The sequence below is a fragment of the Danio rerio genome, chromosome 20 (genome assembly GCF_049306965.1).
Source record: "Danio rerio strain Tuebingen ecotype United States chromosome 20, GRCz12tu, whole genome shotgun sequence".
Classification (NCBI taxonomy): Eukaryota; Metazoa; Chordata; class Actinopteri; order Cypriniformes; family Danionidae; genus Danio; species Danio rerio.
The window spans coordinates 21,084,642-21,145,589 of NC_133195.1; the positions used below are offsets into that span (position 1 = coordinate 21,084,642).

General features: G+C 35.8%; 1 protein-coding gene across 3 annotated transcripts; it reads left to right on the forward strand.

Annotated features, from left to right (window-relative positions):
* Positions 1-32,818: 32,818 nt before the first annotated feature.
* tnfaip2a (tumor necrosis factor, alpha-induced protein 2a) lies at positions 32,819-59,175 on the forward strand. 3 transcript variants are annotated; one of them, XM_005160467.6, is made up of 14 exons: positions 32,819-32,930; positions 38,464-38,508; positions 40,530-40,712; positions 40,862-41,014; positions 41,100-41,733; positions 51,205-51,319; positions 51,481-51,603; positions 51,694-51,788; positions 51,890-51,982; positions 52,232-52,358; positions 55,771-55,896; positions 56,862-57,017; positions 57,590-57,711; positions 58,520-59,175. In XM_005160467.6, the coding sequence occupies exons 1-14, from the start codon at positions 32,906-32,908 to the stop codon at positions 58,671-58,673; spliced, it is 2,151 nt and encodes a 716-aa protein (XP_005160524.2). In that variant the 5' UTR covers positions 32,819-32,905; the 3' UTR covers positions 58,674-59,175.
* The last annotated feature ends 1,773 nt before the right edge of the window (positions 59,176-60,948 follow it).

Here is a 60,948-nt window from a genome sequence, read left to right on the forward strand (position 1 = left end):
TTTGCGTTTGTGTGACTGTTTTCTTTATACAACTGAGAATAGTCTTTGTGCAGCGGTTGGAAGTTTAAGCCACAGTTATGTCTGTGTTTAATAATGAGGCTGTTTTTGCACCAAGTAGGGATGCAACGATTTACCAATTTTACTATTAACTGCGATTTCATTTGTCAAGGTTAATTAATCATAAAGGTTTCTCAACACCGTGTTTCTGCGAGGATCAAAACTGCTGCCACTAAACAAAGTTATGCCAACTGTGCGCTAGTTTGAAGTTTGAGCTTGTCCACCGAGGCTAATTAACTATGGCTAAAGCTTTTAACAAAGGGTTATTCATATTTCGTGTCTATTGCGTGCACAAGATCGTTATTTCCAACGGAGGCGCGGCTTGCATTGCGGCTCACACTTTCCAGGTACCCCTAGTTGAAAGAATGCTGCGAGCACACCGCGAGTCACATGACACGAACTGGACCGTTTAGCTTCATACTTTGTATGGAATATACACATTTCTACTCCAAAGAGAAAAAAATTAAAAATGCCAAAGTATTTTGTAAGATAGTTTGTTCAAAAGTGCCTTTCAGACAGATTTTCAGCAGCATTTAGGCTCCTACACACCGGGACGTTTTTTGTTTGCGTTTATGGTCAGCGTTTTACGAGACGTTTTTCAGTGTTCAAACCTAAGCGCTTTTCACTGGCGTCAAGCAGACGAGTATGCTAAATCACTCTTGACGTTAGATGGTGCTGCACAACTATAAGCTTCTGAAAACCCGGTTATAACACAGAAGAAGTGGAGGAGCGGAAGTTCACAGTCACACACATGTTGTTAAACTTACTGGTGACTCGAACAAGCATGGATGGTTCAAGCAGCCGCTCCAGCTCAATCGATGAAATGATTATTGTTTACCAGTGCAATAAGCAGCTGCACGTTCACATCGCCTCTGGGCATCTTCTTCAATGTGCGGTTTACGGTAACTTTAGCAGCTCCGTGCACATGAACAAAGGTGCCGATCTGATTGGTGGAGAAGGTTTTGACGCCGTGCGTCAAAACAAAAAAACGAGCATGAGGCGTTTTTTTTAAAATTACGCTTTTGAGCCTGCTGTTTTGCACGTTGGTGTGCGCGATCACATTGACGCCCTTAATTTAGTTATGAGGCGTTAAACGTCAACGGAAAATGCGTGCAAAAAAGTCTCCGTGTGTACGGGCCTTTTGACTACATTTATTCTCTTTAAAAGGGAAATACTTGGCTTATAGCTTAGATTTACATTAGACAAATACTATTTTTATTTTATTTTTTTATTGAATTGTTTATTTATTGTTCTGTCATTTATATTTAGTGTAAAATTATTATTTCTGTTTAAGTCTGTTCTTATTTTTAAGTCCAAAGAGAAATTGTTTGTTTTTAATATTATTTTGTGCATTATTATTTGGTTAATGAGCAAAAATAAAAACACTTTAAAATATAAGGTGTTTTCATGTGATTTTCTAAACTAGGTGTTTTGAATTTAATGAATGCATAATAATCGTGATAACCGTGATTATTCCTCAGACTATAATCGTACAATCTATAATCTTTGCATCCCTAGCACCAAGTCCGCAGTAATAAATCTCAGAAAATGGAAAATTGTCATTACTTTTATCACTTTAATATGACATTAAATACTGAAATCAAATAATTATAGCATGATATTTAAGTTCATTTTAAGCTAACTCGCAGCCCACCTGCAGGATCGCTGAGGCCCACTAGTTGAGAATCACTGTTGTAATGCATTCTATAGAAAATATCAATTTAAATGAGAGATTTGTGGGGCTGTATTTATATATGTTAAACACTGTATAGCTCTATTTTGAAGATTTTCATTTGAAAAGTTTATACCTCATTTGCCTAATACACATTTTATGATTCAAAATAAAATATCAGACCCATCACGGCTTCACAGTATTTTCTGGAATTAAATTACAAACAAACAAACAAACAAATAAAGATGAAAAGAAAAAGAACCTGATTTCTTTCAAAGTTCAGGTTTTCAAGCCTGAAATATATGCAAATTAGCTCATTCATTAATTCATTTTCCTTCGGCTTGGTGCCATTATTCATCAGGGGTCACCACACCGGAAAGAACCGCCAATTTATCCAGCATATGTTTTACGCAGCGGATGCCCTTCCAGCTGCAACCCATCACTGGGAAACACCCATACACTCTCATATACCGAATGCCTTTGGACTGTGGGGGAAACCGGAGCACCAGGAGGAAACCTGCACCAACACAGGGAGAACATGCAAACTCCACACAAAAATATCAACTGACCCAGCAGTAACATCAACCAGCGACCTTCTTGCTGTGAGGTGACAGTGCTAACTACTGAGCAACCGTGTCACCCACTAATTAGCTCATATTTAATTAAATAATACATCATTAGTAGGCTAGCCATGATATCTATTTTTGTTTTTTATGATATATTGAAACTAAATATTTTGCAATAATCGAGAATATTGTCATTTTAAGACCATTTCATGCCACTCACTATATTATGCCTGAATGACAATATATAACATCATCACAATGTAACTATACTCATCCAAAGAACACATAATATTTTATTCTTGACAATATTTAATTTAATCGTAGTCATCAATTCTCCACCAATCAGCTGGTGTGTGGTGTGCGGTCTGGTGCAATATGGCTGCCATAGCATCATCCAGGTGGATGCTGCACACTGATCGTAGATGAGGAGATTCCCCCAGAAGGCACTTTGAGTGTCTAGAAAAGCACTATATAAATGCAAGGAATTATTATTATTATTATTATTAATATTAATATTAATAATAATTAGGCACTGAAATCAGAATGCAAAAAAAAAGACATATTCTAAATAAATAATAAATGTTAACAAAAAAGTGCAAGGTAATAAAAGTAACAGAGGCTGCGATATCTGCTACCAGATCTATTCTCAGTTGTCAGACACACACATGAAAATATACTAAAGTAATTTAAAGCAAATATTATAGTGTTTTTTTAACCATGATGACACTGACACCTTTAAAAGAGATGTTGCACAATCAGCTAAAATGTGGCTACACATTGTTTTTTATGTATTGGAGATATATATTGCATCATCAGAAATTATTTAAGTCATGTGTTATCAATGTGTTGTGCGATAAGTTGATATACTGATTATTGTGACAGGCCTTGAGAAAATATTTAAATAATATTTGCAAATCTTAATGGAATCAATCAACTGATGTTAATTTAGTCGTTTTAAAAACCATGTTCATCTGCTGCCTTGCCTTAATGCACAAATATCGTGCGATTAAGTGTCTGTCTGACATAGCCTTGGATAACCAGACAAAAGCTGAGAATTTGAAGTCTATTGTCATGGAATAGGCTAGTCTAAGCTTAACTATAATTAAGTGACAGATTAGAGCTTACTTTGACACTGTTTGTTGTTTTGCTGAAGCACTCCAACACTTCATGAAAGCCTGTTTCTGTAGCCTTCCTTGATTATAATTACATGTTGGCGTGATGTTATTGTGAAGTGAACTAGTGACCTCATGCGGTTTGTCAAAAATATATACAGTACAACACACATTTTTATCCACTAGATGTCACTGTCGAACAGATACAAACTTTGAGTGGAAAAAATATGGCAACAACTGAAAACAAATAGTTTTAGAATAATAAAAATCAAATATTTTGTAGGCTGAGTTTCATATTCACAAAAGTACATTTTAAAAGTTGTAAAGCGTTTCTTTTTCAAGATTTAAAATTGAAATGAAAATGTATTTTTCAGCCTATTGAGGAATCAAAAAACTTTAAAGAAATAAAAAAACAAAGACTTTGATGAAGGACTTGCAACTTGTTTTAGGCTAAATGGCTAAAGAATGGCTGGTGTTAAAGAAATCAGGTGAAATCACCAAATAAAGAAGAGTAGAGAATGTTATGATTATGAGGGATTAAAGTGACAATTCAAACATATTTTGTACCAATATTAAAGTACATGTAGTGCTTTAGTCAGAAAACAATAAAAGTACTATTTTATTAACATATTGCGATATTACAAATTCAAAGCTGAAAACTAACTTTACCAAGCTTTATAAATGTGGCCAAACCTCACATGCATTAGCAAAGGTCTAATCAGCTCTAGAAATGTTTATACTGAGAACAATACAATGGACAATAAGTGCATATATGACATTTTACATGTTATAACACAAATTTGAAGGAGTATTACTTACCAAATGTGGTGATTGAACAATTAAAAAATACGTAGAAAAATATGCCATGACTTCTTCTGGTGTTTAACAGGCAGTTAGCAAATCAACTTAATGGTGCAAATTCTGCCACCTACTGGATTTGAAGTGTGGGACTCTCCACACATCTCATTTTCTTTGCACCTGTGTTAAAAACAACAACAATAATCTTGAGATCCATCACAATGAAAATGGTGCCATCTACAGTATTTTCACTTTCACGTTGTTCCAAACCTGTAACACTTCATTATGTTTTATGTAAGACTTTAAGATTATTTTAAAGATGCTTTTCCCTCCATTAAAATCTTTTCTCCCTGCCTTCGTGTGGGTTTCCTCCGGGTGCTCCGGTTTCCCCCACTGTCCAAAGACATGTAGTACAGGTGAATTGGGTAGGCTAAATTGTCCGTAGTGTTGTATAAGTGTGTGTGTGTGGATGTTTCCCAGCAATGGGTTGCAGCTGGAAGGGCATCCGCTGCTTAAAAACTTGCTGGATAAGTTGGCGGTTCATTCCGCTGTGGCTACCCAGGATTAATAAAGGGACTAAGCCGACAAGAAAATGAACGAATGAATGAATGAAAATCTATTTCAAAAGCACATTTATGTTTTAAGAAAATGAAAATTAAATCCATATTGAGTTCTGTAAAGACTTGACCACTTTATATGATGAGCAGTTTATTACTGCATTTTTCCCATGTAAACCTACATTTTATGAACAAATTATTCTAAATGGTGTAAAAAAAACTTTACACATAGTTGTAATTATTAACTTATTAGTTGCCTTGAAGTGGAGTTTGCATGTTCTCTCCGCGTTCGCATGGGTTTCCTCAGGGTGATCCGGTTTCCTCCACAGTCCAAAGACATGTGGTACTGGTGAATTGTGTAGGCTAAATTGTCTGTAGTGTATGAGCATGAATGAGTTTAAATGGATGTTTCCCAGAGATGGGTTGCAGTTGGAGGCATCCGCTGCGTAAAACATATGCTGGATAAGTTGGCGGTTCATTCTGCTGTGGCGACAAACGGACTAAGCCGAAAAACTTTGAAAGCCGCATTGGACTACGCAGCTGTATTAGTATAAAAAGGTGCAGTACTTTTTGTGGTGGGGTCTGTTTTAGTTCTGATCATGTTCTCACCACAAACAAACTGCTCCAGGGTTTGTCTGAAAGGGTACCAAGACCACCTCTTCAAGGAGGTCTCGGTATGCTTTTTTGGTCTGCACACTCGAGTGCGATTGCTACGTTCACACCTGCCCAAACGAACCGCACCAAGAGGAAAAACAAACTCTAGTGTGATTCAGTAGTAAAAACATATGAGTAATTGGCATTTTTTATTAAGTAGAGTTCGTTCCATATGGTCAGATGATGATGATGAAAACTTGATTGGAATTTGGAAATATTATGAAAACTGAATAATAATAATTAATGCTAATAGTAATGATAGGTAGGTGATGTCTGCAAAAGATCCCCCCTGCGGTGGGTGATGGGTGGGAGCAGAGGGGCCTGCAGGGTCCAGATTTTATAATTCAATAAGTAGAATCAACTAATATTTTACATTTCTTCACCACCATGCCATTATTTTAATCAACATAACCTAAAAATTGTGTTATCTAAACTATAGAGTAATCTGAACATTTGACAAAGAAAAGATGTGATAACACTCCGTTGTCTCATTGTAAAACATGTTAGTGACCTCTTGTGGTGGGCAAGCTCAAATGCAGTTTTTATATGTCCATATATTTAATAAACGTCCAACAAGAGATTTATGCATTACTTTCAGTGTTAACAGCTATTGGCAGGAGTAATTTTGTTTAGTGGTGCCAATGAAGTGAAAACTGATGTATAAATTGATTCCTTTATAACAAAATCATGACATGCCAAACATCAAATATATATAACAAACATTGGCCAACTACACATTTCATAACATCAGGGTTTTCCGGGCTTCCACTAAAAATCATGCATGCTTATGTGTTGGAAATATGCACTAAATCTTACCATACGTTTTATTAGATACAGATAGAGTTCATGTCATTTTGTCAGATTATGGTCTAATACAGGGTCATGAAAACTTTGCTGGAATTTGGAAACATTTGGAAAATTGGGTAATAATAAGTTGGTGATGTCTGCAAATGTTAGCAGAGAAGGCCAATAATGTTCAGACTTTATATTTTAATCAGTAAAATCAACCAATTTTTTTATTTTATATAAGTGCTTCATGACCATGCTATTATTTTATTCAACATAATCTAACGATGTTGTGTTACTGTATCTAAACAATATTAGTAAATTAAGTTTATTTGACAAAAGAAAAGATTTGATAACACACTGTTGCCTAAATGTCAAACATGTGACCTCTTGTGGCGAGCAAGTTGAAATGCAGTTTTTAAATATTCATATTTTTAATAAACGTTCTACAAGAGATTTAGGCACCATTCAGAACGTTTACAACAGCAATTGAACGAAGTTATGATGTTTAGTGACGCTAATTAGGTGCAAACAGATAAATGAATTCTTTTATTAACAAAAACATACAAAAATATGTCATTACATAAGATGTCCTAAATACTTAAAAACTAAAAGATTTTAAATGTATTTTTAAATGTAACTAATGGAGACAAGAGAGAGAATGATCAAGAGGTAAGAGCTCCAATGGAAAAACACATGTAGGCTAGTGATATGGGCTACAGTAAGCATTAGGTTACATGAATGGCACATAGTTTGGCACTCGGTAAGCACTGTCACATCAAGAAGCAGGGATGGGCAAAATACATTGAAATGTATTTTAAAATAAAATACCAAATACCTTATTTTTAAGTGTATCAAAATAAACTACAAAATAAGGCAGCCACAAATGTATCAAAATTAAATACTGTATTTTTGTATTTTGGAAATATTACAAAATATTTTTACAAGGGAGCATGGCATTTCTTAGCAAACCTTCTATCAATAGGCCTATTGGATCAACCCCTTCACCATTAAATTGGCTTAGTGGAGTAAACAATGTTTGATAACAAAAGCGTTTCTCTGAGAAATTTCTAGTCAGCTTCTCTGTCAATTTCAATTCACTTCTACTAAACATAAAACATGTAACTTGTCTTTCTCTTGGATTTTAGTATAGATTTGGTACACATTTCATAAAGAAAGTATTGTGTTAAAGATGATCCCTTTAATCACCGTGAAAATCATTTATTGCAGATAATGAGTTGGAATATTATACTATATCTCTTAATTGGGAAAATAGCCACCATCTCTTTAAAGTCTTATATTTCAAAAATATTGCAATTGAAATCTTCAATAATCAATGTAAAAATAACGATTTATGAAAACTACTAAAATCTCCAGTTTTAGTCATTTCCATTTTCTTTTTTTTTTTTGCAATTGTACTCTTTAACACACAATGTAAAAATACTGTACTGTACATGTAATACACAAAAAGACTTATAAAACTATCATAGATGTAATTACAGTTTTATAACAATGTCATTACATAGGTATAACAGTAATTAAAATGAAATGACAGTAATTACATCCAAACTAAAAGTTTGTAATTACATGTATTTTGTGTATTTTTACGTATACAACTATACATAAACAAATACTGTAGATGCAATATACAACAAAACATTTACATTTATAAATATTATCTTGGATGTAACTACAATGTAAACACAATGTAACGACATAGTAAATACAATGTTACGACACAGTAGTCACATCTTACATCTCAGATATAATTACAATGTTATATGTAGTTACAATGTTATTACATCCAAAATAAAAGTTTGTATTTGTATTGTGCATAAATATTATCTTGTATCTTGTATAAACAATGTAATTATGATGTAATGACACAGTACTTAAAATGTAACGACACAGTAAATGCACACAAGATAAAAGTTTCATGTATACAACTATAAATAAACAAATACTGTACATGCAATATTCAAAGAAATATTTACATTTATAAATATCATCTTGGATGTAACTACAATGTAACTACAATGTAACGACACAGTAATTGTACACAAGATAGAAGTTTGTAATTACATATTACATCTCAGATGTAATTACAATGTTACAATGTTGTAGTCACAATGTAAGTATAATGTCATTACATCCAAAATAATAGTTTGTGATCACATGTGTACTGTGTATATTTACGTACACAATTATAAATAAACAAATACTGTACGTGCAATTTGCAAAGAAACATTTTCATTTATAAATATGTCATGGATGTAACTACAATGTAATTACTATGAAACGACATAGTACTTACATCCAAGATAAAAGTTTGTAATTACATATTACATCTTCGATATACATGTAATTTTAAAACAATGTAATTACAATATCATTACATCCAAAAAAGTTTGTATTTACATAAGTACAGTGTATATTTACATATAAATGCACAAATGCTGTCCTTGAAATGTACAAAGAAACAAGTTTATAATTATTACTCTGAATGTAAATACAATGAAATAGCAATGTAAATAGAATGTAACGACATTGTAACTACATACAAAATAAAGTTTTGTAATTACATATTACATGTGTACTGTGTTTATGTATACAACTATAAATAACCAAATACTGTACATGCAATATACAAAGAAACATTTACATTTATAAACATTGTCTTGGTTGTAACTTCAACGTAATTACAATGTAATGACATAGTAAATACAATGAAACAACACAGTTATTGCACACAAGATAAGTTTATTACATATTAAATCTCAGATGTAAATACAATGTTATAACAATGAAATTACAGTGTCATTACAAACAAGATAAAAATGTACTGTGTATTTTTACATATGTGCACAAATATTATATTGGATGCAATAAAGATGTAATTGCAATGTAATCACAATATAATATAAAGTAGTTATAATGTAACGACAGTAATTGCACACAAGATAAACATCTGTAATTACATGTGTAATGTGTATATTTTTATCTATCCAACTATAAATAAAGAAACACTGTGCATGCATTATACAAAGAAACATTTGCATTCATAAATATTGTGTTGGATGTAACTAAAATGTAATTACAATGTAACAACATAGTAGTTACATATAAGATTAAAGTTTGTAACTACATAAAACATCTCATATGTAATAGCAATGTTTTATCAATGTAATTACAATGTCATTACATCCAAAATAAAAATTTGAAATTACATATGTACTGTGTATATTTACATATAAATACACAAATACTGTAGTTGAAATATATATATAAAAACATGTTTATAATTGTTATCTGGGACGTAACTACAATGAAATAGCAATGTACTATACACTATAATGACATAATTACAATATAACGAAACAGTAATTTCACACAAGATAAAAGTTTGTAATTACATGGGTACTCTGTATATATATATATATATAAAACTAAAAATAAACAAATAATGTATATACAATATGCAAAAAAAATGTTTACTTATTTACATATTTACTATAAATATTATCTTGGATGTAACTACAATGTAGTTACAATGTAACGATACCGTAGTTACATTCAAGATTTATAATTTATAAATAAATGTTTAATATGCAATATACATGTACATTTATAAATATTATCTTTAAATGGAACTACAACGTCATGACATAATAATTACTATGTAATGACACAGTAAATGCACACAAGATAAACGTTTATTACATATTACACCTCAGCTGTAATTAGAATGTTGTAGCAATGTAGATACAATGTAATTACATCCTAAATAAAGTTTGTAGTTACATATGCACTGTGTACATTTACATATGTTCATAACTATTATCTTGAAAGTATTTATAAATATAATAGCAATGTAATTACAATGTAATGACACAGTTATTGCGTACAAGATGAGTTTGTAATGACATGTGTACTGTGTATATTTACGTATACAACTATAAATGAATAAATACTAAACACAATATGCAAAGAAATATTTACATTTATAAATACTGTCATGAATGTAACTAGAATGTATTTACAATGTAATGACATAGTAATTACATTCAAGATAAAAGTTTGTAATTACATATTACATCTCAGATATAAATACAATGTTATAACAATGTCATTACATCCAAAAAAGTTTGTTATTACAAATGTACTGTGTATATTTACATATAAATACACGAATAATGTGCTTTGAATGTACAAAGAATCATGTTTATAATTATTTTTTATGTAATTACAATGCAATAGTAATTACAACGTATTAACATAGTAAATGCATCAATAATAAAGTTTAGAAATTACATATTACATGTGTACTGTGATTATTTATGCATACAACTATAAATAACCAAGTAGTGTACATGCAATATACAAAGAAATATTTACATTTATAAATATTATCTTGGATGTAACTTCAATGTAATTACAACGTATAAAAATTTGTAATTGCATGTTACATTTCAGATGTAATTAATTTCATTACATCCAAAATTGAATATATGTACTGTGTATATTTACATAAGCACATAGTATATTATCTGGGATGTAATTACAATGTAACAACATAGTAGTTACACTGTGATGACACAGTAAATGCACACAAGATAAGTTTGCAACTACATGTGTACTTTGTCTATTTACGTACACAACTATAAATAAATGCTGTACATGTTATATAAAAAGAAATATTTACATTTGTAAATATTATCTTGGATGTAACTACAATGTAACTACATTGTAACAACATAGAAATTACATCAAAGATAAAAGTTCGTAATTACATATTACATGTGTACTGTGTATTTTTATGCATACAACTATAAATAACCAAATACTATACTTAAATTTACAAAGAAACATTTACATTTATAAATATTATTTTGGATAAAACTACAATGTAATTACAATGTTTTGATACAGTAATTGCACACAAGATGAACGTTTGTTAATACATATTACATCTCAGATGTATATACAGTGTAATTACAGTGTCACTACATCCAAAATAAAAGCTTGTGATTACATATATAATGTGTATTTATATACATGTTCATAACTAATCTCTTGAACGTAACTACAATGCTATAGCAATGTAATTACACTGTAATGACATAGTAATTGCACACAAGATAAAAGTTTGTAATTACATGTGTACTCTGTGTATATATGTAAACAACTATAAATAAACAAATGTTGTACATACAATATACGAAGAAGTATTTAAATTTATAAATATTATCTTGGATGTTACTGCAATGTAATTATTATGTAATGACATAGTAGTTACAATGTAACGACATAGTAGTTACATCAAAGGAAAAAAGTTTATAATTACATATTACATGTGTACTGTGTTTATTTATGAATAAAAATACATAACCAAATACTGTACATGCAATATACAAAGAAACATTTACATTTATAAAATGCTGGATGAACCTATAATGTAATTGCAATGTATTGATAGTTATTGTACACAAGATAAAAGTTTACAAAAAAGTTTTACAATTTATAAAAGTGTGTAACTACATATTACATCTCAGATGTAATTACGATATTATAACAATATAATTACAGTGTCACTACATCCAAAATAAATCTTGTAATTACATATGTACTGTGAATAGTTATGTATTTAACATTAATTTACAACTACTGTACATGAAATATACAAAAACTCATTTACACTTATAAATATTATCTTGGATGTAACTACAATGTAATTACAATGTAACAACACAGTAACTATATCCAAGATTCAAGATTCAAGTTTGTAATTACATGTAACATCTCAGATGTAATTGCAATGTTTTATCAGTGTAATTACAATGTCATTACATCCAAAATAATATTGAAATGACACATGTACTGTGTATACTTACATATTAAAACAAGAATGCTGTACTTGAAATACGAAAAAATATATTTTGGACATAAGTACAATGTATCAACAATGTATTTACAGTGTAGTTACATAATATTTACAATGTAACGACAGTAATTACAGCCAAGATAAAAAGTTTATAATTACATATTACATGTGTACTGTGTATTTGTATACAACTATAAATAAACTAATAATGTGTATGAAATATACAAAGAAATATTTACATTCATGAATAATATCTTGGATGGAACTACAATATGGAGACATTGTTATTACAATGTAGCGACAAAGTAATTGGTCACAGGATAAAAAGTTTGTAATTACATGTGTACTGTGTATATATCTTTATACAACTACAGGGCTCGAAATTGCGACCATTTTGGTCGCATATGCGCCCGAAATTTTATCTATGCGACCTTAAAATATATTTGGGAGCATTTCTGCGAGTGCTTAAAATTGTTATGTGCGACCAGTTTTTACTGTAAAATGTTCACCACCTGCGCGGATTCGGGAGAAATTCACGCAGAATGCATCTCTGCACTTGCAACGCGAAACGCAGCGCTCGGGAATGGTTTAAAACACTTGTCATGTCAACTTGCTTCAGTAAACCAATCCAAGTCCGTAATGCGTGCCCCGCCTTCACGCTCTTCTTATTGGCCCACTGCTCTAGCACTGAACGCGAATGATTAGTTAATATCAGCTGTCAATCACTCAGTCAGCGCTTCTGGCTTGGGATGACAGAGAGAGAGCTGCTACCGTGAAAAATTGTAAAGCGCTGAAGAAGAGAATGAAGATAACACTGACAGATTTTGTTTTAGAAACCATGACATCTAAAGTTATAAATACTGAAACATCTTAGTAGTGCTCATGTGCTAAATGTTAATCCACTATCTACACTTTTCCAAGAGTAGAAGACTTCCATTGGCTTCAAGTCCGCTATAAAAAAGTCTGTGGGATGGAGTTTTCAGGTAACTGTTTGCCACATCTAGCACGAGAGCTTCATATAATCGCCAGATGCTGTCCGCCATGCAAGGGACAGCTATATGTCAAATTGAACCACGTACACCATCGCGAACGGGCTTGCATTGAGTAAACTAATATCGCTACTCATAAAAATAAACCGGTATTGCTATTAACATGTATGCATATAATAAGCTACAATATGTGTCAAAAGCATTAGTGCAATATCAGACAGCACTTGTGAGAACAGCACAGTTATATCGTTAACAGATTCATTTAAGTGCGTGCAGGGCAGGTGAGCGCTCCGTGTATCTTTTGCTCACTCAGTTATGTTATAAAAATCTAATTTCTTGTGATAACGGGATTTCGTTGAGAAATATTTTCCTCACGCTTGCATTTATATATATATATATATATATATATATATATATATATATATATATATATATATATATATATATATATATATATATGTATATATATATATATATATATATATTTTTTTTTTTTGCTTGTTAGTTTGATTAGTGTTGATTTCAAATACAATAAATATGTTTGTATAAGTAACAGTGTAGTAACAGTGCTCATAATTGGTGGGTGCGACTAAATTTTGGCTGATGCGTCTAAATGTTTAAAGTTAAGAGCACCGGTGCTACCAAGCAAAAAGGTTAATTTCGAGCCCTGAACTATAAATAATACTGTACATGCAATATACAAAGAAACATTTACATTCATAAATATTATGTTGGATTTAACTACAATATAATTACAATGTAACAATACAGTATATGCACTCAAGATAAAATTTTATTGCACATTACATGTCAGATATATTTACAATGTTATAACAATGTAATTACAATGTCATTACATCCAAAAAAGTATGTGCATAAGATTTATCTTGGATGTATTTACAATGTAATAACGTTGTATTTACAATGTAAATACATAGCAAATATATCCATGAAAAAAATAAAATTACATATTACATGTGTACTGTGTTTATTTATGCCTCCAACTATAAATAATCAAATACTGTACATGCAATATACAAAGAAACATTTACATTTATAAATACTATCCTGAATGTAACTAAAAGTAATTAAAATTTATAAAAGTGTGTAATTACATATTACCTTTCAGATGTAAATACAATGGTATAACAATGCAATTTCAATGTCATTACATTCAAAACAAAAGTTTAAAATAACATATGTACTCTGTATATTTACATTTACACAAAACTATTATATTGGATGTAGTTACAATATAAATGTAAATACAATGTATTGTTTTAGTAAATACAATGTAACGACACTAATTGAACACAAGATCAAAATTTGTAATTACGTGTACTTTGTCTATTACCGTATACAACTATAAATAAACAAATACTGCACATGTATTATAAAAAAATATTTTGTATTTATAAAATATATAACAAATATTTACATTTAGAAATTTACCTTGGATGTAACTGCAATGTAATTAAATTGTAATGACATAATAATTACAATGTAGCGACATAGTAATTACATCAAAGATAAAAGTTTATAATTACATATTAAATGTGTACTGTGTATATTTACGCATACAACTATAAATAACCAAATACTGTACATACAATATACAAAGAAACATTTACATTTATTATCTTGGGTGAAACTACAATGTAATTACAATGTAATGACAAAGTAATTGCACACAAGATGAAAGTTTGTTATTGCATACATCTCAGATTACTGTGTCATTACATCCAAAATAAAAGTTTGTAACTACATATGTGCTGTGTATGTTTACATAAAAACTAACTTATTTTTATCCGATTCAAACTTGTTTAAAATCTTATTGTATAATAATTTAAATCCTATCTTATTTTTAAACTGATCATATTTAAATATATAATAAATAAACATAATTCAATATTAAACATAAATTGCAAGAAAACCTAGCAAGATTACTAATACCTGCAGTAAACTACAATTAAAATAAAAAGTGAACATTGAATATTAGATTAAAAGCTTAACTTGAATAAGCAATCAGTTTTAAAATGATAAAGATCACCATAGAAAAATTGCTGTGTTGCATTTAATAAATACTACAAGAATATTAAAAGCCCATAAATAATGCTGATTTTTATTTTTATTTGATCCCAAAGTCTGAACTGAACTGGCTGATGAGGCTCTGGATGCAAAGTTCATGTTTGCCTTTAATCTTTGACCTTTAAATTCCTATCCAGCAGCACAGTATGTTGTGTCAGTATAAATCTGGCTATTATTAAGCCTCATTGAACAATTTCCCAAAAGCCAGTGCAAGGTGTAAAGACAACTGAGAATTGACTGTGTTTGTTGTGGGGCTGTTTGGGTTGCTGTTGATAAGCTAATGTGTATGTGTGTGGTGCATTTATTTGCATCTTAACTCTCTGTATGTGTTGTATTTTGGACCTCTGTATTTAAATGTGCTCTCTCTCGCAGCATGTTTCCATCAGCCGTTTCGCTTGAATACGAGTTGCTTTGTTTAATGGTTTATATATATTTGGCTAGAAGAAAACAGTTAATTTTTTTTCAAACCATTTTAAGGTCAATGTTATTAGCCCTCTTAAGCAATATTTTTTGTATAGTCTACAGAACAGACCACTGTTATACAATGACTTGCCTAATTACCCTAACTTGCCTGAATAACCTAGTTAACCCTTTAAATGTCACTTTAAGCTGAATATTGAGAAATGTCTAGTCAAATATTATGGACTATCTTCATGGCGTGTCATTATTAGAGATGAGTTATTAAAACTATTATGTTTAGAAATGTGTTGAATAAATCTGCTCTCCGTTAAACAGAAATTGGGGAAAAGCATACAGTGGGGCTAATAAGTCAGGGGTGAATAATTCAGACTTCAACTGTACATCAAAACGAATATTTGCTGAATGTGAATTGAATGTCTTGATGTGGTTACCCTCTAGATCAGTTTGGGAATGTAAACAGTTTGCTGGTGTGACAGGCAGGATTGCAGAGTCGTGCTGTGTGGCGATCCTTCATTCACTCCGGACGGTCTCATTGACACACTGATTACATTACAGCGATCCAGAGTTCAAGCCAATTGAAGGACAGAATCGAGCTTCAATTGGCCAAATTTTCTCGGTCATTTAACTCTTCCATGTTGGCTTTCGGGTCACTTTGTTTTTTTTGTTTTTTTTAACAGCCGGAAAAAAGTAAACAATATTTTTTCGCCTTGTTTACACTCACCGGCCCCTTTATTAGGTACACCTTATTTAATTGCCTTCAGAACTGCCTTAACCCTTCATGGCATAGATTCAACAAGGTACTGGAAATATTCCTCAGAGATTTTGCGCCATATTGACATGATAGCATCACACAGCTGCTGCAGATTTGGCGGCTGCACATCCATGATGTGAATCTCCCGTTTCACCACATCCCAAAGGTGCTCTATTGGATTTAGATCTGGTGACTGTGAAGGCCATTTTGAGTACAGTGAACTCATTGTCGTGTTCAAGAAACCAGTCTGAGATGATTCACGCTTTATGACATGGTGTGTTATCGCTCTTGTTAACACTGTTGTTATAAAGGAATGGACCACCACAACCAGCCTGAACCGTTGATACAAGGCAGGATGGATCCCTGCTTCGTGTTGTTGCCGCCAAATTCTGACCCGGCCATCCGAATGTTGCAGCAGAAATAAAGACTTATTAGACCAGGGAACGTTTTTCCAATCTTCATAACGTTTACTTCGTTAACGAGCAGTTGAACAGGTGTACCTAATAAAGTGGCCAGTGAGGGTATATGTGTGTGTGTATTGACTTTACTAGTTTTCTCTGCGACACTCATTGCTCCAGAAACTTTCCATGGGCCCTATAGTAGATGACTATTTTTGTGTTAGCAGCTGCCAGCAGTCTTAATAACAGCCGGAGAAGAATGTGTGTCTATAATCTCTAAGCTTTTACTATGATGATCATATTGGAAGCCATTGTCAAGAGATAGTCCACCCAAAACTAAGTTCTGTCAACCTTTACTCAGCCTTCGCTTTCTTCTGCTAGAACGCAAAAGAAGATCATTTGAAGGCTGTTATCATCCATCCACATGGTTAATCAGCTATAGATCACGTACGGCTGCAGCCGGTAGTTAACTAAAATTATTAATATTATTTATTAAATTTCCCATTAATTATAACTCATTAATGCCTACCCCTACCTTAACCGTCACAGTGATGTAAAACAGATCTGGACTCTTCTCTATTATTATAGCTGATTAACAATGTGAATGGGCGATAACAGCCTTCTGAGTGACATTTACTGCGCGGAAGGCCCCTACTGGCCCATATCTATCAGCTGATAACCACGGATAAAGCTGATTGAAGCAGCTGACTGGACATGGTGAAACGACATTATTGGACCACACTAAGCAGCCAAACGTGGGGTCCCATATGTGACATGGCACTAGACTTTAGGTATTTTAGAGATGTGTAATAAATGAATGTATGATGTGGTTTTATGTGTCTTTGGCAGCGAGAAGAGGCTGAATCCAAAGCCCGAGAGGAAGCAGAGAAACAGAGGATCGAACGAGAGAAACACTTCCAGAAGGAGGAGCTGGAATGCTTGGAAAGAAAGAAGGTAAAATAAAAGTCCACCAATCAAGCTAAACACAGCATCACGCTCTCTCATTCACACACACACATAGGCGTGCTCGCTCGCTTGGGAGTGATATTGTTAGACCGCCGGCTCCCGTTCAAATTTCACCAGTTACCGACCGCTCCCATGCTTTATCCGGAATTTAATCCCACGCTGCAAGAAATCTGGTCGGGCCCCGCAGACCTCTAATCTGGCATTACGGTGGCTCAGTGGTTCGCCTCAAAGAAAGAAGGTCGCTGGTTCGAGTCCCGGCTGGGTCATTTGGCATTTCTGTGTGGAGTTTGCATGTTCTTAGTGTGTGTGAATGAGTGTCTATGGATGTTTCCCAGTACTGCTTTGCAGCTGGAAGGGCATCCGCTGTGTAAAACATATGCTGGATAAGTTGGCGGTTCATTCTGTTGTGGTGACCCCTGATAAAAAAAGGGACTAAACTGAAGGAAAATGAATGAATGAATTTTTTAAAATGGTTAAATATAGCACTTGGGAAATATTTCTAAAAGATTTAATTTCACAGGAGGGCTCAAAATTTTGTCTTCAATTGTATTTGAGATTTTAGTTCAGCTCTGTTGGTTTAACGTTTGTGTTTACATTTTTAGCGTCTGGAAGAAATCATGAAGAGGACTCGCAAGAGTGACGCAGGAGCACAGGTGAGATGTGTGTGTGTTTCATAAATTCATCTTAAACACACACAATGAAAGGAAATTAACCTGGTTTATTCATTTCTTTGCAGAAAGATGTTAAAACTCCAACTCAAGTGAATGGCAGAGTCACTGACAGCGGTAAAAATCTATTTATAGTACTGTGAATATTTAAAAATCACTCTTTTATTAATATCATGTAAGTAGGGTTAAAATAAAAAAAATACAATGTTGTTTTCCTCTCGTCTTGCTGTAATACAGAAAAATCCGTCAGAAGCTCTTCATACTGGTGCGACAAACCAATCACCAATTAGGTAATCGAGACGCTGCATGAATTGAAATTGAAATGAAGCTGCATGAATTATGTTTTGCTTATTTTCCCGTTTGTGTGTCTTCCTCAGCTCTGTGTCCTGGGATGCAGCACCGGTCATTAACGGAGCTCCGCCCACTAAGCATCAGAATGGACTGTCCTCCAATGGAGACGCAGCAGACTTTGAGGAGATAATCAAGCTGTCCAATCACAGTGGGAACAGTGGGCAGAGTCAACCGGCTGACCCAATCATGGCCTTCAAGGGAGGAGAACCGTTCATGGTGAAGGCGGGGCCTATGAAACCTCAACATGTGGCAGGTAGAATCAGATTTTGTTAGATTACGTACAGTTGAAACCAGACGTTTACATACACTTTATAAAGAGGCACATAATTATTTTTTTGAAAAAACTCAGATGTTAATGAGACTAAACTTATTTTTTAGGTAAGTTAGGATGATCAAATTTGTTTCTGTTCTGCTTAATAGCAGAATAATGAGAGATATTTTTGAAAGTCAAGTTTACATACAGTAAGATTATTCTGCCTCTGAAAAAGCTCAGATGATGATGTCAAGCTTTTGGAAGTTTCTGATTGGCTAATTGACAACATTTGAGTTAATTGGAGGCACAACTGTAGAATAGTATTTAAGGAAACCTCAAACGCACACTGCTTCCTTGTGTGACAACATGGGAAAATCAACAAGCCAGAATCAACAACAAAGTCAGATTACAATTTGCTAAATTACACTGGGAAAAAGACTAATATTGGAGACATGTCCTGTGCTCTGATGGAACTAAGATTGAACGGTTTGGCTATAATGAGCAGTGTTACATCTGGAGGACGAAGGGGAAAGCTTACACGCTTATGAACACCATCCTAACTGTGAAGTATGGGGGCGGCAGCATCATGCTGTGGGGCTGTTTGGCTGCAGGAGGGACTGGTCCACTTCACAGCATAGATGGCATCATGAAGAAAGAACATCATGGAGAAATACTGAAGCAACATCTCAAGACATCAGCCAGGAAATGAAAACTTGGCCACAAATGGCTCTTCCAAACAGACCATGACCCTAAGCATACAGCCACATTAGTTCAAATGTGCTTTAAGGACAACAGAGTGAATGTTTTGGAGTGGCCATCTCAAAGCCCTGACGTCAATCCCATAGAAGATTTGTGGGCAGAGTTGAAAAAGCTTGTGCGAGCAAGACATCCAACAAATCTGACTCAGTTACACCAATTCTGTCAGGAGGAATGGGCCAAAATTCCAGCAAACAATTGTGAGGAGCTTGTGGAAGAATATTCAAAACATTTGACCAAAGTTAAACAGTTTAAAAGCAAAGCAAAAAAATACCAAGGAAATGTGTGTAAACTTTTGACTGTCTAGAAATTAATAAAAATTCTCCAAAAAAAATTATCTCATTCTGGCATTTAGCAAATGTAAATCATTTAGGTTATCCTAACAGACTTAAAATAGTAAACGTTTAGTATCATTTACCATCAGACATTTTTTTAAATGATTTTGTTTCTTTTTTTAGAGTGTATGTAAACTTCTGGTTTCAGCTGTATGTTAGATCATATATGGATCAAATCTGGTCACCAGTGGAGTTGCTTTCCAGTGTTTCGTCTTTCAGCAGTGACATTTACATTATACTGAACTGAACTAAACTGAACCTAAAATAAAATGTTGAAAATAATGTATAAAGGATGATTAAGAGAGTCTCCAAGCTGATATTTTCCATGCATGAAACTGATTATTTCTGCAGTTTGTTGACTTTAGGACAGTGTGAATGACTGAAAAAAGCAGCCTTGGCATTTTGCAAACCGTCTCTATTTTCAGTTTCATAATACCAGTCATAGATGTTGTTGGCAAGCTTTTAATAGTTCAATAAATCATCTTCTCACGTGTGTTTCTGCTGTTTTCCTGCAGAGGTGCTGTGAGAGATGAGATATCAGAGTCTTCTGGATATAAAGAGAAGAAGAGAAGCCTTACTCTACCACCGCTTCCACCCTGAGGTGTGCCAAACCAACAAAAACAGACTGCTTTAACTTTAGAAACACAGCCGAGCCGGACGCGCTCTGGAGAAAGTGCCAGAAGACGACCTTAAAGAGACACTTATATACATATACAACGTTTGCAAAAAGTCTCTGTCTATTTCACTGTGTGTGTCATGGTGCAACATTTGTTGAGTTTCTTTAACAAGTCACCTGCCGATCATGTGGTGCACCTTAAAAGAGTCGCTATATATTGAATTTTAGAAAAGACGACTTGGCTTATCTTTATGATATGAATTATTGTTGTAGTTGTTGTTGCTCTTGTTATGATGTATTGTTATCGTTCTTTTAAGTAGAGAAAAAAAGCAAACCTGTGTCTTGAACTATTGCGTTATTTAACGTGTGGCGCATCAGAAGAGCCCGATATTCTGTATGTTAATGTATATTTGCCTGATTATGACAGACCTGTGGAATCAATCTTTATGAAAGGGGCTGTTTGTCAGTGAGTGGAGTGTTCGCTGTAGTTTAAGCTAATCGTAATAATGTGATTTTCATTTTAGTCTGGCTATATCATGATGGTAGAACAGTGCTTTATAATAATAATAATAATTCCTTACATTTATATAGCGCTTTTCTTGGCACTAAAGCGCTTTACACATAGGGTGTTTCTTTGAAAATTAACATATATGGAAGTAAAATGTTGCTATAAAAAACAATAAATCAACAATAAATGTTCAATGAGAAGGATCTACACACAGAGAGTAACCAAAGAATACAATTTTTGGGGAAATACAGAAGTTTGAAAATAAGAATTTTTTAATGAAATTGGAAAAGTCAACCCAAAACACTTTACAGTAAGTACACTCCCAAAATAAATGCTTTAGTGTTTCGTCATACTGAGTACAAAATTAGCATTTAGGGGAAATATTGTTATTAAATTTAGCTAGTTTGGTATTTATTGGGAAGCAATCTCCTCATCTACCACCAGTGTATCATCCACCTGGATGAAGCGACAGCAGCTGTTTTCCACCAGACCGCACACCACAGAGAGAGGAGACAGAGAAATGAAGCCATGATGGACAGAGGCCAGTGGGTAAATTTGGCCAGGATGGCGGGGTTAAACCCGTACTCTTTTTCGAAAGACAATCTGGGATTTAAGGGTATATGCTGAAGCATGTTAATAGGACTTTTAATTTGCCAGTAACCTGGGTTAAGCGCTTCCGGCGCACTGTATGCCAAAGGAAAAATCTGCACGTTTTTAAGGTCTGTTTTCTTTAAAAATCAGCGATCTCAACTGGTGGAGTGATATCCGATATAAAGTGGGTCTCAGATTGTACAAGAAGCACTGCATTAAATTATATTTCCACCGCCATGTCTTTATAAAATGAACATTTATTTTACCTCATTGTATTCAATGGAGCGTCTGCGCTTGTCTGCCGATTCTGACGGGCGAGTGCGAGTAAAGGGTCTTTTGTCTCGTTTTACGCTTGAACAACTAAATGAATGCCAAAGTTTATTTAACTGAATGTATTTTAATGCATCACATAATCAATGCTGTAAAAGGAACCGTATAAAATGGAAAAAAACTCACAATAACCGGTCACCGGAAGTTAATAAGTATGGGAACAACACTAGCTCGGCATATATCCAATTATATTAATCTGTCTCCATATTCTACTGCATCCCAGAATATTACAGAGCACCAAAAATGTAAAAATATATATTTATTATATTTAAGATATTTTTGTCAACAGCAGACGGCAACTAGCCGTGACGCAAATTCCGCGTCTCTGTGCTCCAATCAGGTGAGCCCTCCTTAGCGCTCGCCATGACAACGAGACAACAGTGACGTGCCTTGTAAAAATTTGCATATGCATTCCTATAAAGCTTGTGTGCTCTCAGTCAGCGTTGTCAGTTCGCCCGGTGTAGCTGTTTGTACTTGACCAAGGTGAGTTCAATACCGACGGTACGAGTGGAGCTACGCCAAACTCACGAAGTCCGCTTCGTGATGCTTCACCCGGGCCCGTCTGTGCTGTAGTTCCTTGCGGTTTGCGTACATAAACGCAATATCGCGAAGAATATTACGTGTTTGTTGCTCGAAATGTGCCGCCGAGCAACATCCAGTGAATACTGGCACGGCCTGGCGCCCGGTCTTTCCGTGCACTCCCTGGGGCGAGGCGGCCTTTGAGCCCTAGGCAGGGAACAAACAACCCCCGAGGACCCTCAGGGAAACACGGGGGGCCGGTAGTGGGACCTCGCTGCGAGGGTTATGGTGGGTGGGAGTAGCGAGGCCCACTCATCTTCTATTTTAAACTATAGTTTCAAACTTTAGTTTACTATAGTTTGAAATAGAAACCATCATAACTGTTATGATTTAACTATGCAAAGAGCCTAGGATGACCAAGAGCAACAGATTCCGCCATTTTGAAGTGAAAGCGATCGCTCGTGCATTGGATATCATTGCTGTCGCAATGGCAAACAGCGGCTTTGTTTTTATTTAATGTATTCAAAAAGCGCGTTATTGTTTCCCAAATTGCACTAGAGTATCGCCTCTTGGTGATTCTATGCTCTCTGCTCTTTGTCTGAATGTTGTAATGTTTTGCTTTTTTTTCAGATGAGTTGTTGAGCAAAGATGGACTGTTGAAGACAACAGTTGAAGACGACCGCGAGTTATCTCCACGAGCGCGCGCATCATAATGTTTCCGGTCTGTTTTCTGAGAGTTTGTCTTGTTTAGATAAGTTTGCAGGTCAAACAAAATAAACTATACTCTTCCTAAACACCTGTCTCGTGTTTTATTTGTCCTCTACAGCAATACACTGTCATTTAAGTCTGTTGAATGCATTTGTATGCAACATGGTTTGATAATACAGTAGTCTACAAATAAATAGTTGTTATAAATGTACCTTCAATAGTCAACATTTAGTGTAGGTAATAGAAAGTTAATCATATTTGTCCTAAGACATAAGAGTAATGTTATGGGTGTTACATACCTGTATTTATTATTATGCTGTATGTTTAAAACCAGCAGATTTACTATATATGTAACATGTCATGAACTTACTGTTATTAAAAAAAAATTGCTTAAAATATCTTAAAAGAATGGGTGTTGTCTTTGGTTTTAGGTCAACCTACTGTAGGTTTTAGGGTGAATACAGCAGATATAGGCAACCTATATCATAATATTGGTAGTCGGAGTTTTTTAATGACCCAAATCAAGTAAAACGTCTCTTCCTCAAGCATGCAAAAGTCAAATATAGATATATATATATATATATAAAACATAGTTTCCAACAATAAAATTTTGTCTTGTGAAAAAGACCAGTGGGGTTGGTAAGAAAAAAAGTTAATGTCAAGTTATATGTATTTGTAAAATAAGTTCATAATATTTAGTCATTAGATTATGTGACCGCTAGATGGCGCTCGTTTAAAAGGAGCGTTCATTTCAAAGGAGCGTTACCCTGTACTAAAATGGCGGATCTGTTGACGCATTCCGTCCAAAAGACAACATTAGGGTAGGCGATATTTAACGTATATATCTATGGACGCTAACTAGTATTCACATCGTATCATGCTCAACTCTTAATACTCTTTTACGCATTTTGAGAGTGTTTGCGTTATTTCAGAGAGATATTTAAGCACAATGAAGTAACAGTGCCATCTGTGTACTAGCTACACAATGCGGCATTTAGCTCGCTCGTAAACATCTCTGCTGTCCTCAGATCGTTGTCTGAGCAGAAGTTTCATCATTAGCCCTGACTGTCAGATGCTCTTCATCTCAGAAGCTGTATTTTTAGATGCTTGATAACAGATATAAGGTGAGTTATGGCAGGAGTGGACGCTGCCAGACGGGCTTTCATTAATTTTGGCATGACAGGAGAGAACAGGATACTAATGAGTGACAGAGAGAGTCCACAAAAACTGCTCTCCGGATGCATTTCATTTGATGAATATTATCATTTAGAGCTTCAATTCTTGCCTCAGGTGTTTCTCAAGGTGAGAAATGTTTGAGTTTAAGACATATACTGAAATGAATATATAAGTACTGAAATATCCAATAGTATTTGACCTTTGTATAAGATTTCAGGTAGATCATAAGCCAATATTTTGAAATCATGATCGACTTATTGATTCATTTATTCATTCATTCTACTTACATGACAAAAATAATACACCAATTTATTGTTAATACTATAGAGTTTTTTAACTATACAGTTGTAAAGTACATTCACTCATCGGTTGTGAATGGAACAACAACATGTTCAATTCTATTACAGTAAACCAGTTTACTGTAGTAAAAACTAAAGAACACAGTATCTATTACCGTTCATCAGTATTTTCTAATTTATCAGTTCATTGATTAACAAAGAGTTGTGAGTAACACAGTTATACAGTAAAACACACTTTACTATAGTATGGCACTAAAATTACTAGTGTTTACTATAAATTACTGTTGTTGTTGTTTTATGTGTGCAGTTTCAAGTACAATTGTATGAGGTGCCGTGTAGGATTTAAATCAAACTTTGCTTATCAACACATACATAATGTATACACACCTATAAATTACTCGCATATACACCTATACTACTGGATGTTCGAAACAACATAAATGAAACTTGTGTATATACATATAAACTTGACGCATGAATACACCCACATACACACGCACATACATATAAACTTGATCCTCACATAAACACCCACATTAACACACGCACATACATATAAACTTGCTGCATGCAAACAAACCTATACACACTTGCATATACATATAAACTCGATTCTCGCATAAATACCCACATTTACATGCAAATACATATAAACTCGCAGCATGCAAACACACCTAATCACATATACATATAAACACGGTCTATGCATATACACCCTCAACAACACGCGCACATACACAAACTCACTGCATGCAAACACACCTATAACATCTCGCGCAAACATACAAAAAATAAATAAATAAATAAAATTCACAAACGTTTATCACGAATCTTGTTTATTTGCAAAGCTTATGAAATAGAAATAATGTGATTAATAGAGGGATTAAATATGTTAAATTATGAACATATGTTATATAAAATATTAGTCTACATAAATAGACTATTCAAAACAAAAAATATTTTTATTTAAAACCTTTTCATTTAATAAGGTAATTACATACACAAATATAAATGGACAGATAGAACCCTTAAAGGACGTTCAAAAAGCAACCAGAATTATAAATATAAATGTATACTCAAACTAAACTCCTATTTTCTATTGCAAATGTTAATGTAGCCTACAGTCTTCTTTTTATAATTATTATGCTTTTTATATGTTTTTACAATGTGGGTGTCAAAATTGCAAAATTTTGGTATCATTTTGATTGTTAATTATTCAGCATATATATATATTAAAAAAAAAAAAAAAACACTGATTAAAGGTCTCTGCTCATCATGTTGGTCAAGTTAACCCCCATGGAAAAGCTATATATATTATCTGGACACTCCTTTTGTGTTTAATAACTACTAATATTTTTACAGCAGCTGGCATCCAGCATTTTGGTGCATTAGCCTGTTTATTGGTGACAGGAAAACCCATTTAAGTGCATTCCTGCCCCCTACTGGACATAAGTGTGAATCATAACCCTTGACGAATAGTAACACCAATAATAAAACAAACATAAAAAACTAATATTAAACAAACATATTTTATTCAAATTGATTACTTGAGCAACCTTATATTTATTAAACCATAATAACATTTCCAATAATTTAATTGCATAATAAACCTTTAATTTTGCAGGAGCATTCCTTAGCATTAACTTTTTATTTATTTTTTTTAGAATTAGCATAATCCATTTTCATAATTCAACAGATGTAATTCCTCTATTAATCACATTATTTCTGTTTCTTAAGGTTTGCAATAACCTGATTCATGACAAATAATAATCTTGGTTATTACACTCAAAGGACTTTTACGTTGAAATTAAACGACTTCCTTTTAAAGTGAAAAAACTTCCTTTTACTGTGAAAATTCATGCATACACACATATGAAATCACTTGCATATATGTATATACACAACTTACTGTATATATGTTTGTGAATTTTATTTTGTATGTTTGCACAAGTGTCATTTGGGTGTTTATGCACACATCAAGTTTATATTCTTATGTGAGAGTTTATGGGTGTATATGCATAGATCAAGTTTATATGTATATGCGAGTGTGTATAGGTGTGTTTGCATGCAGCAAGTTTGTATGTGCTTGTGTTAATGTGGGTGTTTATGTGAGGATCAAGTTTATATGTATGTGCGTGTGTATGTGGGTGTATTCATGCGTCAAGTTTATGTGTATATACACAAGTTTCATTCATGTTGTTTCGAACATCCAGTAGTATAGGTGTATATGCAAGTAATTTATAGGTGTATATACACGTGTTTTATGTATGTGTTTGAAAGCAAAGTTTGATTTAAATCCTACACGGCACCTCATACAAATCAACTAGATGTCACTGTTCAACCGATACAGTATTTTCTAGATAGTGCATTCATTTAGTATCTGCCCTTTTACTCAATTAAAACTGACTTTAATTTTTATTCCTAAATACAGTCCGCTGCTGCTCACAGATACCTTAACTTGACAGAGATGTCTGACCATTTTAATGAATAATAATGCAATATCAATAGTCAAATATCAAAAATCAAACCAAAAAATTTCCAGATCCTACAACACCTTTTTTTGAAGTAAATACAACCATTACAATCGCCCCTTATAATATCAGTTTAATGCAAGTCTCGTCCACATTGTAAATCCACTTTTGCTCCACTTATGTAAGGTTACTAGGCAACAGAGGCAGTGTTTCTGGAGCAACTGAGAAAGCACGAGGTTTCCGAGAAATGGCCTGATAGCTATAGGCCTAAGTGATGAATCCAAACTGAGGAAAAACAGGGTTTTTAAAAAAATAGATATATTTTTTATTGATACTGGATTGGATTATGCAGTTTTATTTCTCTCAAAAACTATTCATTTTTACAGGATTTGTTTTTATCAATTTTGGTATATTTTGTGATAATCACGTCTCCCAGACAGTGGTGGAAAGAGTACTGAAAAATCATACGTAAGGAAAAATACCATTACTTGCCAAAAAATGTCAAAGTAAAAGTATCTGTTGTAAACATTAGTAAAAAGTAGCTCTTTCTAAAGTACTCAAGAGTGGTGAATAGTGAGTATTATGCTGTAAAAAGATGATGCATTTACATGTAATTTGTGGATGTGTGTTCTGTTGTGCATTTAGTTATTGCCCAGCAGACACACAATGTCATAAAATGTTTATATAAGGTTAGATTTAAGTTGTGATGTCAGGTGATCAAAAATCAACGTCTAGCCAGCGTCCAAGGACAGCGTTATTTTGATGTCCAATAATGACGTTAAATGATGTTAATATTTGGTTGATTTTAGGTTGTGTTAGAAAGTTGACAAAATTATATTAAACCAGTTATGATTATATTAGACGTCACAGTAACATCCACAACGTCAAGCTGCATCATTAGACATTGATATTTGGTTGATTTTAGCTTGGACGTTGGATATCGACGTAGGCCTGACATTGGGTTCTGATGTCAAAAAAATGCAACGTCCCTACAATGTTGAGGTACAATGTCAATTTGAAATCATGTTGACATCTTGTGCCTGCTGGGAGTTTAAGGCCATTTTGGTAATCATACAGTAAACATCTGTCATCTTCTCATCCGTGACATATGCATCCAAACATATCTGGATCACTGCGTGAACAGTTTTTAAACATTTTCTTGGACACTTTTAATACTTCCAAACTGTTTGCTGGAATTATAAAATCACCCATGTCTTGAAGTAGTTCATTATGTTGAGATTTACCTTCTGTGTGCGATTGGACAGGAATCACAAGACTGAGTCTTCAAATCAACATAGACAAAAAATAAAATAAATAAAGCAGTGACTGAAGGCTGAAGAAAAGTAGTGGAGTAAAAGTACTGATACATCACTAAAAATGTACTCAAAGGAAAGCAAAAGTGCACATTTTTAAAACTACTTAGAAAAATTCCAGTTTCTGAGAAAAACTACTCAGTTAGAGTAATTCGAGTATTTGTAATTTGTTACTTTACACCACTGCTCCCAGAACACAAAATAATTACAATTAGCACCAACCATTCATTTGTCTCAAAGTGTACTATCACAGAAAAACATTTAAAAATGACTCCGTGGATTTACACTTTTTTTTATTTAAGTGGTTGTAAACAATTTATTTGGGCTGAATTTAAACACAAATTAAGTTGAACATTTTTTAAAAAATTTGGAGCAATAACTTTTTTCAGTTTAGCTCCTGAAAGGGTAAAAAAGTGAACATGCTCATAAACAACAAGCTGCATTGAGGATTTTTCTATAGAATACTGCAGGAGTTCCCAAACTTTTCAGCCCGCAACCCCCAAAATAACAATGCCAGTGACTGACAACCCCCAAATTACTCTGAAGTAGTTATAAATATACAAATGTTGCACATACAGTAATAAACCTATATAAACACAAGCTTATTAAGAACACAAAATGTGCCACAGTCTAACAACCATATAATTTTATAGTCTTTAATTAATTTGTTAATCAGCTAAAGAGGCTGGTGGGCACAGTGTTTTCGGTTTAATTTTAGTTTTTGGTTTAATTTTTGAGACCATTCTCAATGTTTAGTTGTGGCATATATATATATTTTAATGTATTTGATTGGCATAAAGGTGTTAGAAGTTTAACCTGGTGCTATAAAATGAATCTGCAGCCGCTATTGCTGTGTTGTTGCTGTGTTGCTATCGTAAACACTCCAATCCTATAAAAAATAATTGGAGGGCTGATGGCTTTTTATTTGCATGCTGTTGTTTTTTTTATGTAACTCATTCATTTATTCATTTTCTGCTTAGTCTCTTTATTTATCCAGGGTCGCCACAGCGGAATGAACCGACAACTTATCTAGCATATGTTTTATGCAGCGGATGCCCTTCCAGCTGCAACCCATCTCTGGGAAACATCCATAGACACTTATTCACACTCAAACACTATACGGACAATTTAGCCTGTACCCAATTCACCTGTACTACACGTCTTTGGACTGTGGGGGAACCCACATGAACATGGGGAGAACATGCAAATTCCACACAGAAACGCCAACTTACCCAGCCGAGGCTCGAACCAGGAATCTTCTTGCTGTGAGGCAACAGCACTACCTACTGCGCCACCACATCACCTTTTTATGCAACTATTAACTGCTATTTTTATCTTCTGTGGGTTATGGATAAAATATGGTAATTCTAATAATTTCAATAAAATTAATTTGACTTTTGGAAATTACCAAGCAACCCCCGTGTCATTGTCCCACGACCCCACTTTGGGAACCACTGGAATACTGGGAATGTTTACTGGATAATAACATATGTCATTTTTGTTTTATGTGGACTATATAAAATCATACTTTACTTTTAAACAATTTTATTGCACATCAGTCAGAATCAACAATTCCAAAGCACTGCGGAATAAGTAAAGATAATTAATGGTGCCCAGTAAGTTATTAAAAAACAATGAATCGAACTAGGTTTTTCACTCAAATCAATGCTGTATAGTACTAGTTCTTATCTTAAACTCTTTCTTTAATCTTGTTGTGATTTTTGTCTTTTGTAGGCTTTGTGTAAATTTGAAATAACTGCCCGAAACTACTCAATACGTTTATGTGAAAATAACTGCCCAATTTAAAATATTCATCAAAACAATCATGCATTTAACAGCTTCATAAACAGTTTTACGGATAAATTAAAATGACTTACATAATAAAACTTACTTATTATTACAGGTAACACATTACTTTTAAAAAATAAGCAATAATATTTGAGTAAGTTTTTTGAAAATAAAGTGAGTTACCTTTTAGTTTAATAAATTAGCTTTTAAAAAATAAATAGCTGAATTAAAGTTAGTCACAATGAATCACACAGTCAATGAGAGAATGTGTTCGTTATTTGGAACGCATCGAAGAAATGGAAAAGGGGATTGTCTCAATGGACAGTGATTTTGCTTGAGACAAAAAGTACAAAAGTAGCAATTGCATTAACTTTAAACTTTCAATAATTTGTTTATAAGTCATGTCTAGCTCTGGGGTAAAGAAGTTGCAGATAACATTATGCTAAAAGGTTTTTTAAAGGTATATGAAGGTGAAGGTTATACGCTGTGTTGCTCATTGCAGAGCTCATCTAAAAAAGAATGAAAAAAAAAAAGTTTTGAAAGAGATCAAGCCTCAGCCAGGAAATAAAAAATAATGCAAAAGTAACATATAGAACGCAAGTTACTTTTTAGAAAAGTAACTCAAAATTGTAACGCATTACTCTAAAAAGTAGCTTTCCCCAACACTGTTCATAAATATGTACCCTGTGAGCTAAACAACTGACTGTTTTGTATCTTCACTTAAATTGAACACATGCTTAGAGGGATATATGACTCCCAGAGGAATTACTTTACAGCAGCTGGCCATGTCAGAGGACACTAAAAGAACAAGAGCAAGATCACATGATTGTCTGGAAAACTTGGCGAGCGAAGTTAGTGGCTCTGCTGATACACTTTCATAAGAAACAATCATTTCAATGTCCTGATATAAAGCACGTCTGTTTTATTTTTGCTTTAATAGTCAGTGTTGGGGAAGGTACATTTGCATTACAATATTGAGTTATTCATTCATTCACTTTCTTTTCGGCTTAGTCCCTTTATTAATTTGGGGTCGCCACAGTGGAATGAACCGCCAACTTATCCAGCACATTTTTACGCAGCAGATGCCCTTATAGCCGCAACCTGGGAAACATACATTCACACTCATACACTACGGACAACTTAGCTTACCCAATCCACCTTTACCACATCTTTGGACTGTGGGGGAAACCGGAGCATCCGGAGGACACACACGCCAACACCGAGAAAACATGCAAACCCTACACAGAAATGCCAAATGACCCTGCTGTGAGGTGACAGCACTACCTACTGCGCCACCGCATTGCCAGAATATTGAGTTACTCTCGCAAAAGAGTAACTAATTGTGTCACTTAGTTACTTTTCATAGAAAGTAATGAGTTATATTATGTTAAGTAACTTTTCATTACTTTTTCTTACCTGGTGAGGTTTGATCTCTTTTTTAATAGAGAAGCTCTGCATTTAACAACAAACTATATTACACACACCATTTTCATAAAAAAAAAAATGTAGGTAAAAAGTATATTTTAAGAACTTTCTGAGCCCAGAGCTATACTGAATATACAGATTAATGAAAGCATGTAAAGTAATGTTTGTATGTTTTGTGTTATTAGTTCACTGTCCATTGAAATAAAAAATGCAAGAAAGCCTACTAACGTAAAATAATTTATATTATGGGAAAAGCTGATTTTAAACATTTAAAATGTTTGATAAACTGTTTTATGATTACTGTGATTAACTGAAGAAATCCAACAGATACGCTATACCTGTTTGGACGTGATTATATCTGTTTAAAAAGGCACTTTAAACCACCTACTTTGATTATTGACAGCCTTTATTGACAATGTCCTTCCCATAGTATAGCTAAATAAAAAAGTTTTCAGAAAGTTAATCAGAGTGAAACTAGACTGCATTCTTTCCCACAGTCAGAATAATACATCATACAGCTAAAATAACACAAACAATTTCACTTCATTCAGTTCTCCCAGTGCTGGTTATTGAATGTTTTTAGGTCAGTTCTGTGAAAAAAAGTTTGCATCAGACTGCAGCATACAACAAATTCATGGCAAAATGCTACATAAAAAAAATAAAAGACAAAGACAAAACTACAACAACTACTATTTCCATTTATTTTAATCAATGCGTCTAAGTTAAAATGCTAAGAAGAAATCTGGAAAATACCATTACAGATTTATAGGCTATATGGGGCATTTACACAAAATGTTTATTATTATTATTCATTATTATTATTATTTGTTATTATTATTACTATTATTAGATGAAATAATTAAACCCTAACAGGAAGCAAGCAATCAAGCTTAAATGCGATAATTATCAAACAGCGAACATTAGTAGAGTCAAAACATGCATAATGTTGTCTTTCTGTGCGTCTCTCCTGATCACATGGTGAAGCCTATAAAAAGACCCGCAAGTGTTGGGGGCACACAGACTCTGTGGGACAAACACAAGCGAATGCTCAAAGAGTCCGCTCGGTCCAGACACACTCGGACTACGCTATACATTTTAGCATAATGGCTCTTAGAAAAGTACGGGAAGGTAAGCGACCTATAGCATGCCATACACTAACTTACTTAGCAAACAATGTGTTTTGATTTTGAATGTAAATGGACGTGGATTCAAGCTTTTGTTGGAGCTATGACTTGGCTATTCTTGCAGTCAGTTGGTAACTTAGCTTATTTATACAGAATACAGCCTAATGTTGGTTATATCTGCTATATTTGCATTTCGTGACTTATGCTAAGTCATCGCAAGAGAGAACGCTGCCTGTGGGTTTCCACAAGCTAACGTTGACTAATTAACGGGCGGTCCGGTTGTCTGAAATGTCATTACAGTAACGTTAGTCTGTCTAAGGTGAAACTGCGAGAGAGCAATCAAATTTGGACGATAATTTCCATGTCTCATACCGTGTATTGTATTCGAATATTTTGTTTTGTAGTTTGACCAAGTTTAATTTATGGCCCTTTTATTCCGTTTTAGAAAATAGCCTAATCTAACGCGATACTCATATCAGCGGTTACGTCATGGCATTAACGTTACGTCTTCATCGTAATTCTCCTAGCGGGACATATCGAAGTACGTTAACAGATTTAATAATAACAAAACAACATAAAACAATGATGCGCTTAACAGGGATGTGCTGTAATGGCGATAATCGATGATAAAAGAATGTTCGGGGTTCGGAACCGCTTGAGCCCGTTATGAGACATTTTGCCTGATAATGGTAAAGAAGACTAGAAGGCTGAATATCAGACTAAACTCCTTGCAGAAAATATTCAAGTTTTTTCCATCTGGCACGCTGGATACACGTCCACAGTGTGCGTGGACTGTGCAGGCACCTCCCCTGATATGGGCTGCGTGCGCGGACTCATCTTTCCTTTCAGACTCCAACAAAAACGCCATTCGATTGCTTTGCGGTGATTCTGGTGTTGTATCGAAGTCTGACTGCTCTCCCATGAAAAACGACGAAGCTACTATCAAATTAATTTAGTAAAATTACTTTATAGAGTAAGATTTGACATCAGCGTGGTTTATTTGTGACCTGTATTTGCATGCAGGGGAGTACATTTAAATCATCTTGCACCATTTATAAGACTTGTGTACTTTAATGTTGTTGTATAAGAAGTTTAAAAGCAAGAAGCTTTTTTGAATGTTCAACATTAAAGGTTCTCATTTTAAACTACAATTTAAAAGCTTTAAGAGAATATTTAGTTTACAGATAGAGCTTTATTTTGCTTGTGCTACTAATGTATGTTCCCCATTTCTTTGTCTTTCTTTCTTTCTTTCTTTAAATGGCCTTTAAGTTAACTTAACTAATATTTATATTAATTAATATATAATATTAATATAGAACTAAATACATATTTTTCTTTGGAAATGGAATTTAATTTACATTTAACCTTATAAATGACCAGGTTAAAAAAGCAGGGGACAATCAAATTCCTCAAAGCAACAAAAGAAGACAAGTCAGTTAAGCAGTACACAATTTTCATATTTAAGAGAGAGAGAGACAGAGAGAGAGAGTGTGTTGTTGCTCATTCAAATGATAATCAATCACAACCAAGGTTGATGCACCTAATGCCGAGTTTATACTGCATGATTTTCAAAGTAGTTGTGTCACGGATGTTTTCGCACTGTATGACTATATGGGTTAGCGTTTTGTCGGTACTGTGTTTACACTGAAGCATGGATCGGGGGGTTTACACTGCATGACTGTATATTAGGCAGAATCGCTGCCAACTTTGTCCAAATTAAATCTCACAACCAAAGAAATGTGAGAAGTGACATGGAAACAACGCAAGGTCACGTAATATATCTTTCGCTATTGACTAATAAAAAAGAAGCTTTAGCTTTAGAAATTGTACTTATTTTGCTCAGCTGGAGAAGAGAATTAGCCATTTCTATTCAATTTTTTTTTTACTTTTCGACTCTTTTGTGATATTACTCAGATGACACGTCAAACAGACACAGTGCTTCTGCCAAATTTACACTAGTTTTTCCTCCATTTCTTGGGTCCAAATAAACGGAAAATGAGTGCTTTTGACTTTTCCCCCAACTAGGGTTGGGTCAATCGACTATGCCATCGTCCATTGTCAATGGGCGATAGACATCACAATGCTGAGCCAGCATCGCGATTCCCCGCCCCTTTCACAAATCTGCTAGCGAAAATCACACACTTAAAGGCTGATTTATATTTCTGCGTCAAACGCCGGCGTATGCTACGGCGCTGACGCATAGCCCTTCGCCGTGGCCGTCGGCGTCGCTGACGTGCACCTCTCAAAATATTTAATTACTACGTCGCAACGACGCGTAGCACAAGCTCTGTGATTGGTCGGCTTGGTAGCGCTAACGAGTCTGGGTGGGAGCCTGATAGAGCGATTGTTTACAAGTGTGGAGTCCCATGAAGAAGCTCCGGATGGAAAGTTTTGTTTTGTGTTTACCTCATAGTTAAAGTTTTTCCATGTCCACCGGTTCCTGCCTCAAAATGAGCGAGTTTGAGCCACTTGTACATCCCGGAAGTGTTCAGGAAAAGCAAAACAACTGCGAAGAAACTCGACACAGAGGAACATAAACATCTCACTGCTCACTAGCGTTTCGGAAGTGTTAATGCAGACCAACAGAGACAGCGCGCAGAAGTATAAATGCACAGCTACGCGCGTTGCATGCGCCGTGGATTACGCCGGTCACTTAACGCAGAAGTATAAACCAGGCTTAAGGGGGTCACACACCAGAAGCACCACTCGGCGACGTGCAGCGTCACGGCATGCATTTCAGAATCCTAATCATAGGTTTCGCCCAGCCACGACTCAGGACACTTTCATATTTCTGCTGCACCACAGAGCGCCATCTTAATAGTTTCATTTTAAATAGCATGTGAAAGTGTGCAATACTTTTAACTGTCATGCCCCTTAGGCCTGTTTTCACGAATACGTCTTTGTTTTAAAATGGCATTTTAGAACAAAAACGATCCACATCCACACTGGCGTTTCATCTAGCATTTCTGATCAGTCCTCGGTCCACACTATACGGGTACCACTTGCTGAAAAAGGCACATCACGTGACCAAACACAGAGACACACACACACTGTCATGCGCTCGTCTGAGCTTATAACGACACATTTCACTCTGCCTATCCATGCCAGAGTCCTGCGCAAAAAAGGGATTGACAGGTAGTAATTTGTGTGTAACTTATCTTTATTTATTAATGATTTGGTTATGGGTAAAACAAAGACCATGTGGGTCAGGTAGTTGAAATGGTAGGCTACAAATAATTAATGAATTAATTGTTTATAAATTATACTGATGCTTTTGATGATGATGCCATCGTCCATCACAATGTTTCACATTAGACATTGTATGATGCCAATTTGGTCGCCATTGCCCAACCCCCCGCTGGCCTGCAGGTACCCATACTAGTGGATGCTGCTGTAGGTGTAGGTGATCGCAGATGTTATTTTCAATCAGAACACATTTCACACATCATGATTTGTATTTAGCTTGCCAAATATCTCACGGGTGTCGGCGACTCACCTGCAATTTCTCTCAGATCGTGTCTTTGATAGTTTACTCTGTGTGATTGTTACTCACATGAACGAGCACAGATTTGCCGGCGATTCAAGATTTTGTCGCCGATTTCACTAAATCTGTTGGGAGTCAAAATCGGGGCTAAAATCATGCAGTCTGAACTCGGCATAACTGAGTTGATAGTTGAAGTTCAAATAGCATAATTAAGTTGAAGGTGTGTTGAGATGCAGCTATAGTCAGATCATAACATGGTTGCAGTTCAGAACAAGTGATGATAGAACACTGATAGCAACAAGAGGAAACGTCATATACTTCATCTGTTTTAATCTAGTGCTAAATTAATTAATTTAGGAAAAACATGCATTTGGGAAGTTTTGTATGCATATTTGATATGTTAGCCAAATTGCAACTTGCTGGCTTGTATGCTAACTAACTGACACAAAATTGGGCATATTTCTACAAAAACAAATAAAAAAAATATTTGTGAACAAGGTGTAAATAAATGTAAAACAAATTCACGAGTTAAATATTGTTGCAGAAGATTTAAATAAAATATCAAAGTAAATATCGTACGTTTTAAATGAAACAATAAATACTTTTGTTCTGAAAATATAGTGAGAAAATACCCAATTTATAACCAATGTAAACATTACATCAGTCTACTCAAAAAGTTAAGCAAATTTACAACAGTAAAAATTGATAAATAAATAAATAAATTAAAAAAACATCACCTTGTTTGCATCGAGCAAACATAAAGCATGTTGTTTATAAGTCACATGTAGTTGTTCTTTACAAGTTTCTTGAGAGGAAGACCAGTCTATACTGTTTCAGGCTTTAGAGATGCTCTGCGATAGGTTATAATGTTCCCACCTGCACTGAACATCCTCTGAGAAGGGGCACTGGTTGCAGGAATACAGAGGGGTTTTTTGCAAGTTTTGCTGAGCCTGGGAAAGATTGGCGGTCAACTCGGCTTTGACTTTGTCTTCTTCTGATTGAATAACAGGTTGTAATGCTATTTTTCTTAATAAAATACAGTGGAAGTAAATGACTGAACACAGAAACTGTAAAGCCTAATTTAACCCAATGCATGAAGTTGTGGTCGTATTGCAGAAGCAAATACAAGCACCAGATGTGTCTAATATAAAATAATTTAATTATTCTATTTTTGTTTTTCCCGCTTTTAAATACCAATCATTTGATGCACTTTGCGCCACTCTCTGTATTATGCTGCCTGACTGCCTGTCTGGGTTTCAACTAGTTCCACTAATGAGGTCATTGGGCCGAGTACTTTCACTTTTCACTGCTACAGCTGCTCACCTCTGCTCATGTTCAAACCAAACTAAGATCAGCGCAGTTCAAACTAAGATCAGCGCGGTGTTTCCATGGCAGGTTTTTACGTCCTTCATACATGTTGAGAGATCGAGTTTATCGACTTGATAAGGGAATATGTCTTGACAATCCACACAGACGTGACTTAATAAAGCGTGAAGTCATGTAGGATTTTACTTGTTATATCAGTCTGAATATAAATCCCCTCGCCAGACAGCACTGGAAAGTGGACCAAAGCACGTTTGATGCAAAGATATTAATAAAAGAAAAATACACAACTGAAGACACTTAAATGCTTGTATTTGTTGTATTTTTTTGTTTTTGTTGTATTGCATTGGGTTAAATTGGGCTGTCCAGTCTTTGTGTTTAGTCCGTCACTACAATGATTGAAACCAAGGCAGTCAGGCAGAGTAATACAGAGAGTGGAGCAAAAGTGCATTTGTGCAATTATAATGTATCTTATTATAACGTATCTAATATTTTAGATAGAATCTAAAATATCGAGAGACCTCGATTTAATAAAAAATGTAATGGTCTTAAAACGTAAATTCGAAAAAAATCTAAAAAAAACGCCCAGCCCTATGGTTGACTTAACATGCTAACCTATATTTGGGGTGGTGTTGTAGGATAAAAATGATTAACTGAAAGCAATACATCACAAAGTCCTCATATTGATAGTTGTTTTTACATATTTTCATATTAACATTGCTCTCCGAAGTGTGGACGAGGTCTGAAAGTGTGTTATCCACATATCGCTACAAAGGTATTTCAAAGGTCTTTTTTTAAATTCTTGTTTTCCTCACAGAGCTCTGACACTCCTTGTGTTCTTCTTTCGTGTTTTGCTTTGCTTTGTTTGTCTGTTGTTTGACACTGCCCATCTTGTTACTGCTTATTTAAATATCCCCCGCACTTGTCCTGCATCCAGATTTTGCTCCAACCCTAATCAAACATAGCTGATCCAAATTATTGATGTGTTCATGACTCTTTTAAACACCACAATTATTTTGATCAGCTGAATTGAGCATGAGACCTATGCTTGACATTTTATCTATGGGTGTTTTCAGTTCATTGCCAGATCATGACTGTATTTCTCTTGTGTTTGCTGCTTGCAGTCCTGTTGTTCAGTCTTGTCCATGTGCCGTTGTTTTTTCTCAACAGGGAACATTTTGTAAATTTTATTTATCAATAAAAAGTAGTCATCACTGCACTTGTATCCTTGACCTATCCATACAACAAAATCTGACAGAACAAAGTGGCAAACAAGAACTAAAATCAGCTAAAATTCTGCATCTTCCTCTTCACATCTCCCAAACCATGGGGCTTTGTGAGAGATCAGATGATTTGAAAAGTCTGGCATCGGTTTCTAAATCAGACAAAGGCTGATGTTATGGATTTGGTCTGTGACTTTCACATGCTGGGGGGATGATCTGAATTATTAGTCACCATGGATCTCAAAAAAGGTTTTACTTGCTGGACATCAGTGTCTGTGACATGGGAAAGCAGGGGAATTTGCCATTCTGGGAACATAACACAGACCTCCTGCAATGACTGCAGGTTAAGCGCCCCCTGCTGGTCTCACTAACACCATTTCCGGCAGCAACCTAGCTTTCTCGTGTGGTCTCCTATCTAGGTGCTGACCAGTCGCAGACCTGCTTAGTTTTAGGGGGCGACCATGTGAGAGTTGCAGAGAGCTAGCTGCCAGCCGAGTGGCTGCAACCTTTCTGGTAACTCCTGTTATCTCATGATGTGTCTGCTACAGGGAATTTATCTCCACAGTTGCAACCCTCTGAGCACAGCCTAGTGTAAATTCAAACCTCTGAGTGCAACACAGTGATAGATATAGTGCAGTACAGTACCTATTACATTCTCTAAATGCATTCAGCTCCAACTCCAACTCCACCCATGCACTCTTCTCAGTCAGATTTGCCCAAGTTCCTTCCTCTTGCAGTCATATTTTTCCTGAACCAAGCAGATTCCAACAAAACAGGAACAATCAAGGCATAGCCAGCTGGAGTTTTTTTAATAACTGTGATGGTTTTTAAACATTTTTCTAATGTTTCAATATAAATAAAATTCTGGGCACATTAGAAAGGCTGCTTGTGTGATGATATTCTACATTAAAGATTCAAAACTAGTCAGCGCTCAGCAGTATAGTTGCTTATAGCTTTGAAAGTTTTCACTTTTGAAAGTAAAATGTTTCAACTGTTCTGTCAGTTGATTGATAATTTCTGCATGGTTCAGTGCCCAATAAAGCACTCAGTGAAGAGTATGAAACAGTGATCATTGTAGACAATCACAGACATTTCTAATTGGCCAGAAATGGCTGTAAAAATCAGCCCTATTCCTAACATTAGCTGTGTAAAAAGAGAAAAATTCATTCATCTTATTTCTACCATGCCATACATATACTGTATCCATCCATCCATCCATCCATCCATCCATCTATATTTAGTTGTAGTTGCTCACATTATTCTGGCTGAAGCAGTCTGTTTGTTATTGTTGTTGTTGTCTGCAAGAATGTTCAGCCTATATTATATAGACTATAGATTGCAACTATATAGTTATAGAGATTTTGTTTATTTGATGATGTTATTTGTGTTTATTTTTTTTTTTAAATCGACTATATAGAAAAATATCGATTGCAATTTAGAAATATATTATGATATCAATTTTGGCCATATCGCCCAGCCCTAAATTAGAGTCAAATTCCAGCAACCACTAACAACTGTTAAACTTAACCTTACCCTAAACAATAACCTCAACCTTATCTCTGATTCCTTTCAGAAAAAGACCTTGAAAAAGGTGAAGAAATCCAAGGTGATGAACACGGAGCTGAAGAAAATCCTGAAGCACAATATGAAAAACAGAACCATAAATTCAAAATCCCAAAAAATATTAAAATGAAAAACCTTATCACAAGCAAAAAGAATTCGAAATCTGAAGCTGTCTTCAGACCAGAAGTTGTAGGTAAATGTATAAGTTTAGTTTTTTATTTTATTTTTAATCATATCATGATTTTCCTTTAGCACCCTTATATATGTGACCATTCTTTTACTCTGTATTTGACATGATTAAATTAGATGTTTGTTTCATTCGATTTCTTAATTACATTTCAGATGTGGACTTTGAGGCCATTGAATGCATAGCAGACTCCCCTGAAGATCCTGAAGAGAAAAGTCAGAAAAGCAAAATTAAAATAGCCAATAAAATAAAATTGCCCGACTTCATGAAACGCCAGAAGAATTCAAAATACCCCGAAGCTCCCTCAGGTATAGTACACACTTGAGAATTACCAGAAGCTGAAGATTCATTTGGCAGATTAATATAACAGAATAACTTTCTCACATCCAACAGTGAGCCTAGACTTCAATGGGAACCTTGAACAAAACCGTTTGGCTGATGCACAGCAGCTGCTGGTAAAAGCTGAAGAACGTCTCTTCGGTTCAAATAATTTAGGCAGGACAGAAGATGAAGAGGACAAGCTCCTGAGAGACTCAGAGATATTCAGGGAGCGACTAAAGTTTGCCATTCTTGACTCTTTCAATGAGGAAAATCAGGAGACACTTAAGAGTGCGTTGATTTCAATACTTCAAGAGGAGGCACAGGACAGACGTTGGGCAGAAGTTTCTGAAAACCAGCGTCCAATATGGAGGCCCACAGAGTGCAGACAAAAAATCCATGATCCACTGCTTAAGACTTTAGTGGAGACACGATTGAAAAATGCAGATGGACAGGAGAATAAAGCAGACAAGCTGTCCACTTCCTTAAAGAGAGAGGTGTGCCGAACAGGCAAACAAGTACAAAAAGACCTGCTGATTGTGGTCCGAAATCTAAAGGAGTGTTATCCAGCAGACTTTGACATCTGCAGAACATATGCTCAACTTTACCATCAGACCTTCTCCGCCAGACTGCAAGAGCTTACCAGGTCCAGTATTGAGTTTGAGGATTGCGCCTATATACTGAGCTGGATAAAGATCTACTACCCAAAGTAAGATTGATGTCTTAAAAGCACATTCATTTACATGTCAGCTATCTATTTGAGCTGTGGGGATAAATTGTTTGAGAAATCAATTCTGCTTCATAAATTCTGAGATGCTCAAAATGCATCGCTACTCTCTCTCTTTAATTGATGCTTTATCAAAGAGGGTTTTTGATTATGGGTTTTTGAAAATGACCATAAATGCATTGTATATCACAGCTCTAAGTCAGGGGTGCATGGCCTACCCTGTTCCTGGAGAGCCACCTTTCTGCAGATTTCAGTTGCTACCCATATCAAACACACCTGAACCAATTAATTAGGACCTGAACACCAAGTGGTAATTACAGGCAGGTGTGTTTGATATGGGTTGCAACTGAAATCTGCAGAAAGGTGGCTCTCCAGGAACACGGTTGGCCACCCTTGCTCTAAGTAAAGGAAAACATTCAGCTGAGGTTTAAATATAAAAGTGCACAGTGTTTAAAACGATTGACTCTAAACAAAAAATAGACTTGGAGTCGATTATATGATTTTGGTCTTGAGTTTAAGGGCCCTATCATACACCTGGCGCAATACGGTGCAAGATGTGTATGGCGCGATGTGTTGCTATTTTCAGACCAGTGCAACCCTAATTTTCACATTTAATAAAAATTTTAAAATAAAGCTTTTATAAAATTATAAGGAAAAATATTTATATTTAAATATGTAATAACTAAAATACAGATATGAAATCACATGCATGCATCACTCAAAGGCAACTCAAAGAGTAAAAATAAATCTTTGAAGTTAATTTTAAAGGCATCCAATCATGGAAAAATTCTAATGTTCAGAAGGATACTATTCCAGAGCCTTGAGGCCACAACACAGAAAAAGCTTGATCACCTTTTGACTTGCAGCAAGACCGAGGGACAGACAAAATAATCATGGGACCTTAACAGGCCTATAAGCTGTATGTGGCCTAATAAGTTTCAGATATAGACCGGGGCAGAATTGTGCAATGCTTTATATGTGAAAGAAGGATTTTAAAATCAACTCTGAGTTTTATAGGAAACCAGTGCAATGAGGCAAGGACAGGGGAGATTTGATCTCTGATTTTAGTTCCTGTTATTAATCAGGTGGCTGCATTCTGAACCAACTGTAACTGAGACAGCGTTGACTGAAGTAGACCAATGTACAAAAAGTTGCAGTAGTCTAACCGAAAAGAAATTGAAGCATGAGATACAATTTCTAAATATTTTTTTAGAAAAAACGGGTTAACTGTTGCCACCAATCTAAGTTGGAAAAAGCTGATCTTCAAAAATGCATTTACATGCTTGTCAAACTGCAGAATTGGATCAAAAATAACTCCCAAGAGTATTGGCGTGCTTGTAAAGATTGTCGTTTAGGAATCCTAGCAGAGTTGGTCGCAGCAGGACCTATTAAGAGCACTTCAGTTTTATTTTCATTTAGTTGCCGAGAGTTATTGGTCGTCCAGGTATTAATGTCAGTTAGGCATAAGAAAAGGTGTTCTAAAGATAAATCTTTTCCTAGTTGGATAAGAATATGTAGTTGAAGGTCATCGGCATAGCTGTAATAGTTTATGTTATGTTTGAGCTTAAAGGAAGCATATAAAGAGAAAATAAAAGAGGGCCAAGAATAGATCCTTGTGGAACACCACTATGAATGAGTTTAGGTGGTGAAGTAAAGAATCCAATATTTACAGAAATCTCCCCTTTAGATATGAGGAGAACCACTGTAAGGCAAGGCCCTGAACCCCAACAACACACTCAAGTTGTTTCAATTAAATGTCATGATCTACGGTATCAAAAGAAAAACTTAGGTCTAAAAGTATCAAAATTGCAGATGGCTCACAATCCATGGAGAGTAAACTTTAATTCTGCGACTCAGTAGTGCAGACTCAGTACTTTGTTTTGGTCTAAAACCAGATTAAAGTGGGTCTAAAATGTAAAAAATATCCAGATATGAAGTCAACTGTGAAACTGCAATTTTTTCTAAAACCTTTGAGATAAATGAGTTGATAAATAGGCCTGTAGAAGTCAGGCACAGCGGGATCAACATAAGGCCTCCTTAATAGGGGATGTACAACAGCATGTCTGAACACTGAAAAAAACCCTGTTTATTAAAGAGCTGTTTATTACAGCTAAGAGCTGATTGTATATAAAACTTCTTTAAATAGACGGAAAGGCAGTGCATCTAAAGAACAAAAGGTCAGTTTCATCTGGGTAATTATTCTGAGTAGCTGAGAAGAAGATACTGTCAGGGTTTTGCCCTTTGTCATTTTAGCTTTTCCTGTAATGCTTTTTTTTGTCCACTAGATGTCGTCATTTAGTAGTTTTCTATTTGGTATCCGTAATCATTGTCATTGATTTCACATGTGCCTTGTTTAGTTTCTTGTATTTAAGTAGCCTCAGTTTCATCTGTACTTTGCTCAGTTATTGTGGATTCAAGCCTGTCCACCACTGTGAGTTACTTTTTGTAAAGCCTCTTAATTATAACTCTAAGCTCTTTAATGACTTATATCTTTTGTGTTTGTTGAGTTCAACTGTTCAGGTGTTTTTTGCCTACTTTTTGAGTTTTGTATTTTTGGATATTGGAGGACTCTGTTTTTTGCCTCTCTTTACTTTTATCACTTATTGAAGATTTTTTGTCAATAATAAATTTCCACTGAGAAGCAAGTTGCCTTTCTTCGTCTGGGTTCTTCATCTCCCAGTAGCTCAGTAGGGAAGTCATTCACCTCTCATGCCAGAGACCCGGGTTCTATCCCCGATCCTGACAGAATAACTGAGCCAACAACATGGAGCCAGAATGCCCCAGTTCTCAGGAGCTACTTGCCACAGTGGCTCAACATGGGTCAACCGTCCAACGCCATGAGAATGTCCTAGTACAGCAAGAGGCCCTGATGGCCAAACACTCTCAGGTACTTTCTGAACTAATGACTACTGTTCGCCAACTTTTTGACAGATTGCCAACCTGCACAACTCCAGCCTCCATTACCACCCCAGCACCTATGTCAGAATCTCGAGCACCCTCTCCCATGATGGAACCTCGTCTACCTCCACCACGACACTTTTCAGGTGATCCTAGTGCGTGTGATGGTTTCCTAACCCAATGTTCTCTCACCTTTGAATTGCAGCCTTCATCTTTTCCATCAGATCGGGCCCAAATTGCCTATGTGATCACACTGTTGTCCGGTAAGGCCCTTTCCTGGGCCACTGCAGTATGGAAGGCTAAATCACCCTTTTGCTCAAGCTACATGGCGTTTGAACAGGAGTTTAAGCGAGTCTTTGACCATCCCCTTAGTGACCGGCAAGCCTCTAAAAAACTCCTCACCCTTCGACAAGGGACTGGCAGTGTGGCAGAATATGCTATTCAATTTCGAACAGTGGCTGCAGGGAGTGGCTGGAATGATGAAGCTCTTATGGTCTGCTTTCAGAACGGGTTATCTGAGATTATTCAAGATGATTTTGCTACCAGGGAACCTGCCCTAGATCTCGAGTCCCTAATAGACCAAGCAATTAAACTGGATAATCGACTGAGGGAGAGACATCTTTATCGCGCCACTGTTTCCACCGAAGGGTTCACTCCAACCTCCTCTTCCCCAGTACTGTTACACCAAGACAATCCCGAGCCAATGCAGTTGGGCAGAACTCGCCTTTCTCCTACGGAGAGGGACCGCCGCATGAGAGAGCGGTGTTGCCTCTATTGTGGTCTGTCTGATCATTTTCGCTCCACCTGTCCCCAGCTTTCGGGAAACGCTCAGTCCCGTACAGGAAGGGAAGGACTGTAACGGGAGTTACCTACAGCACCTCACCTTCCAAATGTGGTTTGTTCCTCCCCATCACCCTCACTTGGGCAGACCAAAGATCCCAACTTCAAGCCTTTATTGACTCTGGTGCTGCAGGAAACTTCATGGACATCACCCTGGCAAAAGACCTCAATATTCCCATTGACTCTCTTCCAGAACCACTGTCAGTCACAGCACTGGATGGCAGACCATTAGCTCCAGGAGAGGTTACTCACCTTACTTCTCACTTGTCTCTTTCCATCTACCAACATGAAGAGAAGCTCTGTTTCCACCTCATACAGTCACCTGAGTTTCCAGTTATCCTCGGACATCGCTGGCTTTTGCAGCATAACCCCCACATTGACTGGGTAAGTGGAACCCTTCTGGACTGGAGTCCTACCTGTCAAAACACCTGTTTGAATCTGAAACATCTGAACCCCATTTTCGAGTCTCGAGAACCCGTGGATCTGTCCCAAGTTCCAGCCCAGTACCACCACCTCAAAGCTGTCTTTAGCAAGAAGAGAGCTACCTCCTTACCGCCCCACCGTCCATATGATTGCGCCATCGAGCTACTTCCAGACTCCTGCCCCCCAAGAGGCAGTATTTTTTCCTTGTCCCTTCCTGAGCGTACTGCCATGGAAAGTTATATCGAGGAATCCCTCGCAGCAGGAATCATCCGACAATCCACCTCTCCTGCAGGCGCAGGGTTTTTCTTTGTTGGAAAAAAGGATGGTGGTCTGCGCCCATGCATAGATTACAGGGGGCTTAATAAAATCACCATCCGCAACCGCTATCCCTTGCCACTCATGTCCACTGCTTTTGAGATCCTACAAGAGGCTTCTATTTTCACTAAACTTGATCTGCGCAATGCTTACCACCTTGTGCGCATCAAACAGGGAGATGAGTGGAAGACCGCTTTCAACACGCCCACAGGGCACTATGAATATCTAGTGATGCCCTTTGGTCTTACCAATGCTCCTGCAGTGTTTCAAGCCCTCATCAATGATGTTCTTCGAGACATGCTGAATAAGTTTGTATTTGTCTACCTAGATGACATCCTTATTTTCTCAAGCTCCCTCCAAGAACATATATTTCACGTCCGCAAGGTCCTCCAACGTCTTCTTAACAACCACCTATATGTTAAACCCGAGAAATGCCAGTTCCATGTAACCCAAGTCAAATTCCTTGGATTTATCATCAAGCCCGGACAAATCCAGATGGATCCGCAAAAGATCCAAGCTATGGTGGACTGGCCTTCCCCCTCATCGGTCAAAGAGGTGCAACGATTCCTTGGTTTTGCCAATTTTTATAGGAAATTCATTCTGAATTTCAGTACTGTGGCAGCCCCATTATCCGCCCTCACCAAGGAGAATGGTGCTGGGTTTCATTGGGGACCCGAAGCTGAAGAGGCTTTTATCAAGCTAAAAAAGCGCTTCACATCAGCCCCTATCCTCCTCATTCCGAACCCTGACAAACCTTTCATGGTGGAGGTTGATGCTTCCGATGTGGGCATTGGAGCAGTGTTGTCTCAGAGAGGTGAGGATAACAAACTTCACCCATGCGCATTCCTCTCTCATCGTTTAACTCCCACTGAGAGAAACTACCACGTGGGTGATAGGGAGTTACTGGCAGTGAAGCTAGCTCTCGAGGAATGGAGACACTGGCTTGAGGGAGCCAAACACCCCTTTCAAGTTCTCACTGACCATAAAAATCTTGAATATGTTCAGCAGGCGAAGCGACTCAACCCCCGACAAGCCAGGTGGTCCTTATTTTTCAACCGTTTTCATTTTACTCTCACCTACCGCCCTGGTTCAAAAAACCTAAAACCAGACGCCTTGTCCCGAGCATATGCAAAATCCATTATTGAAGACTGCAAGAAATCTATTGTCCCCAGCTCTAAGATCATTGCCCCCATTAGGTGGGATCTGGAGGGTCTTGTAAGGAAAGCCCAAACTAAAGATCCCGACCCAGGTGGAGGTCCTACTGACAGTCTGTATGTCCCCAAAGTTGTTCGCTCCAAAGTCCTCCAATGGGGACATTCATCACAACTTACTTGCCACCCAGGGTCTGTCCGCACTCTCGAGTTTCTGCAGAGACGGTTCTGGTGGCCAACCATTAAAAGAGATGTCACCATGTACGTCAAAGCATGCCCCACCTGCAACCAGAACAAAAGTTCCCATTGTGCACCTCAGGGACTTCTGCATCCACTTTCCATACCCCACAGGCCCTGGTCACATATATCCATGGACTTTATCACAGGACTTCCTTCATCCCAGGGAAACACCACTATATTAGTCATCGTGGACAGATTTTCCAAAGCTGCAAGATTCATTCCCCTGTCCAAACTCCCCACTGCTAAAGAGACAGCTGAATTAGTCATCAACCATGTGTTTCGAGTCTTTGGTATTCCCCTGGATGTTGTCTCTGATCGAGGACCTCAATTCTCCTCCAGATTCTGGCAAGCCTTTTGTCAATCCATAGGGGCCACTGCAAGTCTATCTTCAGGTTTCCACCCTGAGTCGAATGGTCAAACTGAGAGACTTAATCAGGACCTTGAGACCACACTGAGATGTATGGCTGCTAATAACCCTACTGCATGGTCTCGCTTCATCATATGGGCCGAATATGCGCATAACACCCTCCGTTCTTCGGCAACTGGTATGTCCCCTTTCGAGTGCCAATTTGGTTTTCCCCCGCCACTATTTCCTGAACAGGAAGTTGAAGTTGCAGTTCCCTCAGCTCTCCAGTTCGTTAGACGCTGTCGTCAAACCTGGAGAAAGGCCCGTCTTAAGCTCCTCAAGGTTTCTCAACAATACAAACATCAGGCTAACCGCAGACGCAGGCCAGCTCCAACTCTTCGTCCTGGCCAAAGAGTTTGGCTGTCAACCAGGAATATTCCCCTTCGAGTGGATTCAAGAAAACTTTCCCAAAAGTTCATCGGCCCTTTTAAAATTGCCAGGAAAGTAAACCCAGTCACTTATAAACTATACTTACCCAAATCCTTAAAAATAAACCCTACCTTTCATGTTTCATTACTTAAACCAGTTCTTTCTTCTCCTTTCTCTGTGACAGAAAAACCTCCCCCTCCTCGTTCTTTTGGAGGCCAACCAGTCTACACAGTCCGCCGGATTGTGGATGTACGCCAAGTTCGTAGAACCCGGCAGTATCTTGTAGACTGGGAAGGTTACGGCCCTGAGGAGCGTTCCTGGGTTCCTGCCAAGGACATTTTGGACCCTAAGTTAATTCAAGACTTTCACAAGTCCCACAAGTCAAGTCCCTAGGCAAGAACGTCAGGAGCCGTTCCTAGAGGGGGGGGCCCTGTCAGGGTTTTGCCCTTTGTCATTTTAGCTTTTCCTGTAATGCTTTTTTTTGTCCACTAGATGTCGTCATTTAGTAGTTTTCTATTTGGTATCCGTAATCATTGTCATTGATTTCACATGTGCCTTGTTTAGTTTCTTGTATTTAAGTAGCCTCAGTTTCATCTGTACTTTGCTCAGTTATTGTGGATTCAAGCCTGTCAACCACTGTGAGTTACTTTTTGTAAAGCCTCTTAATTATAACTCTAAGCTCTTTAATGACTTATATCTTTTGTGTTTGTTGAGTTCAACTGTTCAGGTGTTTTTTGCCTACTTTTTGAGTTTTGTATTTTTGGATATTGGAGGACTCTGTTTTTTGCCTCTCTTTACTTTTATCACTTATTGAAGATTTTTTTGTCAATAATAAATTTCCACTGAGAAGCAAGTTGCCTTTCTTCGTCTGGGTTCTTCATCTCCCAGTAGCTCAGTAGGGAAGTCATTCACCTCTCATGCCAGAGACCCGGGTTCTATCCCCGATCCTGACAGATACAGGCTGAAAACTTGTTAAAATGCTGGATGGAGGGACCAAATTAGAGTTATCCATGTCAGCAGGATAGAGGTTTGATGTAATATCTTGTTTTTTTCTGGGCAAAAAAATGTATGGACGTCTCCAGATTGACAACAGGAACTGAGCAAACAATTGGGTTAAGAACTGAATTTATGGTTTTAAAAAGACTTTTGTCTTGATATGCATTTAAGCAATCTTTTAAAATCTGGTAGGAAACCTGAAGTCCTTCCTTTTTCTGTGCTCAGCCCTTCTGCACTCTTGCCTGAGAGTACAGGTAGATGAATTTAACCAAGGCTGAGGATTGGAACTGACCCTTGACCTCTTATATTTAAGAGAAGCAACTTTATTTAAAGCAAAATGACAAGTTAAACATTTCAGCAAGTTTTTAGTAGCCATACAAGATGGCAAAGAAGCATTAGCATTTGAAAGAAATTTGGAATAAGAATTAGAAAACTCAAGAGCATTATTTGCATGGCAACTGTGAGAAAGATTGATTATATGGAATAACAGGTAAAAAAAAGGAAAATAATCAGAAATAAGAATCCAAAAATGTCCTGGATATGCACAGAAAAACCATAAGTCAAAACAAGATCTAGAGTATAGCATTGATTATGATTGGGGCTGGAAACAGTCTGCACTAAATTTTATGAATCTAAAAGGCTCATGAAGTTTTTAACCAATCACCTAAAACCAACATTCTGTCACAACGATACACCAAATCAGACAGGAACTCAGAAAATTCATTAATGAAGGGTGTACTACTTTAGGAGGTCTATAGACCAGTACACAGACAAAGCGCCATTTAGATCAGTCTGTAGTATATGTGCTTCAAAACGAAACAGGCCATCAACATGCTGAAATCTACATTTCAAAGTGCTTTTAAAAACTGTGCTACCACCAAGTCAATTATGCTTTGGAGTACTGAAAAATGAACAGTCAGAAGGAGATAACTTGACAAGAGATGACATTTCTGCGTGTTTCAACCAAGTCTCTGTCAAAAATAAACCTTAAAGTTCATTTTCACAACAGTCCCACTTTACCGATTTAAATGCATTTCGGAGTTCGCGATTCGCCGGTGTTTGTCGTTGATATGGACACCATCAACTGTTCCTACACAGACGGGAGGTGGTAAATTTTTAAATAATTTAACTTTGCCACTGTGTTGATTAATACTGAAAGTGTGTTGTTGTTATTTCTTATTACTTTAGCAATATACTGGGGTTTAACTGCATTGTTTTAATGCACTCCTGCATTGGGCTCACACATATACTCTGTACTCTAGCTACTTCAACAATGTTTATAAGCTGTGGTGGGCATTTCTTTTTGTCTCATGCGAACACAGTTGACCAATCACAGCAGACTTGGTCATTAGACTAATCATCGCAGATTGACATCATGCAAAGTAGGGGTTTGGAAAAATAAATAGCTGAACAAATAATATACGAGTCAGGATAGTTAATTAAGAATAAATGCATGTTATAAGACAATGAAAGTTTTATTTTTTTTGTCTTGGCTGTTGTTGGAAACCCCCAAAACCAAAATATGACCTTTTATAATGCATAATAGTAGCTTTTTAATGATTATTTTAGGCATGAGGGGTATTTGTAAGGAATTGGATGCAAGCAGAGTACTGCTGTTTCATAAAGCATAAAGCACCATCTGCTGTTAAAAAACTAAACTCAGAATCCATTCAAAAGAGAATAGCGATGCATTTTGATAGAATTATTGTAAATTTCTTAAATGATTTTTTTTCTTAGCTCTATATTATCTTTATTATAAACATTCAGTATTTTCTGACACTGTTTATGAATATTAATGTTCTTTTTTCATCTTAGAGATGTACTGAAGCACAAAGAACTGGAGCAGCACATCAACAGTTCATTACTTGGACCGCTGTTACCTGAGGAACATCTTAAAAGATTAGAGGATCAGTACTTCTCATGCAAGGAGGTAATTTTATCAAAGTCATTACCAAATAGTTTTATCAATAGTCAACCTCAAATGCATTTAACACCATAGTGCTCACTTGTGTTGGCATTGTGAGATGATCTTATTATTAGATCTTATCTTCTACAGTGACATGTTGTGGTTTAATGATTTGTTCTAATTAGAATGAAGTCAGAAATTGGTTATCCAATGCTTTTGATAAAGAAGTGGATAAATGGAGTGATGGCTTTGAACCTGAGCTCATTGAAGGATGCTACTTTGGTAACCTTGCTGTCGATGTTTTGCCGGTAAGCTATGGGCTCTGTTGACATGCTATGCAGTATGTATTAAAAATATACAGCAGCATTTCATAAAATGTAAATGTTTTTGCTTCCAAGCTTATTGAAGGAACTGTGAAAGAGGTCAATGCACTTTTGGAATGTGAAAGTAAATCCTGGAGTCTTCTATGTCTACTGGATAGCTCTCTACTGAGGTAGGTAATATTTATATTACTAATTTTACAAATTCTTCTTATTTCATTACATTAAAATAGTAAGGCTGATGGTATTTTTTCCCCATTTTCTCCAATGGCAGCTACGGGACAAGTCTGAAAGAACTTGTCAAAAGAAAACAAGAAAACATTCCTAAAATTCTCAGGGATAGCTTGGTGAATATTTACGTTTTTAAGTGAGTTTCACTGACTTTCTATACAGCAAATTTTTTTTTCATATATATCATATTCATATTATCATCATATTCACATTATTATTTACTTTAAAACAAGTATAAATGACATGCAGTGGATTGTTGACAATACATTGCTGATTTTTGGATTATGTATAATTGAAATAAATGTTTTGATGTAAACTAGCAATCCTCTATCAGTATTTGGGTAATACTAAATTGTGTCTACAACTATTTTTCTTTTTTTCTAAGGAATTATGTACAAAAAGTCGAAAATTTTTTCTCAGAGGACACTAGAACGACTCGGATGTCTATATTAATGGATCTCAGAAACATCTGTCACACATATTTCCTCAGTCGAATTCACAAGGAACTGAAGGTTAGTGAAGAATGCAAATCATTGAAAGCAACTTATTTACCTGCAGATAGTATTTACTACCTCAATTTTATGCTACTGTAAATAACAATGAATGTGTTTAGTTTATCCAGTTATGTAGAGGTCATTATTTGACACTACAGCAAGGTAATAAACTTATTTAAACTATTTAAAGTATTTTCTATATCAACATTCTTTAATCAGTGGTTAGAAAGTTAAACATTTGTTTGAAATGTGTTGACATGTTTTAGCTTTGCAAGCTCAGATCAACATACAACAATAAAATTAGGCTCTTCCAGTCCTTAACTTAAAAGGTATTAATAATAATAATAATGATAATACCTTTTATTTTTAGGCGCCTTTCAAAGCACTCAAGGACACTTTACAGCAGATCGCAAGCACATCATAAAAATGCAAGCAGCAAAAATAACAATCAGCATAATATCAAACCAGCAAATCAATAAAAGCTATCCTAAACAAAAACGTTGTAATCTGAGATTTAAAATTGGAAATAGAGTCCATCTGGCGAATGCACAAGGCAAGTAATTCCATAACTTTGGTGCTGTACAAGTAAAAGCCCTGCCACTAAATGACTTCATCTTAAAGTTAGGGACATATAACAGTTCAGCAGAAGATGATCTCAGTGAGTACAACTGAAGAAGATCAGAAAGATAGTGAGGGGCCAGGTTATGAAGAGATTTGTATGTAAAGAGGAGGATTTTGTATTGTATACGATAGTGAACAGGGAGCCAGTGCAGGTGAAAGAGAATTGGAGTTATGGGATCAGAAGTATGTGAGCGGGTAACTATCCTAGCCGCTGAATTCTGAATTAACTGTAGTCTATGAAGTTGTTTATCACGAATGCCAGGTAGAAGCGAGTTACAGTAATCAATCCGTGATGTAAACAAAATAAAATGTATAAAAATGTTAAGGAGCCGTATGTAAATATATTAATTTGAACAATTCATGTTTACAGTACATTAAGTTACAGAACTAAACTTCACACAGATGAGGAATGTAATCAGTATCCCAAATAAACCACTAAATTGAAAAATTTTGTCAATAAGCTGTTGAAATATTAAACACCGTAACTAAAACACTATTTATTTTGGATAGTGCACAACATAGGCCTGTTTTGCTTACAGGCGTTCCTCATAGATGGTTCCCTCGAGGTGAGGAGGGGTATCTTAACTATATCTGACCTCTATGTTAATAGTTGTTTAAAGGATTGTTCAGCCAAAATGACAATTGTCATTATTTACTCACCCTCCCTTTGTCTGGTGAATGCACGGGGAGATATACTGAAGATTTACTTGTCTTCCATAATTTTTTTTGTTCTTACTATGGATGTCAATGGCAAACATTTGTTTTAGAATATCTTGTTTTGTGTCATACAGAAAGAAGGAATTCAGAAGAACATTTAGAACCACTTAAGTCTGAGTAAATTAAAATTTTGGGAGAACTATCACTTTAAGGATCTAATTGACTTTCTAAAATTATGTTAAAAAATGAAAGATAAAAGCAATGGCACGACATAGACTGAATATTTTTCATATTACAAGGAGTTTTTGTTCCAACCGACATCTCGAAATTATATATTAGAAACGGCTACTTGCAGCTGAACAACAGGATAAACTGACAATGTTTACCTCAGGTACACCTCATGTGCTTTATTCAGTGTCAAATGCTAACAATGTGAATTTGAATGTCATTTTAAATGACATTTATTACTACTGAAAGCAGCAGCAGATAGTTCACCACAGATCTCATGGTTTCCGCTACATTTATTCTTCCATGGCGGGGCGCCACGCCAAAATAGATCCCGCCACGGCTACATTACAGCTTTTTATTCAAAACATTCAGACATTCAGTCAGTTTTTTTTTTTTAATAGCAGGTGATAATCGCACCAAAACATATTAAAAGGTAAGTGAATTATAACAGAGCAAACTTTTCTGTAACCGTAGTAGAGCTGTGCATCATTTGTTTAACCCTTTAAGGTTACGTGCTGACTGACTGACTGGCTGACTGACAGGACTGACGTATAACTGTTTCATTTCCCTTCAAAATGCATTAATACTGCTCTGCAGGTCTATTGGAGACATTCATAAACATTCCTAGCAAATCTAATAAATGTTGGAGATATACTTGTTATATAAAAGCACTAAATCGCACTTCAGCAGCGTTTATTTGAGAGCGCACAAGAAGATCTGCGCTTGAGCAGCGTATATTTGAGGGCGTGCAAGAAGTTTTGTGCACGAGCAGAGGAAATCGGCACGCAAGCTAAGAGATTCGGATGCTGTAGGCTATTACATAGGCTGAATGCGATCTCGACTTGTAATACTTTGCTCATGACATTTGTCATTGATATACCACCACAGGTAGTTGGTAGATCTGTTTAAAAAAGGCCTAAAATCCTAGAGGAAACACTAGATCTTAAAAATAAAACAAACTGTTTGAAACTGAATTTTGAAACTGTGACTCAAAACCAACACATATCAGAGATACAGCATCTACATTTAATAATGTTAAAGCGGTTTGATATGTATTAATTAGATTACAAATTTGTGAGTGTTGTATTAATGTATTAATTAGATTCATCATTTTGAGAGTGAGTGGGTATTCTTTGCTTCTATATGGATGTATTAAAATTTCTGTCGCGTTTCGTCTGGTACAAACTGCCATTTTGCTCATCACTGCAAATCTCCTCACATAGCATGTTGTTAGGACACAGGGTTACAATGTAACCTGCTCACCTAACTAATTAATAACCTCATGTGGAACTCTGAATCTGTGTCTCATTTCGGAGTCAGCTTCTGTTCACCGGAGGTCGCATTTCAGTCATGGGTGCATGCCTTGATTGCCTTTCTGAATAAATGAATGAAATGCATCATTGGTTTTCATTGAGCCAGTTAAAGTAAACAAAACAAAGACACTTTCCTGCACGTAGCGCACATATTTAAAGCTGAATATAGCATGTTTCTTAAATATCTGCAAACATATTATGGTATTTTTTTATGCTTTAGAAGAATTAAAAACGTACATACATCAGCTTTAAACCATAAATGCCATTTTTATTCATTAATTTTATATCATTATTGCTTTGAGACTTTAATTACCAAACAAGACAGAAAAAATGGTCCATGTTTGTTATGTAATCCCACTGAAGATGACAGGAAATTCTATCTGTAACCTGTGCTCTGAGGATTTCCTGTTGCATTTGTATGTATTGTGTTTCTCAGAAAAGTGCATTGCACATTAAGCATATGTCAAAACAAATTATATGATCAAAAAAGAATTATGTTTCAGAACCAACACAAATGTCCTACTGTCATTGGATGAATTACATGATGCACTTTGCTTCCTTATTTATTATATACAAGATAAAAAACACATGTTTTTGTTTCTTCGATACAGCCAGTGTACCGAAAGCTGTGGACTCAAACCTGGTTTGCTGGAAACTCTGAGGTTGTAGAGGAGCTGGTGAAGGCCATTGAAAAAATCAGTAATGATTTCAAAGATCTGAAGCCTGCCTGCAGAGAGGTCAGAATCACTTTTGCAACTGATATTATTTTTCTGACACTTAAAAGGACAATGTATTTGTTGTAATGATTAAGATGAAACCAGGGTGGACATTTCTGCAAGACAATGATCTAAAACACAGCCAAGGAAACTCTCAAATGGTTTCAGAGAAAAAAAATCAAGACGTAGAATGGCCCAGCCAATCACCTGACTTGTGATTTTAATACAAAGTAAGATCAGATTTGATAGACGAGACCCACCGAGCATTATGATTTTTACACTCTGTTGAATTCTGTAAAAATAATCCCACCTGAACAATTCATATGAGAGGCGTTTTTAAGCTACCCACCAAAAAAGCCTTTTATATAAAGTATTAAATATGTTTCAGTAGTTCAGTACTTTATCCTTGTGTCATTTCATTGTTACTATTAATATTCTATTTTTTTTTTGTTTTGTTTTATTTATATGTTTGTATAATCTGGTTTAGTTATATGTCAACAGCTCCTTTAGAAATATTATTTCCAGGAAAACATGACGTGTCCAAAACTTATTTCCCTTGCTGTATATATGTGTGGTTTATAGAGGCAAGGGTAAATGCTTAGTATAGAAAGCCTTTGTGACTCATGTTAAAAAATGACAATTTTGCAAAAAAAATAATAATTATGAAATAAGATAAATACATAAATACCATGGTTCTTGCTGTTTTGAAAAATATACACTCTAAAAATGCTGGGTCGTATACCTCAAACACTGGGTCAAATACGGACAAACCCAATAGTTATAACATAAATTTAACTAGGTTCAAAACACTAGATTAAAACAACCCAGCATTTCTTTAGAGTTAATGAATTAGCCTTATTTTAAAAGGCTGATTTCAAAATCTCTACTGGCATTTTTATTGTGAATCTTACACTGGTCTCTGCAATGCCAATCCTTTTATCACACTGATTTAATAAACAGTTCTGTGTGTGCATGTGATTGTTCAGGAACTGCTGGCTGAGCTGCATGTAGAAGTAATGGTTGAGTATGTGAGGCGAATGATGAAGAGAAAACTGAAACTGAAAGACAAGGAAAAGCAAGAAGCGGCTGCTGAGTTCATGTCCCAAGACAGCAATGAAATATGCTCTGTTTTCGTCAAATTGGTGAGATCACATCCAGACCCACACGTTTATGTACAGTAAATGACCAAATACAAACATGCACAATGGTACTTATTCACAGGGGAGATTTAATAAGAGGAAGGAGTAATTCCTGTAAGTCCTGGATAATAGTGAGGTGGCCTGGTGGATGACGCATACTGTTCAATACTTGGCTCTTGCTTACAAACGCAATCCAACACCTTTTTTAGGTTAAGGAAAGCTGCTGGAAAATTATTTTTTGGAACCATCAGTTCTCTAAATTGTTACTTTACATTTCTAAGTGCACATTTGCTCAAACAGTCAAAATTACAAAAGTTAATATCTTCAGTGGTATAGGTAGTAAAAACGTTTGGAAACTTTTGACATTACTGACCACGGTCAAGTTCATCTATTCCCAAACCCAAAATCTTCTCAAAATCTAGAAGATTGTAAAGGCATTCGTGTTCATTAAAATGTATTTGATCAATATAATAAAAAAAGAATATATTCATTAAAGTCAGTGAGTGTTTGTGGTTAGGAGTTGATGTAAAGAGGCTTTGGAGATTTTCTGAATTTAATACAATTCTCTTCTCCAGGGATCTAAAGAGGACTGGCTCTCTAAAATACTGCCCAAATTATCAGAGATTCTGAAACTACAGGATCCTGGAAGTTTGCAAATCGAGATTGCTACTCTGGCAAGGGATTATCCTGACATTAGGTGAGTCTGTTTGTAGTACTAACGGTACATTCACACAACAATCTTGTACTTAAAGTAGTTTTTGCCTCAAATGTTTTAAAAGTTGTGTCAAAGTGATCCGTATTCACATGGATCTGATTTTCTCACAAATGCATTCAGGCAGATTTTCTCACAAATGCATTCAGGCAGATTTTCTCACAAATGCATTCAGACAGATTTTCTTACAAATGCATTCAGACAGATTTTTTCATAAATGCACTTGGGCCACTTTCCCCAAGACAGCTATGTCAATTTACTTTACTCTGCCGGGGAAACCCTGAAACCAGTGCTAACTACAGCTGACAAAAAATAGCATACATTTTTTATTTAATAATTTTTTTACAAATCATAAAAGTTAAAAAATAACAACAGCACATTTAAATTAAGAATTACTCAGAATTACTTCACAAACAATAGCATTTAAATTTGTCAATATATGATGGGAATGAAATATGGTGTCATTACTTGAAAATATTTTGCGTTTTGATACATATATTGTTTTTTATAAAATCGTAACTAAAAGATCCACTTTGACTCAAATTTAAAGAATTAAAAGTTTAATTTCTATTGAGATTTATGTGGATTTTTTTGTATTTAGTTCAGTACTTTTCAGACTAAGTAATTGACAATAATTTAAATTCACATGTAATTAGTAATTCATTTATTTTTTGAGGTAACTTAACCAACACTTCCTAAATGCAGCCATGTTTTCCTAAGAGGCAAAAAATTCATAGCTATACATCTTATTTTTAAACTTTAACTTTTTGTCTTTGCTGTCATACGTTTCTAGTGAGCAGCATGTTCTTGCACTCCTGAACCTGAAGGCCAACATTTCAAGCTCAGATCTGCGTAGAATTAAAGGATGCTTGACTGACAACAGGAGCCCACAGGAGTCCTCCACTGCTTTCTTCTCTAAAGTACTCGTCAAGCGAAAAATTATCTGAAAAGCACATTACACCTTCAGCTAATGTTATGCAGATGTGATCAGTATTATATTAAGAAAACTCTGAACACTTGAGTCCTAAAATAGCTTCTCTAAAGGACTCGTCAAACAGAGATTCCTCTGAACGTCATGTTACAATCTATAGCTATATTCTAACTATACATATAAATGATCAGTATTGTGTTGTTAGAGAAAACACTAAGATTTAGCTGTTATCAACCACATTTTACAACACATTGGAACATCACAAGTTGTTTAGGTGGATGCGAGCTTTCAGTAAAATCAGTTAAAAAAACCTGTAAAATGTGAAAATGTGTACCTGTAAGGTGCTTTAGCTTTATTTGAGTGCATGTTCAGGCTATGTTTCATGCTTAAAGCAGCTCTAGCAATGTATTTAAAAAGCAAAACAGAAAAATGTTTTAATGATTCCAGTTGAAAACTTGGATTTCACTGTAACTGTCTGGACGATACAGCTTTAAATAAACATTAAATACCAAGTTAAACATATTTTGTTGATGGTGTTTTACTTAAGAACTAGTTTTTGTTATTCTTAAAGTGTCACCAAAACACAATTTTTTAGATGTTGACAGCAGGGATGTAACGGTATTGTAAATTAATTTTTTTCGATATTACCGAAGTCGCATGACTCGGTAAAACTATAGGTCTTCTGAGAAAATTTGCTCAGGCGAATGAAGCGAACGGGAGGTAGCGAAAACTACAATTCCCATCAGCCCATGCTTGACCATCATCCCTTGCGGTCTGTTGTCGCTACAGATCCAGTAATGCGGAAATGGAGTGTGCTGCTAGAAGCGGGGATCAAAAAGAGCTGGAAAACTCTAAAGCGGGTGTTGTCGTCGCACGCGTACTGAATAGCGGTGTTGTCGCGCGAGTTCTTATGAGCTGTGTTGTCGCGCGCGTACTGAATAGCGGTGTTGTCTCGCGAGTTCTTATCAGTTGTGTTGTCGTGCGCGTACTGAATAGCGGTGTTGTCAGCACACTGTTCAGATTGATGCAGACATGAGACCTCTATCTTACTCATGGTTTGTCCTCTCAAGTGGGGGAAAGACAATGCACAACGTTACCCACTGCTGTCAACCTGGGCCAAGTCATATCTCTCTTGTCCCAGAAACCTCAGTCCCAAATGAGAGGGTTTTTTTCTGTTGCAGGGGACATTGTAAATACCCAGAGATACCAGCTTTTACCAGATTATATTTATATGATAATTTTCCTTTAAACCCATCTCTATCTAAGTGAGTGAGTGATTAAATGTTGAATGTGATGAGTTTTCAACAATACTAAATTGAAACTTTATTTTTTTTACATGGTTTAATATTTTTTTGTTATTAAAATTGAAGTTCCTGTTTCAAAGCTTACAGATAGATGGCTAATTTGTATGTCATTGACACTTTTGGCACTTTTTTGGAGTATTTTCATAAGTTTTGTTTTTTCCTGTAAATGATTCAATAAATACCGAACCGTGACATTCATACCGAGGTATTACCGTACCGTGAAATTCTGATACCGTTACATCCCTAGTTGACAGTCATATATATGTTCCACCTTGCTAAAAACACTATTATACTATTACTAGCTCTGTCTCTGTCCTGTTGTGCTCGGCTCGATTTTTCTCAGGTCGAGCACTCGTTTTCTGTCATTGTGTGTGTCTCTGTATGGGCGTCATCATAAGCTCCCGATTGATGCGGGCGTGCGGGGTCTGTGTGTTCGAGGGATGCGCGCTCTTGTACTCGTGTATGTGTTTTGTTCTGTGTGTTTGTGTTGCTGCTGCATGTACTGAAACTCCCCTTTTCATGCAAACCCTTCCCTCTTTCACCAATCGACACCTCCACCCAAACAAAGCTGGACTCACTGCTGAGACGGGGAGGGTTTCATGGCACTTTGAAGGACTGAATAAACCAAGAGGATTTGTCTGGAGAATATTTAAGGTCATGCATGGGAACAAATTGTCATATTTAAATCATAAAATAATTATTTTATATTAGTTAATTATCTAAATTTTTTCATAAATATTTTACATTTATTCTCATGTTTAATAAAATCTTAATATACCAGTATAATTTGTTCTGAACTGCAATTTACTAATATTTCTTTGTTCAAAACTGCAACAATGTAATAAAATACACAACTGCAGTATCGCAACAGTTTGTTCACAACTTTGTTTGATTGTTCACAATCAAAACTTTGATCAGAAATGAAACAATTTTACAATAAAGTTAAAAGTCTTTAATAATCAAAAACTACAAAAACTTTTATTAGAT

Bases quoted from the DNA above. Each gene is read 5' to 3' on its own strand.
- tnfaip2a (XM_005160467.6), top strand. From the start codon at position 32,906: ATGGCTCTTAGAAAAGTACGGGAAG. The intron at 41,734-51,204 runs GTAAGATTGATG...TTTTCATCTTAG, and splicing joins ATAAAGATCTACTACCCAAA to AGATGTACTGAAGCACAAAG. The intron at 51,604-51,693 runs GTAAGCTATGGG...TTTGCTTCCAAG, and splicing joins TTGCTGTCGATGTTTTGCCG to CTTATTGAAGGAACTGTGAA.